General features: G+C 38.7%; 1 long non-coding RNA gene across 1 annotated transcript; it reads right to left on the bottom strand.

Annotated features, from left to right (window-relative positions):
• Positions 1-38,650: 38,650 nt before the first annotated feature.
• Positions 38,651-41,294, bottom strand: LOC142600178 (uncharacterized). The gene is made up of 3 exons (XR_012833627.1): positions 41,215-41,294; positions 39,603-39,685; positions 38,651-39,038 (listed from the first exon to the last, which is right to left on the bottom strand). It is a non-coding gene; the product is annotated as an uncharacterized LOC142600178 (long non-coding RNA).
• Between the last annotated feature and the right edge of the window lie 30,795 nt (positions 41,295-72,089).

Below are 72,089 nucleotides of genomic sequence, written 5' to 3'. Positions count from 1 at the left end.
TCGGCCACAGAAGTAGGTAGGTAGGATGGGGGTGGATAAAAAAGATGCTCAACTGCCTTTTTTTCTGACATGGCATTTTATTTGTATTGATAGCAACACAATTATCCATACTTATCTGATTAGTATGAACTAAACAGTCTTGTCCTTTGATATGAAGAATGTCAATATTTCATAACCCCACCTGAAAAAAGGTCCGCTGGTAAATGGAACACTGCTGTGCCTCAGGACAAACCGCAACACCTTAAGACTCAACATCTTAAATAAAAAATTTCTCATCCTATTGTCTTCATCACTCTTATGGTGTTGGCTGCTTTTAAGCATTAATATGGGAATTATTTTCTTGGCTCTAAAACTGGTTAAACTATTGAGTACTAGAAGCTGGAAGAAGTGTCACTGCACCTGCCCTGTTCGTATAAACTTTCCTTTCACGTCCTGTGCAGGATGGTTTCACACAGGAGACTGGATTCAGTCTGACCTGGCATGGAAGATCATACATTTTTATGTTGCTGGCAAGTTATTGACCAAAATATTGAATTTTGTACTGCGTGACATGTGCTATGAGGCAGACTTCTTAGTGTGATTTTTTTAAAGATAACTCCATCAGGGAAACCTTTTTGCTGAAAACCTCAAGCAGTTTGCTGAAAATATTGTAGATTAAAATATTATCAAGATTTTCTCAGACTACTGTAGTGAAGTGGCATTTCATTTTTCAGGGCTGATGCATTAATGAATTAATCAGAAAATGTGTTGAAGTAACAGCCATAGCAAACCCAACATTTCCACACTTTACTCCATACTGCTCTTTCTAAATGCTGAAGTAACTTCTGCTTACATCTGCAGAAGAAATCTCCAAGACCACTCAATAAAATGTTAATTTTGCCTTAATACCTTAGCATTAAGACTCAACCTGCAGAATTTTATTTTAGAATATATTTTGCAGATGGACACAAAAATATTTGTTTTGTCGTTACAATGCATGCGAGCCTCTTGAGCATGCAAAGCCATACATCTGTTCCTAGTGCCTGAATTAGAAAAAAATCCCACATTTATTTACTTGAATATGATGACCATGGCAATGAAATAAGTACTATTTATGAGCAGAAGGGTTTGCATGACAGTTTTGTTATGGTCAAACAACGCTCATGGCAATAAAATACAAGTTTCATAAAAGGCCATTTAGACTAGGACCTTTATTTTAATAATATAAAGCACTTTCCTTTTCTGTACTGAAGATTGGATTTTAGAAAATAAAGTATTTAAGGGAAACTAGGCATAAGCTTGACTTCACGTCAGACAGATACGGTGGTATGAAGGCTCCAATACAAGTAACAGCCCACAAAAGCCTCATAAAGGATTGACTCGAGGGGTTCCTTTGGAGGCTTTTCATTATTTAACTGAAAGCAAATACTAAACCAGCTTCAGGAGGGAAGGTAAGCACTAGCATACAATATCCAATGAAGTGCAGGTTAAAAATAAACCAATCTGCTCCCTCAGTTCCAGGAATTCTCTCAAAAAATAAGGAAGTTATATTGCTTAAAGGAGCATTACATTATTAATTCAGCTCAACAGTGTGTTGAGAATTGTGTAGTGCAGCTCTAGCATAGCATCCCCTCAAAGCTTCCTCTAACCACGGTTTTGTTTTGCTTTGTATTTGTTTTCTAAGGAATAGCTAGATTGTGATTCTGGGAAAGATATTCCTCATTTTATCCCTGGGCCACAGAAGAGTCTGCTGGTGCAGACTCCTGTGTGATGAAAGTCCAAGGGAAGCTTTGAGAAACCAGTGGGTAAGTGATGGTTCAGATACACAGCAGCTCGTGACCCACAGAGCATCTGAGCTCCACAGAGCTGGAGCTAAGCTAAGCTGCTGCAGCGCTCAAGATCCCCTTAGGAACAGAGTTAAACAGCAGATTAGCTTCAGCCTTGCACAGTTACGGAGCACAAGAGGACTGGTGCCTGAAGATAAGCTCAGCAGTTGTGAAGCTTCTCTCATAGCAAATCCAGGAGACATAACCAATGGAATGATGATAAAGGTGTAATATTCATGAATATCAACAAAAGCCTGATCTTTGTTTTCTTGCCAGTTGTCTGACACAGGACGGAGCTGTGAAAAGCTAATCAGAGAACTAGTCAGGAAATTGGAATTTTACTCATGGACACTTCTTTTAAGGAAACAAAAATCTTTTAAGATTTCCCTGGTGGATACTTTATGACTTTAAATGTGCAACAAATGACTTCCTCACATCCCTTGACTGCCTTCCAGATTAACTGTGTTAAAATAGCAGAGTGCTAAAATCACTCTTTGGAGATGAAGTAGCATGGTCACGCACTGAAGTGAAAAAAAACATGTAAAAGAGAAAAAGTGATGTTTACCACCAGGAAATAAATTATTTTTAAAAGGTAAGATGTTACTTCCTCCTTCCTTTTTTTAAAGTCCCGATTTCCCAAGGGCTAAAAAAAAAAGGAAGCAGAGAAGTTGGGTATTTTTCTATCATGTCCACTTCAAACAACCCAAAATCCCTGAAAAGACATTCTAGCGAAATCTTCCTTTTCAGCACCAAAAAATAAATGTTAGAAATTAGATTCTTTTCTGCCTAAATACAATTTTGAAAGAAAAATAAATTTTTACTTCCTGTGTTTTGATAGGATGGCCACTATCTGTAGTGATGAGCATTAGTACAATTGACTGACTAAAAAAACCCACCAAAACAGACAGCATAGAGGAGGATTCTTCTGAAGCCTTAGTCCAGGGGTATATTTTACTTAAATTACAATAAGAATAGAAAGGTAATTCTCCGATAGGACTATGTGGAAAATCTAGCTTCAGTCTGCAAGCCACAATCTTACTTCCTCCTACAGCCTTGCCTGGATTTGCAGAGGAACCAGAGTGGCTTTACTGGAGTGGTTCATTAGTGCTCTTCTAGTCCGCTAAAGATTAAGGAGAAACCACCAGCGTATGTGAAGGATACAATTTCATAGTCAATCACACCTCTGGACTCACACATCAATGACAAATCTTGGCAGAAATGCAGCATTCCAAGTTCCTGTTCAAATAAATGAGAAAATTAATAAAAAAAAAAAAAAATTCTTTTGTCTGGTTACTGAAAACTTGTCATTGTAATTGGTAAATTAAAAAGCTGCTAAAAATGTGTCAGAATTTAAAATAAAACAAAATACTATTAACTTAAAGGTATTTGGAAATGCTAATGAGCTATATATCTAAATCTTGATAGTTTTCCTCTTTTCCTATCTTGTATTCTGAAGAACACTTTCTTGGCCTGTTTTCAGACCAATGCATTCAAAAGCTCAGCTGAATGACAAATTTTAATTTCCATCTGACAACTGGTGTTTCACAAGAAATAAACCCATGCTGCTGGCATATTTCAGAACAACGTCTGCAGAAGCGAAGGATCAGATCGGGTGGACGGACAGTTCCCTGCGTACACCTGTGAGACAGCGGATGCAATGGAAGCACATTGATAAGATGCGTGTAGGAGATCGCACTGCTGCTGCACACGCTCAGTCTCCCCGCCTCACAAATGTGCAGATCATTTCTAAGCATAGAAACAGTGACTTTCAGAAGTTCTGTGGGTGACATGTAGAAAAAGAGGGGAATTTGTGAGTCGTATAGCGCGGCTGACTCCCCAAAACACGTTCTGTACAATCAAGTGACCTTCTTTTCTTCTGGGCACTGGCATTTTATTTAGCAGATAAGGACAGAAGAGCACCTGAAAGGACTTGAATCTGGGATCTGATACAGTGCCCTGTCTCTGAGAGTGGGCAGTAGTGAACAGTGGGTGCTCAGGAAAATAATATAAGAACAAGACAAGTTTATGTGCTATCAGTATCTGATAATTAGTGCTTTAAGGAACTCTTAAATCAGGCACCACTTCAGATCTTTGTGTTTAACAGCCCCTGAAGGATTTTTTGTTCTTTCTATAAATTTGTCTGAATCCATTTCTACCTTTGTTCTTCATAATATCCTGTGGCAATGAATTCCACATTTTAATTATGAGCATGTTAAAAAAGTACATCACTTGTTTTAAACCTGCTGCTTGAAAAATATAATTTAACAACTTCTCGATCTTTTATTTTGAGAGCTAATGAATGATCATCACTCCTGATTTTATATTCTTGTACCATATCACAGCTTTTCCAAAATGGAACTCTTATTCTGTTTAATCTCCCTTAAAACCAAAGCTGTTCCGTGCTGTTGCTCATCCTTGTCACATTCCTTCCTGCTTTTCTATTTCTTCCTAACCCTTTTCAGATCAGAATATTAGAATGCACTGTATTACTAAAAAATGTAAATGTCATAGTGATTTATACGCTGCCTTAATGATGTTTCCTGTTTCATTCTACCTTCCTTCCCTAACAACTTCCAATATCACATTTTGCCTTTCTGGGCTTACCAGGCATTAAAGTCTCTTCATAGAACTATCATAGCTATTTTGTGATCCCTTTGCTAAACAATCTTAAGTAATTTAGCAATCATCTTTGTATATGCATAGATATGGTTGTTTTTCCCAATGAGCAGTATTTTCTATTTCATTGACCATTTTATTATCAGTCAATAATAGCGTGACACTATCAATCTTGAGAATCCTCTGTACTTCTTCACAGGCAGGCTCTGCATACTTTTTTTCAAGGCAGGGATGGTTATTACTTAATGCTCATATCCTGTAGATGCACTACTAATTGTGTGTAGGGGCCGAACAGATTAAAATACATCCTAGCATTGCCAAGAAAACAGTGGCAGATAGAAGCATGGGCAAAGGGGCAGCTGGCAATAGTAGTAGACTGCTCAAATGTTTTCACTGTTTCTTCCCACTTTAGCTTCTCTACCCTCCCAGCAAATTCTGAAGGGAAGAGAAGCACGTTCCATTTTGTTCCTTCAGCCTTAGAACAGAAAACCTCTGTTTTGTCTACAGTGACAAGGAACTGGAACCACTGATGTAAAATAGATACCTGTAGCTACTGGTTCTCCATCAGTGAACGCCCTCTGTTTTTCTGAAGTCCTTCACAATAAATCCTCTGACATAGCTTGGAGGTGAATCCCACAAGGATTCTAGAAAGACAGTGCAGCCCTGAGCTTTTAAGAAAAAAAGAGAGGACTAAATATCAGCCGACTAGTTTGCCATACTTCATGAATTTTCTACTCCCTTCATTCCTTGCAAAACAGGGGACCAAAATTTAAGAGGTTTACAGGGTCAGAAATATAGTCCTAACTGTAAACTACAGTGAGAGCGTAGTATGAATCCCTATAGTTGGGGAAGGGAATTTTATCATGAGAAGGAGTTAGGGAAGTACCCCGCACAACATGCACAAATGCCTTGAGGGGGAACAATCCTGCATTGACAATGACAGCAGATGACCTCATTCCTTCGGTGTTTTCTATGCCAAATTCTTGTTGCCATGTAATTTATAGTCAGTCTACCACAGTGGCCTGTATAGTATCTGAAAGTCTAATCTATCTGAACCAGGATCATATGCTGATTAGTGCAGAGGGAAATTTCATAATGTCTTTCTCCATACTGTTCTGTGGTGAAACACTATGCTAATATACACAACATCTCGTGAAAGTTTTGATTTTTCTCCCTGTATATATATTTTTACAACAAAAAGATTCCCCTTTATCCCAATTTTGTGATTGTAATTATTCGAACAAATACTCTCATCTGTGACTCCCGTGCTATTATGTGACTCCCTTGGTATTGAATGCAAAGTCATTTTGACATATGGCTCACAGCTCAGATGATAGCATTTGGTTTACTCTTCCCTTTGGAATTTGAAGTCATAGAAGTTGTACTGAACAATTCTGAAGGAAATCAAGCAGAAAACACTCATTTAAAATGAAAAGGCCAAAGAAAAAGTGTATAAATTGGAAAACAATGGAGGGGAAAAAAAGAATATGCAAAATAGTTTACAAAATAGGAAAGTGGTCAATAGATTTTCTTAATGATTATCAATTACAAATTTGCCTGGTTTCTGAACTTTTTCTAGTAAATAATTTTTACAGTCTGAACAAAATGTTCCCTGGGGAAGATGCTATCTTGGTTTGAAACCAAGTTCCACCTCAGCAACAATATATTTGCAATAAAGCAAATTTCTCTAAAGTATGGCCACTTCTATTACACATCAGTGATGACAAAAAAAAAAAAAAAATCAATACAATACTATGGAAATCTTAATGACAATCTAGAAGTGCTTTCCCCCACCTCTCTCCCCAAATAGTATCAATTCAGGACAGAATTGACCACAGTGACATAGTGAAGTAGTGTTCTTCAGTAATGTGTATGTGTGTTTTTCTAATATATTACAGGAGATCAATCAGTGAAATTTAATTCTTACAGCATTTTTTCTCTTACAGTATTTCTAATGGAAGGTCAACATTTTGTATCTAGCAGTGATAGACTTCTGTAAGTTGTAAGTATTTCATTGTTATTTATTTTCAACACTAATTTGTTCTGCTAAATGCTGTATTAATTCTCTAAAAATGTCTATTCATCTCAATTGATGATATAGGAGGCCTAGAGGTATTAGGAGCCTTAATTAGGGCTGCTACTGTTGCCCTTGAGCTATAGCTAGTTTGAAAACAAAAAAACCTGTAAAAATAAGCTTATTTTTCCCTATCATGAGTTTGCATAAACTTTGATGGATTACAATGACAAAAAAAGCCGATTGGGATTAAACATGCTGAGGGACAGACTGATGGGGCCAGTAGAGTGACAAACATGGTGGAAGACTCCAAAGGTAGATCAGCTACTGCAAGGAGGATTATAAGCTTTACTTCCACATAGTAGATATGCTTTGGGAGAGTGTCAGCCATTGCTGCTTGTTACCATCCGGGATAGAGCGATCCTTCCTACAGCATTCTAAACCTGTATCACCTCTATATGGCAATGGTCTGCAAGCAGAAACTTCCAGCTAGAGGGCTGGGACACATGGCTACACTGACGATGGAATGGAGGTGTATCAGGGTGCGGTGGGTTGACCCAGGCTGGAGGCCAGGTGCCCCCAAAGCTGCTCTGTCACTGCCCTCCTCAGCTGGGCAGGGGAGAGAAAATATAACGAAAGGCTCCTGGGTCGAGCTAAGGACAGGGAGAGATCACTCACCTGTTACTGTCATGGGAAAACAGACTTGACTCCGGAAAATTAATTTAATTTATTACCGATCAAATCAGAGCTGAGTAATGAGAAATAAACCCAAATCTTAAAAACACCTCCCCCCACCGCCTCCCTTCTTCCCAGGCCCAACTTCACTCCCCATTTCTCTCCCTGTTCCCCCCCCAGCAGCACAGGGGGACAGGGAATGGGGGTTATGGTCAGTTCATCACACGGTGTCTCTGCCGCTCCTTCCTCCTCAGAGGGAGGACTCCACCTTGAGGTCTCTCCCAGGTGAAATAGTCCTCCACGAACTTCTCCAATGTGACTCCTTCCCACAGGCTGCAGCTCTTCATGAACTGCTCCAGCATGGATCCCTTCCATGGCGTGCAGACCTCCAGGAACAGACTGCTCCAGCATGGGTCCCCCATGGGGTCACAGGTCCTGCCAGCAGCCTGCTCCAGCGTGGGCTTCCCACGGGGTAACAGCCTCCTTTGCGTGCATCCACCTGCTCTGGCGTGGGGTCCTCCAGGGGCTGCAGGTGAATATCTGCTTCACCATCATCCTCCATGGGCTGCAGGGGGACAGCCTGCCTCACCATGGTCTTCTCCATGGGCTGCAGAGGAACCTTTGCTCTGGTGCCTGGAGCACCTCCTGCCCCTCCTTCTGCACTGGCCTGTGTGCCTGCACAGTTGTTCCTCTCACATCTTCTCACTCCTTTTGCTGGTTGCAATTGCTGCAGCGTTTTTTTTTTTCCTTCTTACCTATATTACCCCAGAGGCACTACCACCATCACTGACAGGCTCGGCCTTTGCCAGCGATGGGTCCATCTTGGAGCTGGCTGGCATTGGCTCTATTGGGCATGGGTGAATCTTCTAGCAGCTTCTCACAGAAGCCACCCCTGTAGCTCCCCTGCTACCAAAACTTTGCCACAGAAACCCAATACACAGGAAGGCTTAATAAATAGGTGGAAAAAAAATAAATATGAAAATGCAGAGTATTTTCAGGTTTTAAAGGAAGCAAAATGGAAATTCATCATTCAAAAATATAGCTAATGATAGAAATTAATTCAAAGAGGCTTTACTATGCAAAAATATCTTTGTATCTTTGTACTAGAAATGTTGCTCTTTAGCTAGCATGAACCAACAGAGTCTTCAGCAGAGCTACACTGATTTACATGAGCTGCAGACATGACCCATTGTATTTAATTTTAGGCATCTTATTATAAGAAAGATATTCACATATTGGAGGAAGATCAGAAGAAAGCTGCAAAAATGATTAGACTTCTGGAGTGATTGATGTATGAGGACTGATTGCAAGTGCTAAATATGCGTAGTTTGTCTAAGAAATGACTAAAGGGGGACATGGTAACAATCTATAAATATTTGAAGAGTCTATGCCAAGGAGGGAAAGGCATTTTCAGGACACAGAAGAGAAGCAGTAGGATGAAATTAGTAAAAGAAAAAAGAAAGGGAATTTAAAGAGAGTCCCTAAAAGAAGACCTTAGAGACTGGAAAGATGTTGCCTTTCCAAAAGAAAAAAAAAAAATAGATATAGATATATTTGCAAATACATCTGGGATCCAAGATTGTTCTAAATGACCTTGGAAAGGAAATTTTAGGCCAGTTTTATGCAAGTGATCAGACCACATATACCAATAATGTCTATTCACATTGGTCCCTGGGTTTTTGTTTGGTTGTTGTTGTTGTTGTTTTTAAAATTTAAACGACTGTCACTCCATGAGGAATCACAAAGTCAGGAAAAATGTGACTAAGCCCATTGTAATTGCAACTGATTTAAATTTAGAACACTCCTTTTAGCCAAGAAGTACCACTTTCCCTTTGAGCAAAATAAGGAGACACAAAAGATCTGCATTTTCCCTGTTTTCATTGTCTCTGGAGCCAATGGTCTGATATAGGAAACAAAGAAAAAGGTTGCCTCTGGAGATGCCTTCCACATTTTTATGTTCGACTCAGAATATTTCATAAATGAGTGGTGAGTTTAGAAAATGTCTATGTACATAGCACTGACACGATCACTACAACTATAGCTTTATGTTTTGCTATGAATTTCATTAAGACTGGATTTCGGGATTGCAAGTAGTAATAAGTATAGGAAAGATCAAATATCTATAAGTTTCTGACAACAGGAAAGGAGATTCAGAGAAGGGGGCTAAAACTAGTAGAGTAAATTGACATTCATGATGAAAGAGTGGTTCTGTCCCCAATTCCAAATGTGAGTGGAAAATGCAGGAACAGGTTTTGGGATACATAGAGAAGAGAACTGGACATAAGGAATCACAGCTCCATTCAAAACAGGAATCCCTATGTTTTCCTAAAGTTACAAGTGATCTCCAAAAGTGAAAATAAGTATGAAATCTAAAAGTAAAGTGAATGCACTTATCTGATTGCATTTGATGATATCATAGATTTTACAGGTGTTGAAGCCAAAAGAAATCATAACGTTCTTCTTTTTTACCTCCAGCATAATACAGGCTAGAAAATGTCATTCATCAATTTATGTGGCAAGTTGAACTAAAGGGTATATTTTATAAAGATTTTCAGCCTAGATTTAAAGACTCTAAACGATGAAAAATTCATTTCATCCTTTTGTAATCCATTGTAGAGCTTGGCACTCCTCTGTGTTAAAATAAATATGCCTTATTTCAACTTTACCCTTTAATGATTTCAGTTTCTAGCCACTGGCACTTTCTCTGAATAATTTCTACCATGTTTACTTCTCAGGAATCTGTTTATGACCTCAACACGTGCTTTTTTCTTCTTTAGTTGAAGCCTACCTACAATTTTGCCAAGACATCATATTTCAGAGATTTGGTAAATTTATCTTAAAAGAAATAATTTCTTTAAATGTATAATTTATTTTCCTCACATAAATTAGTAATTATTCACTGAAGAGAGTACGTATATCTTTAGTGATGTGAGAGACCACAATGGCATACAAAGTATTTTGCAGAACATTAACATAGACTGAATTGTGCTGGCGGGAGAAAAACCGTACTCACCACCACTCATCATTGTAAATTACATCTAGGTAAACATCAACATCTGCTTCTCGTGCAAACAGAGTCTGTCATCACAGGACCCATTATATTATTATGAGTAGATGAGATGATTTAATATTCATTACAGATATACAAGCAGCAAGAAACTGCTTCATTCACATGCTAATAGGTAGTAAATATATGACATGAATTGTTCCAGCTTTCACAGGTAACTACAGTTTTGAAACTTTAAGTGATCTAATACGAAGAACCCCAATACCATCAGAGAGATTCAGAGGTAATATGTGTGCTTAGTGAATATATGCTGTAAAAACTCAAAAGGACTAGCCCACAAGGAAAAACTAGCAAGTGTGCTTTAGGGTACCAACAATACTCAGTTTACTACTACTTTGCTTTGTTTTGTAACAATTTGTGTTACATTTTTTTGAAAAAAATACAATCCAGCTATAAATACTAATACAGTGAGATGAATTAAAAACAAAAATCCTATCTTGTGCCATTCCTGTGCACTTTCATTGGATTTTAGACTTGTGTTGTGGGAAAGAAAAGTCATTACTGTATCTGTCAGCTCTATACTTTCCCTGCATGCATCCATCCAGGAAGAGGCAGAACAGAGAACATGTAGGGCTTTCTCGTGCATAGGTACTTCTCACCAACAGTGCTCTAACTCGCAGAGCTAAGGCACCATGCAAAGTAACAAAATCATTAAAATATAATAATGACATTCTGTGGAAAACTTCTTGTAAGTCTGCTGAGTGAGACTAGAAGACACAGATGTAAATAGCACAGTTGTGGACAAGAATTCATATTTTTGACAAACGAAATGCTTCTCTAAGTAGTTTCTGTGACTCCTAAGGAGTGAAAAGAAAAGAAGAGTAAAAATAATTGTCCCTCAAAAAGATACTGAAAAGACTACAAATGTTTACCTGTACAAGGTGCCAAGCTAAGTAGTTGTGAAAGCATGCCCTCCCCCCAAAAAAAAATTGGAAATGCATCATGAGGATGACTGTTCTTCCCTGCTTTAACTTCAAGATGTAAGGGGCAGTTACCTGGGACAAAACCAGCAAGTTTGAAACTGCAATATGGAAGGAAGTAGCTTGGAGGGCTTTTTTTTTTTTTTTTTTAATTTTTTTTTTTTTTTTTTTTTTTTACACTGTGTAATTGCCATGATCAAACAAGATTTTTGAATTTGGCAGGATTCACTAAAAGATTTGATACTATGTAGGCAAATATTAGAGTCTCATGTTTTCTAGATTTTGGGATGTCAGAGATTGGGAGAAAACTTTTACTGATCATCCCACAGATGATCCCACATCAGCCTGATACATGGGACCGCACCCTCTGTGGGGCAACTCAGGCCAGTTATGGGCTAATGAAATAGTACTTATGCTGTATGGTAATTCCTGTAATTCTCACTTCTGTGGGGAACAGACACTATCATTCACTGAATTTTGCTGCTCACCTTTAGATTTGGATTAAGTTCTTCCTATCTCGAGGGATCTGATTCTGAACTGGAGTCTTAGTTTACATCAAGTGCTACCTTTCCAATGGAAGTAGTCTGTGACCTTCAAGATATTATCTGTTCAAGTAATAATGTAATGGTACTAATGTGGTGTAACAGCAGAAGTCTGCATTTAATTTGTTTGCTTTATACAGAAAGATCTGTGCAGCTTTCACTGTGTAATCCATATAATGGACCTATAAAGAAGATACAATTTGCAGAGTGTTCTGGTTCATATTCTTGGGAGTTTCTTAAATCAAAGTGTACGGGATTAACAGTGAGGACTGTAAAAAACATATTGCTCTAATACAGCCAGTCAAGAACAAACCTAAACTGAAATCTTGTCCCATCACATGATAAGTTAACAGAATGACTCTTATAATACATAGGAACATATAAACAGCCGTGCTGGGTCAAATCAGAGCTTCACCTAGTCCAGGAACCTGAGTGATATTGGCTAATAATGAAAGCTTAGAGAAAGAGAATAAGCATGGGGCTACTCTAAAGGACACTTCCCCAAACAACCTCCCAGTCTGTGATTTAGGGACTTCTAGACTCAGAGGTTCTGTTTTTAATAGGTCTTGATGGGATTTTCTTTTCTGAATTTCTTTCATTGCTTTTTGAAGTCATCAATGCCTCTGGCACCACTAGCACCATGTGGCAGTAAATTGGACAACTTAATTTGAGTACTGCACAAAATTAACTTATTTTGTTTGCTTGAAGCCTGCTACCCCATAATTTAATTTCATGTCTGTTAGTTCCTGTGCTGTGAGAAAAAGTGAATAGTGGTTTCCTAGTCTTCTTTCCACCATCAATCATGATTCCTCTTTTCTGAGTTTTCCAAAGAAGTATCTGAAGGGTCTGCCCCAGGACAGGACAAGTACTGGTTGACTTTTCCTGAAACTGAAGCATGTGCAAATCTTTAACAAGTGTTTATATTTTCATTGTGACTGTAATTTAAACAGCAATTAGGTATCCCCATTATTTCTACCACCACCCCTTACTTCAGCCATAGACTCATGGCACTGCTGAGGGCTAAACAATACTGTAAAGGAGTTGTTTTCTTTATCTTGCAATCTACCTTCTTGGCTGAGCTCTGATAAGCTTAATGTCTTTAAATTATCTCCAATATCTGTGACTGTATAAACAACAGCTGCATTTTCTTTAATACACAATTTCTTATTTCTTTCTTTTTCTGCTCTGAATGGTATAAAATACATTCTATATTTCGTGCTAGTGCTTAGCAACCATCCTTCAAGATACTAAAATAATATACATTTCCTACTCCCTCACACTTGCCTGCTGCTCCCCACTGTTAAAACAATGCCATTGATTCATCATCGATATCTTCAACAGTGGCCAATTAAGTGACACTTCTAGGAGTTTGATATCAAACTGTATGAAACAAAATACTTTCATTTCAGTTCTGACCTTCACTATGTTTAGCAGTAATCTATTCTAGAAGACTGAAGGCAAGTCTAATGCCCTTATTTTATCATAAGTATTTCTCATTCATAGCATGTTAGAAAATGGCCTACTGTATTTTGACTTAGCAGAAAGAAAATATATAATGTGCGCTTTTGGGAGATTCAGAAATCTCTGCAATTTCAATTCTTATAGTAAATATAGCATATACTATTTATAGGGTTATTTCTGAGACACACGAATTCTGTGAGCTGTATTATGATGTTAACTTTGCAGAAAGGGATTGCAGTTATATCAGTTAGCAATGAGAATGTGATGAACTGAAATTAGAGAAAGTTTTAGCATTTATTTTTTTCTGTCTTTTTATTAGTTTAAAATGCTAGAAAGGCTCCCAGTCATCTCAATATGATTTAATAATTCAATAAAAACTTTATGCATTCCAAAACTCATAGAAATTAAACCACCCCTTCATTCTCCAGCAACTGTGTGTGCACACACGCAGACACAGAAATACGTACATACCAACTACTTGCAAATACCTACACTAAACACATAGCTTTGGCTGCATACCCTGAAGATACTCAGATGTTTCTGTCAAGTGTTGATATAGTAAATTACAAAGCCAGAGAACCTTCTCTGAGGAGACTCACTCAGTACTTCTTTTTACAACAGGGCAACTTCGGCTAAGTTGGTGATTGCCCCATTGATCTGAAGCAATGTGATACCTCAGAGAGAAAATGAGATATATCTTCATCACTGAGAAAGCACAAAGCTCAAAAGATGAGCCCCTGGGCTGTCGCATGGACAAATTCCAATCCTCAATGGCACAAATCCTGCAATGTGCATGCATTTCACACTGAAGTTGACACAAATTAAAAAAATAAAAACAAAAACAAACAAACAAAAAACAAACCCAAAACCCCCAACCTGTGAATTTTCTACACGTACAAAATTTAGTAACTTTGAAACCTTGTAAAATCTTGATTTTTTTTAGTGATTGTTTGGGGGGGGGGGGGGGGGGGGGGGGGCGTGGGCAAGGAGGTTACAAGGTTATTGCCTCTGTTTCTTCTGGCTGAGAAATTCCATAAGCACAGGATGCAGATCACAGGAAGTAGTTAGAAGGAGGAAAACTTTATCCATGTGCCAACATTAACTACAAAGAGGTTTTATGGATGGTGGTTTCTCAAAATGGGACAAAATGGTAGCTTATATTCTGTAGAAGGAAGTACCCAGAAGCTCTATGCATATCATAAAAGATAATGTTTTGGTACTCCAAAAGCAGGTTCTAGTTAGCCACTCTAGACTAATCTGTTAAAAATTAGGCACAGTTAGCTTGTTAGCACCAAGTTGTAAGCAGAGGAGAAATAAATTTGTTTGTTCTTTCCCATCCATTTAGCAGATCTATTTAATATTTAATAAAAAACTAAACCATTCCAACTTTTATAATGCATAACTTGTTAAGCACATGTGCAAATTTCAGAATACTGTTTTCAAACAGTATTAAACTATCAACAAATTCAAATGTCTCTTTTCCAGCTGGATGGAAAAAATACATACTTTTTAAATTGAAACTTATTTGGCAGCAGTTTAATCGCACATTTCTTTAACATATTTTAATGTACTATTTTTAAATGGATGATTAAAGAATATAAGGAAACTACAAAATACAACAACATTATATATTAAAAAGAAAAAGATACATAATTGCCTCTATGCAATGTGCTTACAGGCAAAACAATTGCACACATGTCCTCTTAGGCACATTCATCGCTATACACTTAGTCCACTTGGCTACCATGAGACTACTCAATAGGATGGAAACCAGGCACATGTTTAAGTGCTTTGCTGAACCAAAGCCTAGAGAAATAAGCAGACAATTAAAGATTTAGAACAAATTTTAATTAAAGGATCTATCCAATATTTTAAAAATCATTTAGGCATGTCTTCCAAATCTGAGTAGCTATCAGAAGACAAACTTTAATAAAAAAACCAAAAGTCTTTTATAATTTGGTCCTGATTCTGCTAACATCATACAAGCCAAACTTTCAAAATAGAAATGGTATATCTTTGTGAATATGAACAAGCTCAAGTTTCTTTATGTTTTTCTCTTCCAAGAACTGAAATGATTTGTGTTTATAGTATGTTGCACAAATGACTCACTCAAGGAGCATCTGTGCTAAGTACTGAGTGGGCCAACACTTTATATCAAGTAATGTGACACATTTTGCTCTTTTTTGTTTGCAAATTATGAAGAGATTTTATTTTTTAAGGGTTCTTCCTTCCCCTCAAGTTGGAAGTTATCCTCAGATTTTGGATTGGCTTTGACCCAGCTGTCACTGGGGCAGAAGCTAATGGCTTTTTCCTAACAAATGAGGAAGAAGAGGACTAAGAGTGGGGGTTCTAATCCAGTCTAACATATGTTTGCATCAGCCCTACCGCTAGTGGATAGTTCTGTCAGAATAATTTGCCTGACTTTCTTCTCTGAAGAAACCGCTTGACAAAGTACGGCTAATGATAGAGAAAGACCACAGAAAGGTTTTTTAATCTGCATTCCTATGCGTACCCAGGGAGACCATCACAAACTTCCATGTTCTTCATATCTGTCAGTCTTTTGTTGCATATGTCTGACAGTGGACACTGTCACATTGAAAAAAATTATTCTCTGAGTGCAATTCTTGTACTAAAACCTCATGGTAAGAATATGCTGTTTGCTTTCACCAATGATCAGCAATCTTTGCCAAAAATCTGTTTCTTCCAAGAATTATTAATTTAATCATTCCAATGAGCATGCACAGAAACCCATTCCTACTAATGGCAAAGAGTAGGCTCCACTTTAAAAGTCAATTTTTCACATGGAAATAGTATTGCTAGAACAGCTGGATTAAATATGTCTTTCAGAAAATATAGGTGTTTAAAATGGCTTTGTTCATAAATATTTTTTCAAGGAGGTATTTTTCAGTAAGAATATACAAAATTAAAATATGGGCTTAGGTGGAACTCGGTGCAAGATTCAACAGCAAAGTCTGTTGTAAATGTTGGACACTGAACTGAAGGCACACAGAAACATTCCTTTTCCCAAGTTTTGCTGGCTAGACCTTCCTAAGTTTAGTTTAGTTTAGACTGGTTCTGGATAATTGTTGTCCCTGGCTGCTAGCTCCTGATTCCAATATACTTTTAATGAGTGCCAAAGTCCATCTCTTGTCTGTTGAGCAAGAAAAATTTGGAAACTCTTATTTTAAAATATGGTGCTAAGTACCAAGCTATGGCTTATACTACTAAATCTAGGAAGGAAATGGGGCAAAATTACCTCACAATGTACATTATAACCAATCTTCCTATTAATTCAGTATGATAAATGAAACAAAGAACTTTAAAAATGTTTAAAGTGTCAGGTATAAACACAGAATACCAAAAGCAAATAAATGTTTGGGGGGCACTGTAGAGTTCTCTGACAATTTTTCATCACATAAGTTGAAATGAGATAAATTAAGCTGTTACCATGACAAAACCCAGGAGGTTTGGAAAGTCTGTGTGAGACAACTAGAAATGTAGAAGATGTATGAAGAAATAAGTCTTCTAAATACAGGTATAACACACTGGAGAATGACTATATGACCAGGGTTTTAAACATATAAAATTCTTGCTCAGGTCCTTCCAGTCATATAGCAGCAGTATTTCCCTGTCTAATCATAACTCACATAAAAAATCAATTTTGACAAATCCATAGTGCTTTTCTTTCTTCAAGTTCATGAAAAAATAATTTATAATGCTAACCACTAAATGGTTTTTTATAAGCACAGAAACTGTGAAAGATGTTCAAATACATGTTGTGTTTAGCATAATAGCTCTTACCAGTTGTCATTCTTGAGTTTTCTTTCTCCTTTTTGCTTTCTTAATGTGTCTAAATTATTTACTGAAGCTGTTTACACTGATTGATTTTATAGCACTCAAATATGAATCAACAGGTTACTTCATATTTTCAATTTATAAACCAGCTTTAAAAATAGCATAATTCCTTGTGTAAACTAGTCAACAAGCAGCTGCACACTATGTTAAGAGATTCATTTCAGAGTAACTTAGAGCTTCAGTGATAAACTGACAGGTCATATAAAGCACTCTGAAAAACAAATCCTGGCCTTGGGATCTATACATTCTAGTATGAATAGAATCATAGAATCATAGAATGGTTTGGGTTGGAAGAGACCTCAAAGATCATCTAGTTCCAACACCTCTGCCATGGGCACAGACACCCTCCACTAGACCAGGTTGCCCAAAGCCCCATCCAACCTGGTCTTGAACATTTCCAGGGACCCAGGGGCATCTGCAGCTTCTCTGGGCAACCTGTTCCAGTGCCTCACCACCCTCACAGTAAATAATTTCTTCCTAATATCTAATCTAAATCTACCCTCTTTTAGTTTAAAGGACAATAGGACAGTGCTTTGTGTGCTTTGCGTGCTTCATAGTAAACATACTACTCTTGGGCATCACCGGTATAAAATTCAGTAGCATATGAGTAGTGGCATGAAAAAATATGAATAACTAATTTCCAAGAAAGAAACATCTTCAGGTTGGGGATTGTTTTAAATGCAAATCAAACTGGTGTAGGCAGCAAAACAAACAAAAAAACCCCAAACTTGTTTTTTTTCTGTCAAGAAGAAGGGAAAGACCGTGGATTTGCTTCATTAATGCTACAAAGGCACTTGCTCCAGCTGCCAGGAAATAGTTGGTGGGAGACGTCAGGGCACTGTGAGGGCCTCCCAGGGGTATGGGTCAGGATCAGACCTGGTGGGGGGAATCGGGGTCGGGCAGCCCCAGGATGGTCATGAGGATGGAAATGGCTGAGGCCAGGGCTCTTCAGGGCCATGGCCAGGCTGGGGCAGGGCTGCGTTGCAGAGCAGCCATCGCCCCAGGTGCAGGGGCCTCCCTGGGCCAGGCTGGGCCTGGCCATGGCTTCCTCACAGCACAGTCGGGAGCTCCCCCATGTTCCCCGTGGGACACAGCCCAGAGCTGGCCCTCCCAGGAGAGGGATGTGCTCAGGGCCTGGCAGAGCAGAGGAATGAGCCAGGGCTTATCATATATCTGTATTACCGGGGGAAAAAAAAGGAGTTTTCTTCAGAAAAAGACAGAAGCTTACATGGGGTACTTCTAAGTCCCTTCTGGGAGCTGTTACAGCAAGTTGAAATAGTGGGTGGAAATCTGGTAATTAGCATGCAGCTACCACATCTCTCATCTGAGCAAGGGCTGACTGCACCGCTGTGTGCATGGAGGCTGGCAAGTCTCACCTGCAGCCGCACGGCAGGCACAATTACCTTGTCTGGTACCTAACTGTAAATAAAATTCAGGGACTTAGGACACAGTTTGCTCACGTCTGAGCCTGCTGCTGTTCACTTTGGACCTCATTACACACAGCTTCACACGTCTGAGGCAGGTCCATTCGGCTCCTGTCACTTGGCTTGTCCCTGCAACCCATGTTGCCATAAACCATCAGGACCTTGATGAAATTTCATGTAAAAATGCAACATCCAGCAGCGAAGTGCTTCAAAATACTGTGTTAAGAGTTTGGTTTATTATTGATTCACAAAGAAATCTGCTAAAGAAGGTTTTTTTCAAAGCAGAAAATGCAGTTTCTGCAAATATTTTTCCAAGAAAGCTGTTTTTCCTATGAGGAAAATGCAAATCTTAATGTTTTAGGTCAGGTCGACCATAATGAGAAAAATCTTAGGTTTTTTGAAACTAATGGCAATATTTTATTTTGTAGTCTGCATTAACTCTGTCTGTGCTTTGCAGCCGCAGGACCTCACAGGGGTTATAACTCAAGTGCATCCCTTCCTCACTCTCTCAAACAGAAACAGCTCTGTGAATGGATTACACTTCCCATGACATATCACCACTTTTTTTTTTTGTCTGAAATTATGACACACAATGAAAATCATATGATTATATCTTGAAAACACATAGTATGCAACAAAAGCTTAATCACTAAGAGGCAAGTGTCATCAGAATTATATCATAGTGCCTAGGAGGCACCTATTAATCTTAGGTCAAGCTACTCTGGTTTTGGAAATATGCAAATATTTTACTATAATCAGAAATGTCAAAATCTAACCCTTTTTTTTTAAAATTTTCTGGTTTATGATAACGTAAAAAATGTAAAAAAAAAAAGTAAAATTTTATTCAAACTTGTAAAGAAAACAAATGTGAAAGGATTAGCAATTTCCGTAGGACAGATATTTCAACATTTTACTACTTTACTCAGAGAAAAAAAACTAGTTATAACATCATCTATAAAACTTAAAGTCTCAGAATTTTTTTTAGTTGCCTTTGCAATTACTGTTTAGGTCAGGAGATCTGGGAAGTTCCTTACGAGATCTGGAGCAGCTGCAGATTAGAAGCAGGTTAGGTATTTTTCATTATCATAGATACAATTTCTAAATTGGAAAACATTTCAAAACATAGGCATTATGACTTTTATATTGTGTATATATGTATATCTATATATACACAAATGTTTATATATATAAACATTGGCACAGGAAATGATACTAGAAGTCTATTCTGAGGAGAGATGCAAGATGAAATAGTTGTTCTCTTTTGGAATTTGGTAGCTCATTTGTGACTGTGCTAGACCATTTGTAAAAATCACAGAAGATGTCAAGTCTGATTACTTATCTTAAACTGCCCTAATACTGAATATTTCCATATGTTGATTCAGGAAATGCAAACTGATTTCATAATACTGGCAAAAGACATAATTCTTAAGCTATTTGGAAAATACTTGGGAGTATGATATGATCCATGTTTTCAAGGACAGATTTTAAACTACACTTTCAAAAGGCAGAGGCGTAAATCAATGGCAAGATGTTCTTGTAAACTGGATACAAGAAGTTTCCTTTCTCCTCCTTCTCTTCTAATTTTAATGCTTTTCAAGTATCAACTGGAAATGTCGATTTGAGTAAAGTTTTTTAAAGCATAATTTTCAAGGCAATAGAAAGAATAATAGTACACCTGGCTGACTTTCTATTAACATTTTGATGAAACTATAAACCATCAGAAATGTTTCTTCAATAAACTTTTATTTAATGCAAATATAGTCATATTCTTATCAAACTATTCTTTAATAATCCAAATTCATTGCTAACGAGCTAGTAAGAGAGCACTACATGTTTCTAATTTGTCATTGTTGTTTCACTAATACAGAAAATAGTGATGTCATCTCAGTGAGTTCTGATCTTTGCTTGTGAGCACCACGGCTTCTGCCTATATACATGGGCAGAAGTTGTTGCTCATAAAACTGTCTGAAGATTTGAAATGTCCCCACTGAAGAGGACAAAGGGAACATTTTGTTAGGGAGCAGACTTAGAGTCAAAACTCTTTTATTGCAAATATCCTCCTCTCCTCTCCCCTTTCCTCCTCTACTCTCTACTCTCTCTTCCTGTTCCCTCTCCTCTCCATGATATCATATCCAGCATATGGCAACCCTCAGCCAGAGTATGACTATAGCCAGGTATACAACTATAGCTAATTCATATTCTGTTTTGATTTCACTTCTGGAAAATCACCAGTGTCCTTTTTCATTTAATTTATACTTTGTTTCTGAACATCATAATATTAGGGAACTGTTTCTGGTATTGCAGCAGAAATACAACTTGGCAGGTAACACTCTATTAAAAGATTACAGTAAAGTGGCAACTACTTGGCCAAAGTCATAGTGTTTTAAACTGATTTACAGTCTTGCAATTACAAGCTATCATCCAGCTGTGGGTTTGGGTACAAATGCAGAAGATGATAGAGAAGGATATTTAGATACAGGCTACCTTTTCTTTTCTCACAATTTACAGGTGCAAATTATGAACACATTTTTACATCCACTATAATTGCTTATGCAATTTATCTCATTTGTGTATGTAACTGCCTGATTACACCTCAGAGGTAAATATTATAAGTCTTCCTCAAAACCACGTTACACTGACACAATACTAGAATAATTCATTGGTGAATCAGTGAATCCATAACTCTACATAAATTGTTTCCACAGTTATTTGTTCTTATATTACTGCAGATGTAAAAAGAAAGTCTAAATAAGGTCATCCTGGATAATGAGTTTCTATTATATATACAAATGTCTTTGACTTTGCCTTCACAAGTCTGTATCTTCCCATTTCTAGTGATCAAAATATTAACATATATTCAAAACCTCAATTTTGTATATATTAAAAAAAAAAAATCTGGTATCTTTCTAGGTTTTAAATGACAAATGTAACCTTCACCTGGGCAAACATTTGGATATCAAACACCTAGCAACTTATTTTAGCTATTAGGTCCACTGATCCAACAGTGATAGAATCAAACAAAAGATGTTTCAGCTCTTGTACATATCTCTTTATCAGAATAATTTTCGCCTATGTCATTTTTACTTGTGCATATTCATGAAAAATTAAACCATTTCAAAATTTAGTTGATAGCAATTGTAGAAACATTATAATTTTGACTACTGTGGTTTGCAGACTTTAATTCTATCCACTGTTAGAGATGAGTGCTTTATCTGTAATTTCACAAAAAATTATAAAATAATCATAAACTATTAGTACTTTCTCTTCTGCTTCTTTCTTTAATAATTCTTGTTACATGATACAGTCATTTTATTCTTGATCAAAATTTTCACATTGAACAGTTGGCTCAGTATCAAAAGTCAATACATAGTACAAAAAATCAGAAATTATTACATGATCTTGTCTTGGGAATGTGTGAAAAGATTCAAATCATGGGGGTCCTGATTCTCATGCCAGCCTTATCATCTCCAATGAAAATAATGAAGAGGTACCAACAGAAAGAACTACAGTTTGACTGTGACTTCATTTGGATTTCTGCAGTTTTACACCAGGCTGAGTCCACTGTTGTCATAAACTGACTCCAGAATTATCTAATGTAATAAATAGACCTAGCCCAGGGAACTATATTTTATTTTCCACAGGAAGGTGTATGTGACCTGAAGTTCATCGAGGCCAGGACCTCATTTCTGACAGTGGTCAATACCAGATGTATCATAGGCAGGTATAAAAATCCCGTGGAGTGGTATCCGTGATAATGTGGATACATGGGTTATCATGGATGCACACTACTGAGCTGAAATGACTTTCTGTCTTCACTGGCTTTTGTTTGCAGAGAAGAAATAACAGTGTATACTAAAGATATGTTGTTGTGATCAAGATTTAATGCAACTGGCAATTAATTAGGAGCCATTATGTCTGGTTATTTATTTAGGTTTATAAAGCTTTATAAATTCTATAATATTAAACATTAACTTATTACACTAATAATTATTATGTGTATGCCATTAATCATCAGGAATGTACATGTTACAATACAAAGCACAATAAGACACATCTTGCTCTATGTTGGAAAAGATAGATCATCCTGGGAGGGTAGTAAAGGAAGTAACATGTTCTGAGGGAGATTTGGCTTTGCATAAACAAATGCAGATCTTTTTTTTTTCTTTTTTCATAATTAAAGTTATTATTTTTTGCTCAAAGAGAACACATTAACTTTACATTCATTTGAAATACAAAAAAGGTAGTGCATGAGATCACTACAAACAATTCATGACTGCTGTCAGCATTCCAGAGTGATGAAGATATTTTTTATTGTTAAAGACATTTTAATTCTTTGGAAAAGGCACTGAAAGCATCAAAGCGGTAAAAGAAAACAAGGAGCATAAAATTTCCCTGGGGATTTGATCAGAAAGGTTTTTCTTTCTCAAAGCTAAAGACAAGGTTCACTTTTTTAAAAAAGGTAATAGCTGCACTACCTGTAAAAACATTTTATACATACAAATGAATACATGCAACATCTTTGTGATATGGGTAAATACTGCAGTCTTTATGGACTGATGGGCTCACTGAAATATGAAATGGTAATGATTTGTGCAGAATTGTAGAGGTAAGTCAGTATGAGGAAATGCTGGAGCGTCTGACTTGTTAACTCTTGCGCTTCAATGAATGCTCTGCCTTTTCCCTCTCATAGTTTCATTTCTCAAATGGAGAGCACAGGGGAGTTTACATTTGCAATATGAAGCAGATAACAATGCAATTGCACCTGGAAAACTTCATGAATGTCAGATCATTCATACCTTCCCTGAATATTGAGGTGTTACTGCCCTTTCTAGGTCCTTGTCCATTCTTTCAAACAAATAGAGGTCTGAAATTCTTACCATTTTCCATAATTACTTCAGCATTAGCCACAGTTTTCTGTGTTATTTTAGCCCAAATGTTACTGAGTATAATTTCATCTCATAATAAAATGAGATACCAATGAGATCATGTTCAGATACCAACCAAGCCATCAATGAAGATACCAGATTACATGTACAAGTCTGCTTTGGTTAGGTGATCAGCCCCTTGTTTATCAGTATAGCTTCACCTATCTATAGTGCTCATTCCCACCAATTCCCAACACACCTGACTTGCATTCTTGTTGTTCATTTTACAGAAAACAATAGCATTTCAATTTTAAAATAAAAAGAGGAACAATGCCCCAAAATGAGAGATGTGAGAAATACCCGTGTAGGAAGTATTGCCTGATACAGTATTAGTTTCGCTGATACAAACATCAAATTCCAGAACCTCCTATTTTTCTGATTCATAATTTCTGCATAAATAATTTATAGTATTAAAAGTGACAGAATACTATGTCTGACTTGTTAATATGTATCAAAAATGAGAGATGATTAAGAAACGTGCTATGAGCCTAGATCTATTTCTGTAAAACAAACTGTTCAAACAAAAAAGGCAGACATGCTAACAACAAGAGGAAGCCTGTATGTTGCTAGCAGTGAGAGCTTCAAAGCATTAGAAAGAAATAATCATCACTTTGTACTCACTTTTTTCTTTCTGTGCTTACATGACAGACACCCACATTTCCAAGGAGCTTCTCTATCTCTGGTAAAGACAGAGAGAAATGATTTTTAAATCCTTTTCAAAATCAGATGATGATCCTTTCCTCTAAATCCTAAAACTGCATCATACAAAAAGATGAAATTAAACAGGACTATGAGGTATTCAAGCATCCATGTAGCTATTAAATTAAAAAGCAGTGAAAGAAAACACTCATAATATTGAGACATTCCATACAAGAAGCGACCTAAACCTTCTCTCATTTTGATCACTATAAACAAGAAACTGGGACCAGTGAATTTACATTGATGTAAAAATTACCAAGTGTAAAAGCAAGAAGAAACTCCACTGATGAGTTCTATTCCTGCTTCCTGCAGCAGCGTAGCCTCTCTTCATTCTGCAGCAATATGCATTAAATAACTAAGACCTTTTTCGCACAAACACAAATGTGTGAGTTTTATTGAGTATCCTTACCTGAGGCGCTGGCAACCTGGGAGGCATTTTTTAAGTCTAGAAGGCCTATGTGCAAACTCCATAAATGTCCATATATTCACTGCACCATATATATGCCCAAACTACCCTGCTAAGGCATATGAATGAGAAGAATGTCTTTAAAATGTCATAACTTTGGACTTACTGAGCCACCTTGATTCCCCCATTCTAACCTTGCTGTATTTCTCTGCACTGGAAAACAGTTAGGATTGCTCAGCCATGGGGTCATTCAACATCACCGGACCATGAATGCCCTGCAACAGTAAGAACCTATTATCAGCAGATATCCATCAGCACACAGCTCAGGAACTGAATGAAAATGGTCCATGCAAATGTTTTACAGCTGCTGCTAAAAAGTAAGGCTAGTTTATCTAAACTGAAGCTATTCAAAGGAGCATTGTGGTTTCAGAGGATTTTTCCAGGTCAAAAGTTGTTGGCAAACACACTGTAACATTGTTGCTACATCCCCTTTCAGTACTTTCAAACTACTTTTTTTCCTCAGAAACATATTCTCATTCTGTGTGAGAGCTAAATCATAATGAAAATAAAATTTAAAATATCAAGGACAAGGTACAGATTAAACAGTAGATTTTACTTTTCCTCCCCCCCTTCTTTTCAAATAGGTTCCTTCATGAAAATAAGTGGTACATTATTGTTTCCAGCAGGACTGTGAGAAGAAAAAAAAGAAATCCCCCAAAAAAGATTATGGGATGAGAAAAATACTGGGCTTTACCAAATGCCCTTAGCAGCTCTTCGTCATTCTTGCATTGTTCTGTATTGAAAACTGAGACATTCAAATGCTTAAACTGAAGTGCCTGTTGACTTTGTACATGGGGCATCCATACAGTATTGGCCAGTATGTCCCAAGACTACAAGAGTCCCATTAGCTCTTCATGGGCATCTTGAGACTGGACAATACCCTAGGGCATCCACAGTGGCACAAGACACCTACGCTTACATAGCTTAACCGCTCACCAACCACTGATAGAGGAAAACCTTGAAACTCTTAAGTGTGTTTCCTTTAAATTTGGATTATTTTTCTGGTGAGTGAAAAATATGGGGGAAAAAATCAAATATGGAATGTCTGGCCTATATTTAGATAAATTGTGCAATAGTATAATGTTCAGAGAAACACCCTGGCCTCTGCTTGAGGAAGTGTACATCCTATGAGTCAAATCAGACTGGGAAAACATTTTTTCTGATTTGCTTCCAAAGGTACGCAGTACATTTATGTGTCTCAGATATTGATGGTGTATCCACATTAATTTATCTGCATTAATCTCAAGCAGGTAGATGTCTCAAGACCTGAGACATCATAAATAAAATATGCTTCATTTCCCTATATATGATGACATGTAACAGTCTGCTTTTCACTAACCTGTAGGTTCTTTTTCTCCATGAAGTGTAAGGGTATGTGGAAGGTGAGAGCATCTGTTTCATTAAAGTTAGCTGATCAAGGACCTTTTCTATGCAAAGGGGATAGTATATAAAGGAGGAAATGCTAAACAAGAGCACACAGAGACACAAACCTGGTAGACACAGGAGAACAGAGATGATGGCACAGAGTAAAAGTCTCCAGTGACTAGTTGTTGGGCCATTAAGAAACTGGGCACAGTGCTCAAAAGATCCAACCTTGGCTTTGCCACTCATAAGAAGGGGCAACAAAAGGAACGTTTGGGATATTTGAGAGGGGGTGGTGGAAGCATGTGAACTGATAAAAGAATGTGTAGCTGCAGGGAATCAGGGAGGAGCAGAGACAGGAATAGACAGAAAGCGGTGTAAAGGTGTGAAACCAGGCTGGTCAGTACCCTTGTCTGGCTGAGCTCTGCCCCTGATCACACAGTTTGTCCTATCTTCTATTTTCTTAACTATCTCTCTGTGTAATTTCATCTCTGTTTCATGTGTGTGAGGGCTGCAAGGACAAAGTGTAAGCAACTGGTGGGACCAGTGTGAGTGGATTTGGGGTCAGCAACTGGAGTCAGACCAAGGGTGTAAGCACCCTGGACCCATGATGTGACCTTACCAGAGTGACTGGAGGCCTCAGTGCCAGCTGCTGGAGCATGCAAGGGTCTCTGTTGCCAGCCACTGGGGCAGGAAAAGCATGTGTCCTGAAAAAAACAGCTACTAGGGGAGACTGGTTTGAGTGAGGAGAGGGGCTCAGTGCTGGCAGCTGGAGCAGGACTGCGGGTCACAGCAGTGTGCCTGGTGCTGGTTCTGGTGTGGGGAGCAAGTGTCTGTATCTTCACCAAACCTGGTGTGCATTGCGGGGTGTGTGTCATTCACTAGCAAACTTCAAGCTGGACTAGATGGTGAGAAGGGGGCCCTAGGTCTGGGATGGAGTATCAGGCAGGTAGAGCATCCATGCTAATATGTGAGGGGAGGTGCAAGTGTGAGGTGCCTGTGAGATGAGTGCATATGTGTATCTGTTTGATCGTGAGCACCAAGATGGCCCAGTCGGTGAGTAGGATACCCATGGAATGATCAAGAGGGCCTGGGATCTGGGCAGTGGTATCGGATGGACAGAGGGGTCCTGATGGTACTCGGAGGATCTGTGAATGTGTGTGTGCATGTGCTTGTGAATCTAGAGAGTGCTACATATGTGCTTTCACTAGTGAACTTCAATCCTCACCAGCTGAAGAGGAGGAAGGGGATTTGCTGTCTATAGTTACATTCTATGTGAGTCCTCTGTGGAGGTGCTGTTGAAGGCAGCACCTTGTCTGTGGCAGTTGTAGTTGTAACCAGCTGTACCCATTGTCTATCTGTGCATGTGCATGCATGTGTGTGTGAGTGTCTGGGATACACACAGCCTCACTACTGGTTGAACCTGCAAAAGAGAAAGCTGCAGCCACATCCATTGACCCCTGGGTCCATAGGTGCACAAGGCTGAGCTCCTGCAGCTGGGCAGGAGGGATCCCTGGATTCCCAAAATGCTGGAGGTGGTAGACACTTCCAACAGCCCTTAACTCAAAGAATGTCCTGAGGACTCTTTATAAACCAAATCAGGATAATTTTTAATTAATGAGGTACTCAAGTTTTTACCAGGAAGGCAGACATAGCTATATGCTCCTTAAAACTTTTCAAGGACCTTCTTATTTCTCCTCAAACTCTGAAGATCCTTACACAGACACCCCAATCTTTTACTCTTATGAATTGCTGCAGTTGCATTACATTTTTATTGTATTTCTGAAATTTGAAAACACAATAGATATTTTGCAAATATGAACACTAATGGATAGGCAAAATTTTTCAAACCTTACAGCTTCAGCAAGGCTTGGATTTATCTGTAAATTGATCACAGTGAATGTATTTACCACATCTTGGCACATATGGATGAAATAAGAGGTAAGACTTTTGCAGACATGTCCTTTTGGAAATAATAGTACAGTTATAACCTTCTCACAGCCATCCATATTTCTGCATCTTTAATGCAAAGCCTCCAATAAAAAATGTTTGGTTGCATGAAAGAGTAAGTTTTAGGGAGGGAAAAAATCACACAGTGACATTGCTAAACACTTAGAAATTCAGTCCTGTGGGTTAGGCAGAGTAAGACATAGATATTAAAGTTCTTTGCCTTGATCTACTGATGCTGGAGGCACATAGTGAGATCAGAATCTTTGCTCTCATATTTCTATTCCATTCCTAGGCCTTTAGGGTAGAAGAAAAGCTTAAAAAGGTGAGCTGAGCACACGAAGCACCTAAAGTGGTCTCAAATATCCCAAAACAATGCCAAGAGATGTAAATTGTTCTTTTTAGTCTGAACTTTGAAACTCTCTTAAAATTTAAGAGTGGAAGAAAGCTTGTTATTTGGCTTGTGTTGCCTAGCTAAGCTGTGTTACATTTATCATCAATGCTACATCCTGTGCAAATGTGTATTACAACACATTCTGCTGCAAAGTATTTATAACAGAGTCCATGCTGAGGATGCACAAATAAACAAAATCCTTCAGGGTAGACTCTTGATGGGTTATTTCCAAGGTCAATGTCTACTGAGAATAAATTCAGAAAAAAAATCTTGATTTTTCCAAGACAAGCAAATGTTCAAACATAAACAGTTTTTTAAGCTGTATTTTCATGTGAAAAAGCACCATTTTACTTAACATTGCAGCCATGGCTACCGCCCCCCAACCCCCCCCTCAAAAAAAAAAAAAAAAAAAAAATAGCAGCTTTCAGTTGAGCAAATTCAATAAATTCTTACTAACCTATTTGTATTTTATGGTAGTTCTCCTTCAGCCTTAAAGTTGAACAGTTTCCTGCTATGTGAAGAACTGATTGTAAGCTCCATGCTTCCAACTGAAAAAGTGAAGTTTCAGGTTTGTACAAATTATGGTGTTTAATATTAGCATACACAAATGGCCAACCTGTTTCTTCCTTCTTGTTGTTGACTTGATTTTAGTAAATAGTTTGTTATCTCAGTTAAAGTCCATTCTTACCTCAGTATCTGAGCAAAACTGGGTATATTATAAAGGACGTCATCTCCCTCTGTTTGTCTGGAGTAAGTTCTCACAAATGTAACTTAGAATTTTTATTTATTTATTTATTTCACTAATTTATTTATCTTTCTACACTATAGATACACAAAGACAGAGAGAAAGAGAAAGGGGAGTTTGAATGTAAATGTATATTACCTACACAGCATTTGTTTAAAATCCATGTGTATATAGTCTGATTCTACAATATTCTGAATGAATTGTGTCTTTTTGAAGTACTTATAAAAATACAGTTTTCAAGAAAAGGCAAATGTTTTGTAGTAAGAATAAGAAGATCTGGCATCTGCCCCAGAGAGTTTGAGACCTTTTTTCACAGATATTGTTATTAAGGGGAATCACTGTAACAGCACAAATGGAATACAAATATATAGAAATAAATGCAGTAAATAATTGAGAGCATCTAGAAGACAATACCCCATAACCTAGCATTGAAAAAGATTCTGCAAATAAAGATTCTATTCACCTGCTTACCAGCTGGGGATCTACAAACCAGTGGATAAGGTTGTATTTTAGGGACTGTTGGTTGACTGTAGAGCAAGTGGCACAAAAAGGTACAACAGGTTCTTTAAAACAAAATGTTTTCAGCCCCCTGGAAAGATAAGGCACAGTGGAGAATTACTGAGCATGAATAGAACCAAAGACCCTTCAATGCACTCAATTATTTCATGTCACATTTTATCTGTAACACAAAAATACTTGTTTGGACTCTGCTAGCCTTTGATGAATACACACAAAATCCTACCGCTCTTAAACTTACTCTTGTTTGATGTTGGTGGAGTTTTGCCCATTAGTATCAACTATCAGCCTGGTGTAAGAAGTCAAATTATTGTTTTCATACACAATTTAGAACACAACAGAAAGTGCAGATGCCCTCATCTCAGACAAGTTTTCCACTTCATTGTATTGTAGGGTGATATCCATTTTGCAGTGGGTGAAAATAACACTAACATATGCTGAAAGTTTGCATTCCAGTTGTTTGATTTTTCCTTTGGCATTTTCAGATATCTATCTCTCTTCTTTTGAATGTGAGATTTTAATTTGTACTATCAGCTCTTTTCTGAATCTTGCAAATTTTAAGCTGAATTACAATATAGAAGGAATTGAGTTCAGTGCCATATAGGGCAGTGAAGCAAATTCAACACAAGAGATTTCTGCCATTTCATCTCCCCCTCAGTTTTTAGGCTCCCCTACTACAGCATTCTTAGATCATCATCTAGCTTCCTAGAAACTCATCTAAAATATGAAGCAGCTGAAAATAAAATAACCTAATCATAGTCTACGCAAGTGGGTTTAATCTCTAACATGTAGCATGTTAGTCTGTGTGCTCAGTCATATGTTCTAAAAAGATAAAAAACTGTTTGAAATAAAGGCAACTATCCCTTCTGTCAAGTAACCTCTAAGTGATTTACTAGTAGTAATAATTCTATGAATCATTTAGTGCTTTCTATCACCCAAATCACATTAACCCACTGTTATGAAAACTCTCCTGAGGTAAATAAACATTTCAGCCAATGTTGCCACAAGATTATACAAATAAAACACACATAGTAAATTGTTTTAGAATTTGTGGGTCCTGATACTACCCTCTGTCCTTCTGCTGCAGTGAAGACTTCTCTGGATCTGCTTCCTTGCTTACTAGCACAGGAAGGCTAATAGACGATTGGCATCAGTCATAATGGATAATGACAAGTCTATACATAAAGAAAAGTGAGTTGTCATTAAAAAAACATTTAATATAATGAGAGCAAAAAAGCCCTATGGATTTCAGTATTACCAGGATCACAGCCAATAATAATCTGCAAATTATAATAATAATTTAAGTATTGGTTACTTTGCATTGTTTATACACTTTTAGTATTGATACAACTGTCAGCAAACTAGATGATGAACCAGGGTGATTCATATTACAGCTGTATTAGAAGTTCAAATCAGAACCAGGAGTCCCCATGGAAAAGCAAAAGCAGTGGGCAGCATGGCCTCTTCCACAGAAAATGTCTCAACCTTCGTCTGAAAGAGATTGCATGAACAGATGTGGCAAGCATGAGAGAGCATGAAAGGTAGAGAAGATTGCACAGTCAGTTGTGGCTCCTTTGACTCTTACCTTAGAAATCTCGCTACTCACACCTTTAAGGATATTCACAGAAAAAGGGAGTAAACATGACAACACAACCAGCAATATGTTACAGATTTCTAGATGTGTGGCTTGAACCTTTGAATCCTGAGGGACATCTGAGTTGGAGTTCAGGACACACAGCATTTTATTTGCGTGGAGCTGACTGTGTGTCCTCCCAGGGAACAATGATGGGGGGATTTCTAAGAGACTATTCTCTAAGGATTTTTTTCCATGTCCACTTTTGAAGCAGTAATGCACATAGAAGACTCTAAAGAGAATCAAGAAGACAAATGTCTGTCCCAGGGGATAGAATTTTTCTGATTACTTTCCACCTTTATCTGAGGAAACAGAATTTCTGTATGTTTTGTAAAATTACAGTGACTCATAGGGTCATTACCAGAGAGACTACTGTACAAAGTGACATTTTTCATACATATAAAGAGAAAGGTAACTATTTGTATCTAAGTGAATCCAGTACATTCTGAAGAAGACTTACTGAGTAGCTCAGGTCCGAAAGGTCAAGTGAGGATAATTTGGTATTGTGACCAATACATTTTTCATGATAATACAAGCTAAAATAGCTCACAACACAATTCCTGAAGAAGATGAGAATTCTTCTAGGTTTAATACTGCAGCCTTCCTAAGATTTAAACCAAAACAAAACACAGCACACTAATATAATAGCAGTCCTATTGCATTTACCAAAACTTTACTTGGAAATTTTAAATGATCTACTAATTGCACAATGATAATCATGAAACCAGGGCTTAAAGGGTGCTGGAAGCACATACCTGTAGTGTTGCTTGTGGAGATGGAGTCTGTTTTGCCTGACCAAAGTTGACTAAATATTTCTACTTGAATTTCTGGGATCAAGGAAGAATTATTTAGCTCACGTAGTGTTTCCACTCCTGCGGTTTCTCAGATCTACTGTGGGACTGAGGGCATCCTACATGACAGCAGGGAACACAACTCACATTGCTCCTGAGCTAAATGCCAACCAAGATAGCCCCAGGATGGGGGCAGGGCCATCACATCAACATAGGACAATAACCACATACAACCCAAGTAATTGTTCTATACACAGCACCCCACTGGCACAGCCGTGGTTCCTTCAGACCTGAGCTGCCTGAATCATGAGGGTATGTTCATTTACCGATAGCTTGAGGCAATTATGTGTTGGCACAGCATTTTGGAAGCACACACAGCTTCTATCTCCTGAACTTAGCTTGCATTAGTTCCCTTTAGAGATCCCTCTCCAGCCACAGCTTGTGTTTCTAAACACAGAATGTCTCACCCAGCAGAAGAAGGAGGTTGCACTAAGCTCCCTGTTAAGAATGGTTCCTGGTCTATGCCAACCTTTGGGCTGAGGCAGGGAATTGTCTGGGAGACCACTAGTTGTTATAAGTCAAAACTGTACCAGTGAGTGTGATAATGGTCCTACAATACTGCTCATTAAACATCAACTCCTCTGCTCAGGGCTTGCCCTGGCAATATTCCATTTCTGGTAGAGACATAGACATAGCTGACAAGGTTTTACATGAGCTGAACCTAGCAATATCATTCTCACTGTCAGCACGACTTATTCCAGTGTTGGAGCTTTATCACATGGCTTTCTGCTAGTTCAGAGCAAGCTAAACTGTGCTTGCAAAATAACATGCAAATATATTATAACCTACCAGGTTGGACTATAACCTAGCCAGGCTGGATGAGGCTTTGGGCAACCTGGTCTAGTGGAGGGTGTCCCTGCCCATGTTAGGGCAGTTGGAACTAGATGATCTTTGAGGTGCCTTCCAACCCAAACCATTTTATGATTCTATGATTCTACACCATTATATAATGAGATCCTGCACACCTAGTGAGGCATTTAGTACAAGTAGGATAGTAAAATATGAAAATATTGATCAGCACTAAGGGAAAACACATTCAGAATTCACACAAGGACTGAGAACCCCAGCTTGGTACCACAGAAATAGAAGACATCAGCTTCACAGACCGTACCGGAATTGAAACTGAGCAATCAGGCATTCCTAATGTGATTAAGTGACCTGACTGCAAGGTTTTCAAAAAGTAATTGAGTCAAAATATGATTTGAGTGGGTTTGGTACCTCATGCATCACAGGTCTGTAAAGCATCAATCACGAGAGGTACCTTAACCCTGAACTGTATGGGATTTGAATCAGGTTTCAGCTCTGAGGAAGGACTTTGTTTCCAAGTGAATTCAAAACGCTCCTCTGCACACTTTTTGTCCTTGGGTGATGGACTGGAGCAAGGCAGCTTTCCACTTAGCGTCACGCACTGAGCCCTACACTGCACCTGTCCTAGCCTTACTTCAACACCTCCAAGTGATATGCATTACAACATGACTAATGTCTATCATGACAGATTGTTTTACCATACCCCTCCTATGTTAAACCAGTAGCTTTTCTCTACACTTTCTGAGTAACATGAGGATGTCACACTTGGCTTTGTAAAACATGACTTTTATGCACTCCTTTTCTATACATTGCTATTTCTAGGAGAAGTTTGCCTCAAAAAAATCAAAGCAAGAGGACTGACAACACCACCATAGATATTAAATTGCCAATGAGTTTAGGGCTCTGAGTTTCATCTGGACTATATTCTAATTCTGTACATTAATTGCATCATATTATCTGATTAGCAATTTCATTGATTCAAATAATGAAAAGAATAATGGAAAGATAGCAAATGAGATTCCACTACACAGGAATTAAAAGACCGCTGCACCAGCTCTCATGATATAGTCTACACAAGAGACATCTGAATCATAAAAATTGGGTTATATACTGAGATTCTACCATGACTCGGAGAAGTTACCAAGATGTTATTAAGATACAAGTATTGTCTTATCATCGTTGACTCAGATTTATGGTTTTCTGAGAGATCAACAAGGCCAAGTGCAAGATCCTGCATGTGGGTTGGTGCAGTCCCAAGCACAACTACAGGCTGGGTGAGGAATGGATTGAGAGCAGCCCTGAAGAGAAGGACTTGAGGGTGTTGGTGCATGAGAAGCTCAACATGAGCCAGCAATGGGCACTTGCAGCCCTGAAAGCCAACCGTGTCCTGGGCTGCATCAAAAACAGTGTGACCAGCAGGTCAAGGCAGGGGAATCTGCCCCTCTACTCCACTCTTGTGAGACCACTCCACTCTGCATCCAGCTCTGGGGGCCCCAGTACAGGAGAGACATGGAGCTGTTGGAGCGAGTCCAGAGGAGGGCCACTAAAAATGATCAGAGGGCTGGAGCACCTCTCCTATGAGGACAGGTTGAGAGAGTTGGAATTGTTCAGCCTGGAGAAAAGGCGGCTCCGGGGAGACCTTATAGCAGCCTTCCAGTACCTGAAGGGAGCCTACAGGAAATCTGGAGAGGGACTGTTTACAAGGGCATGGAGTGACAGGACAAGGGGTAATGGCCTTGAGCTGAAGGAGGGTCGATTTAGGTTAGATGTAAGGAAGAAATTCTTTACTGTGAGGGTGGTGAGGCACTGGAACAGGTTGCCCAGAGAAGTTGTGGATGCCCCATCCCTGGAAGTGTTTAAGGTCAGGTTGGATGGGGCTTTGGGCAACCTAGTCTAGTGGAGGGTGTCCCTGCCCGCAGCAGGTGAAAATTCCCAGAGCCAGAGCACAGAATGTCCCAGCTGTGGACTTGACAGCAAAGGACCTCGTGGTGAGGTCTGCATGGAGCCCGTGTGGCACAGGCTGACCTCTGCCTCCTGTCACAGCCCACTGACCCAAGGACATGGCTCTTGGCTCACACCTGGCGTGTTTTCATCCTGCTATGTGATTGGCTGGTTTCCATGTTTTGAAAGCATCATACCCACATGATCTCAGAGCAGCCTCTGATAGGCTTCCTATCTCCTTCCCATAATGAAGATACACATACACTTTCTACATATAGATATCTAAAGATATTTTAGATATTTATTCTAGATACTCCGTGTAATAAGGAGAATAAGGAAACAGCCTTGGAGGTTTCCCCCAAAAGACCACACAATGCAGAAGACCCAGCCAATGGTTCATGGATCAGAAAAGTTTATTTCAAGGTCAGTTTCAGACAGAGAGGGTGGGTGGCACGGAGCTGCCCTTGTCCAGGGCAGTGGGAAGCCTCCGGCTGGCTGTGGGACCATGGCGCGGTGCAGACCGGGACTGTATGTTCTTCCTTGTCCTTAGGGCAATAGCTTTGTGGAAAGCTGCAGAAACCTCTGGCAGAGTGGCTGCAGCAGGAGGGGACGGGAGTGCGCCATGGTCTCGTCCTGTCCCTCTCTGAGCTGCGGCTGTAAAGGGCAGGATAACAAAAACAAAAGGGGTAGCCACCCTGGCTCACCAGGGGCAACCCCTGCCCAGGGCTCCGCCAGACTCTTGATGCCTTAACTTTGTGTCTGTGTCCTTGTAGAAGGTAGCGAATCTCTCTGGCTATGTGGCTGAGGACGGGAGTGTGCCATGGTCTGGTCCTGTCCCTGTCTGGTCCTGCGGCTGCAAAAGGCAGTATAACAAACAAAGGGAGCAGCCACCCTGGCTCACCAGGGGCAACCCCTGCCCAGGGCTCTGCCAGACTCTTGATGCCTTAACTTTGTGTGAGCATCCTGTAGAAGGCAATGAATATCTCTGGCTATGTGGCTGAGGACGGGAGTGTGCCATGGTCTGGTCCCATCCTTGTGGAAGCCACCAGCTCTGGAAGACAAAGGAGGAGCAGCCACCATCTGCCACACCACAGACAGCCCCTGCCTCCCTGCCCGGGCCCAGCAGCCCTGCCCTCCCCTCCCTGCCCTCCTCCCTGCCCACTCGCCTCAGCCCTCGCTCACCCGCCTGCTCGCCTCCAGTCTGGGCCGGCTCACCACACAGCCCTTTCCACACCTGTTCTGGGCGGCTGTGTCCCCAGCCCCTGTGAGAAGGCCACCACCAGCGTTCCGCCCACTGTGACATGGCCACCACATCATAGGGGGTTCCAGAGCTGGTGGAAAGCTGAGCTCTTGGCTGCCCAGGGAAAAAGTGTGATCATTCTTCAGCCTCGTTAAACACAGTGGGATGGACAGAGCCCACACCTCAGGCCCTTGGGGAAAACTGCCAACATGGAGAGCCACTGTCACTCCTGTTTGTGTGGGGACAGCCTCTCACCCAGGGCTGTGGTCACCTCATGTCCCTCACTGTCCTGTCCCACCCCACCTCCCCTGGGCCTCCTCCTTGCTGTCAGGGCTGGGGCAGAGCAAGGTGGAGCTCAGCATGGGGGTGCAGACAAATAAATGTGTTATCTAAACACTGAGGAGCAATTCAGAGTTTTAACATACTGACTGGTGCCACGTGGGCTGTCTTACAGCCTAATAGCCTATGGATATACATGAAACTGGCAGATAGGACCTTGGAAAAATGCACTGAATGGTTATTTTAATCCCAACTTTAACCCCTGGCAGCCCGCTGTCTCCATGCACGGACAGCTACCTCACACCTGGCTGCCCAGAGCAGGGTTCAGGTGTCTGGAAACAGGCTCCACAGTGTCACTCAGGTGCTGTGAGGAACCTCAATGGCCTGTAGCCGCTACAGCAGGGCAGGGCAGGGCTGGTGTGAATGTGGCACCGTGCTGGTCTGCTCTGCCTGGGGGTCTCAGACACCCCACGACCTCCCAAATGGCACTGGGTAGTTACCTGTTAGGACCTGGACACCCTGTACAGATTAATTCATGTGCTTGAAGTGAGGTCTGCAGGGCACTTCAGGTATCCTGGGGTATCCCCAGAGGCCAGTTCAGAGACTTCCCATAGATACAGTGTCATACATGGCAGCTGTGTGGATGTCTCAGGGAGTTTGAGAGATGGGGCTGCGTAAATGCTTAGATTTTTTAAATGCTTTCCTACATTTAGGTTTCTAAATTTGGTTGTAAACAATATGTTGCTGGCAAATACCATGAGGCACTTGATTCTGTGCTCTGGTGGTTGAGATCATCTGAACTGTTTCAGAACTGGGTCAGAATGGGATGAACCCACTCCTAGAAATGCTGGTTCTCTTTTCTACCTTAGCACTAGCAATGACCCTGTATTCTCCTAAGTAAGTAGAGCATTTTATCTCACAGGTCATAATTATATGAATGGATGTTGAATTGTTAATTGCAGAATTCCTATCTTTTAGTAAATTCTGAAAATGCAATGAGTCTCAAATTGGCCTTGTCATATAAAGGGTGTGAGTCTGATGTGTGGCTGAGGGAGGCGCTCTTGTTGAGTCACGAGGTTCAGAAACAACCCCCTTGTTTTCTAAACTGCTTCTCAGAGAGGAGCCTGGGTGCGGCTAGGTCCAGTCTTAGTCCCAGACTTGGTCAATGGTTTATGTCTAAAGGATTATGTATACAGCCACATATGAGAGTCAACATTTGCCTGTCGGAGTCCCCTAAAGGCCTTTCACTGAGACAGTTTCACAAAGTTGAAACAGATATAAAGTTTATTAAAGTGACGGATATAAAGAATTCAGAATTGCCATTGATAAATGCGGTTATTGCAATAGCGCTAATATATGATTACAATTACAATGCTAGCAAAATACTATACTGGGTATTCTCACCGAAAAAGGGAAATCGCCGTTGTTTACCAAGAAGGCGTCCCTGTCTGGGGTGGAGGAGAAGGAGCACAGCCCGTTGACTGCCTCTTCAGGGTCTTCAATTTCTTCTCTCCCCCTGCTGCCCTCCCCGGCGGTAACTTCCTCAATATATTTATACCCCAACCTTAGCTGTTCCCTCCCTGGGATGATGTTTAACATGATTTGGGTGGAGAGTCGAGTACTATAGTCATATATGTTTAGCAGGTACTCCTTTTAACTCATTAGCATACTTAAGGGTGTCAAGTTTAACATTCATTTCACAGACAATGAAGCAAAAGGTCTCACTCCGGGCACTGTGGCCTTCAAGAGTCTGTGTACAAACCATCTATCTGTTTATCCCGCATGCTCTAGCCAAAACAGGGCCATCTTGCCACCGTAAGGCTCCCTCCTTCAGCTGCTTCTCATATCGACCTTGCAGATCTCCATCTGCAATGTTTGTATAAGGGATAAGTGGACACCAGTTTTTTTAACCTCTTATTTGCAATTGTCACAAGCCAGCAGGAAATAATGCTACAGCACTGTAGCAAAAAAGCTCAATGCAGTATCTTATAGGAAGGAAATACTAATTTATTTTAAAATTCAACTGATTTTAGCCCCTAACACTTTCATGCACACAAGTACCAAGATGCATGTAAGTAGTCTGCCAAGCACTGAGGCACTGACATCTGTATCTAGGAGACTGTCTAGGAGTGTTTGCAATGACATGGAGAACAAGCGGCCCCAGTTTTCAAATCGATTCCCCCAGTCACTGGGTTCTTTTTAGGAGGGTGTCAGTTTTGGATACGTCTCATTGGTGCATCAGGAGCTAACAGTGATTAATCTCTCAATCTTGTCCCACTTCTGTGAGTCATCAGGATTTACTCACCATCTCTGTTTCAGAGCTGGTTGTCCTGAGAAACTGCAGTAGATGTGTACTAGGATCATGATGACCTACTATTATATTTTTATAGCCCTCCCCCTGTTCACATTTCCTCCCCTTTCATATCAGTATAAACATTTTTATTGTAGTTTACTACATCCCTAGAAGATTCCTGGACTTCTGTTTTCTAATAGATTGAAAACACTTTTGTACAGATTAGGAGCAAAGAAAAAAAAAAAAAAGACAAAAAAAGACACCAGCTACATTTTATGATTCATAAGTGTTCTTCTCAATAGTCTCCCAAGCTTCTGGTGTTGCCCTTTTAGTATTTCGATGATATATTATCATAAAATGTTCCACTTTCCTAGACCAGAATTAAAAATGAAGATTACAATTCACTTTCTTCTATGCAATCATTTAATCTATGAATTCAATCTTCATGTTCTCTTTATTTTATTGGATAAGAATGAGCTGGTGTGCCTTTCCACTTTCTTATTCTCCATTATTCACTTCCTGTTATCCCTTTTCATCCAAAGGGATCCCTTTTCAACCAAACTGGAAAAAAATTTGAGGAAGGGAAAGACAGACTTGCCACTGATAGGACAGACAGAAGGAAATCTGCCAAGTAACGGAAAAAGTATTATTTTTTCACTTTTACATATTTTATATGCTTTTTCTGGGTGTTGTCATGCAGCATTTTTACTGAGAGTAGCAGCATAGTGAGAGTTAATAAGAAGTTCAGTTCCAGGAATAGTCTTTATGAGAAAGTGAGTTTCTTCAATAGAAAACTGAACTGTGCAAGAATAAGGCAGGCATTTTTACAGAGTTCATATTAATAAGACACATTTTTTGCATGATTCTATTGGAAATCATGTTTCACACAATGTTAAACACTGAAATGTACAAAAAAAGAACACACAAGGTTTGTATCTTCAGTCTTATATTGTTACCAACAGCTGGAGAAAATGTATTGCATGACAAGAGGAAAAAATCCTCCTCAAATACCTTATCATCAGACCATTAAGATAATTTGGAAAGTTGTTTCAGAACCATTAGAATGATCATGAAAATGTGCCAATATGCGTAAGAATGTCAGCCTTCCAAGAGAGATTAACTCACCAACAAGCAACCTCTTCAGGGCTTCCTGTTGGTTGGATTATTGTCTTCCATTGCAGCCCTAGCATGACATCCAGTTCCAGATCCTATGGTTCACACAAAAATAAAGCATATTATTGTGACAAGCATTATTAATGATGCCACAATAATGTGCCTGTCACAATAACTTTTCACAATAATGATGCAATTGCCCTAAACCGGCATATTCCAAATGCATATCCCCACCCTACAGCAGCATGTACATTGATAAGATCATATCTCTATCTGAAATACGGACTTCAAAGAATTAAAAAAAGTCATCTTCTAGATCTTCAAGTTGAACAACTCATATTTTTGTATGGAACAAACCTATTCAGCTGGTATCACCAGCAGGTATAAATCTTCAAAGAATTAAACTACTTGCCGGGGACTTCCTTCTCCCTCACATTCTGTTTGCAAATGACCTATCACCCGAATTACTGATTCTGTTCCCATTCCCTGTTCCCTGCATTTGTAAGCATTATAATACCACTTTGCAATTTCCATGTCTTAGCATCATCTACAGCAAGATCTCAGTATATTTTACAGTTGTTAAGTAATTTAGCTTTGTGAAAATGAATTCTTACAAAGTGGAGAACGGTCTTCATTTTTCAAAGGTGGAAACAGAGGTGCAAACAAGTTAACCATAGCCTTTTTATTGAAATCTGAGCATCTGTCTCAGACCATAAGTTTTATTTGAAATCAAGAACAATCAAAGCTCAGTGAATTTTACAGTTGGAGCAATCATGAAGGAATCAAGAAGAGAGACATAAGACTTTAGAACTATTTATGGGTTTGTTTGGTTTTTTTGTACAGCATTCAATTCCCATCTTACTCTAGAATAACTTCGTTTTAAAAATCTGTGTTGCAATATGTAACAAAAGATTTTCGGAGTGAAACATGAAAAATATGTGAATAAGAATGCTTTGGTATTATGGTAATAATTTATATTTTGCTATTTATACCATGAAGATGCTCACTACCAGAATAAGCAAATAACCTGTGTTCTTTTCCTGTTTGAGTTAAGCCCCAATAAATGGGTGAAGTTTTGAGTGCTCAAGGTAGATCATGCTGCCCCAAGTCTGATCTGGATGTTCTACAAGTGCACCACTATAGACCATTAACTACATCATGGAGTGAGTACTGAGACCACCCAGGCCTTGATCAGTTTAAGGGAAGTGATTATCTGAAATGCAGCTACTCCGGGAAAGTGATATCGAGCACATAATTTTGAAAGAAGCTCTGCTGAAGTAACCTAAACTCAGTGTTGTTTGTTACTTGTGAAAAACTGTTGAATTCTTTGCTGACAGGAAACAGAAGAAAGGAAAAGATTTGTATCATATACCTTGCAATAGTCCCTACATGACCTATTTTCTTCATGTCTTAGCTGTTCTAAAGAGAGAAATTTAGACTGGGTGAGTGAGTTGTAAAGGGCTAAAGGTTTCAGAAGGATCCCTAAACAGACTTACGTCTTGTTCCATTGAAGACTTGGGAATTTTTCCAGTAGCTTCTATAGCAAACTAAGATTTCACCGAAGTGGTTTTGATGATATGTTACTGACAATGACAACTTACAAAGCAGTGCTACGGATACTCACCAAGAAGACAGAGTACAATTTCAGGACATGTAGTGGGGCATGGAAAGATACATCCTTGCTCTTAAGGGAGAAAGCAAAACCAGCATACTAACAAGAGAACAAACAGAGGTGAAGGACATAATGAAAACCAGGAACAAGTAGAGTTACAGGCAGAGAAGATGTAATATATAACATTCTCATGTCAGAATGAAGAATAGTTAAGTACATTAAGGTCTGTAATTAAAAAAAAATGGTGGGAAAATAAATTGCTCCCATTTATATGAAGTGCATAGCTGTGTTTTATCCAGAATAATTCTGTTAATAATATCATGCTTATGCCTTCATCTTGTAATGAAGTGTGGGTGTTTGTGAAAATGGAGCTACTGTAATGATTGAATCTATTATTATCTGGAAATGAAGGACGAGATTCATCTCACTTAGCTTTATAAGAGCTGGGCATCAAGTCTAAGTTCATTATCTAGACTCCCTTTGGAGTCAACTGTCAGATAAGCATTTCCCAACTTAAGATGTCTAAGACAGTCAAGACCTTCAGACTTGCCTGTCAATTACCATTGATTATAGAGAGAACCTGAAGACCAACTTTACTAGATACACAACTTTTGCATAACTAAAGTTAGGTGATACTAATTCTACCTGAATAGTATTTTCTCACATTAAATCTTCTTGAGCTTCAGTCTTTGAAGTCTAGAACTGCTATTACATTTACATATAAACACACGCTTAAACATCTTGCAAGATCTCAACCAGGCATTTGTCAGGAATAAAGTAGGAGCAGATAGTTACAATTTCCTTACTTCCTTCAAGAATGATAATTTGTAAATAGTTCATTTTGTTCAAGTAGCAATTAGCAAAGCATTTTAAGTACCTAGGACTGTCAGAGTAAACCTTTAATTAAACTGCATAAAGAGATTTTGTCAACCTAGTGGAGGTCCTCCTAGAGAAAAGCAATGGATAATGCTGGCATCTATAACAAATGTTGCATTTCTGAATGGTGTACCACACTGCAAAACTTCTATAAAATAGCTGACTGTCATCTGCATAGCATTCTCATAAAACAGAAATTTAATCAACAGGCTTTCCTTTTCAATGGCACAACTAGGCCCTGTCAGCTCCGGTGGTCCTAAAATCTAGGTCAGCGATCTAAAGCAGGGCCGCATGGATTCACTGTTCACTTCTGTAAGTGAGTATACCTGCATCAGTTCTGTGACAAGACTTTGCATTAACTGTGTAATACTAGTTGCTTCAGCACTCAGAGTGTGAACAGAGAAATCCGTGGAAACAGAGATGATAAACTGTGCTAAATAAGCCATGACTTTGCTATAGTCAAGGCTGCCTTTGGTCAAGATGCTGAAGAGCAAACTTGATACACTTAATCCATTTGCAAAGCTTTGGAAATGAAAATAAATGCTAACAGTATCTAACTGCTGGACTTCCTGCATCCAGAAGGGAAAGGTTCATAATTTCATTCTCATTTGTATTTGCTCTCTAATCCAGCCTGGCTATGCTATTTTTGTGTTTAGATAGTCATATGCCCATGCTCTTCATCACTCTGCTTCTTTTCTGACTTTTTTACCTCTACCATATCACATTGAGAGAATGTGATTTGGTATTTATATCTTTGATTGATGTGCAGAACTGAAATGGTCATGACTTTCAGAAGTTTCACACCAAGGCTATCAGATTCTGGAAAGTAAGAGACATAGATTTGCAGCTTTGCTCCCGGTCAGCCTGCCTCCTCGCCCCTTTTTTTCCCTTGCTTTCTTTTTATGCTGGAGGAAAAGCACAAGAAAAAGGACAACACCATATATAAGGCCACAATATATCAGATTCTTAAGAGGCGAAGAGCAGAACCTATCTGCAATGTTTCTCTGATTCTTAGAAACACGGATGCAAAGTTAGCATCACTTACTTATTTGGGTCTAAGTAACCCATAAGGGCTAGTTGTAAGAGCTAGACCTTAAATGTCACCTTTACTCCTGTTAGACATGTCACAGTCTGAGACACTCCTATTCCAATACAGAAGCCAGCAGTCAACACATTGCTGTAAGAAATAGATAACAACTTTAGCTAAAGGAGTTGTTTTGCTGTCGTGACATGTTTGTAAGGAATGTGGGCCAGTGAGAATGTTTTGGGCTTGTTTGTACAGGAGCTAACACAAGGAAGAGACTGTCTGCATGGGCTCCTGCTTGCTCTGAGAAGGAAGAGTAATAAAAATAATTGACAATTTTGAGTGGATAAATAACTCAAATGCTGTGAAAAAAGTTAGGGGCTTGGTTTTTTTTTTCATTATTATCCAGATTCACTTTCTTCCCAGGAGAATAGAATAGCTGATCAGTAACAAATGTGTGCTAGAAGGATCACTTGACCTTCTATCACCTGTGCCCAGAAAATTGTTTGGCATGTTCTTGTGCCCTTCCTCTTTGTTGGCCCTGCCCCTTCAGGGCACTCAGTGCTTCACCACACGGATGATCAACGCAGGAAAGAGAAATGGTACAGGGCTCACTGCCTTTTACTGCCTCTTTTGCCTCAGTAACCTCTGTTAAGATAAATGGTTAGCCCAGCAGCATCCAGTTCTTCTCCTCAGCTCAGCATACAAGGAAGTCATCATCCTGAGCAAGTACAAAGGATGGCAACAACGACAAAATTGTATTCGTGGGAAACTGCTGGGTGGATTCTGTATGTTGATTTCTTTTTATGTAGTTGCTTAGGCTGGCCTCTGTGGTGCACCGCTCATATGCTTTTCTCTACTGGTCTCAGCATGTTCTGCTGTGCAATAACCTCCTTTATTCTTTCTTGATTTTCCTCATTTCTGAAATTCTGTATTTGCAATTTGCTTCTTCTGCTGCTTTGCAGATTTGTATGGCTTCTTCTAAATCTAGCTCACAGTGATTTTTAGCAGATGCTCATGTACCTTCCCATTACTTCAGGTCACCTCTAAGAATATGATCCCATGAATCACAGAGAATTAAACTTTCTTGCTTCTTCTAGGAAATAAAATTCAGTTTTCTTCAAACTATTCAAGCAGTTTCCAGTATTCATGAAACTACATTTTTATTTTAAAGTAAGCTCATAAAATATAAATACAAGATAAAAAAATCTGTGGTTCAGGAATCTTTTTCACTAATTTGACATTTGCAGAAACAAAGGGAGAAAAAAGGGACTACGCAGCTCCCAAAAGCAAGACTCAAACTTTTATATTTTATATTGTCTGATCTTTCAAAAGATTTATGACAACATTGAAAAGTTATTTTTATTGTTTTCCTTTTCTTCTGCTGATTTTCTTGACTGACATGCACTTTACAGACAAAAAGAGTCCCGAGGAGAGATTTCACTGTTCTCAGTACAGCACATTCTTTATTCAGTGGAGTTTTTGGAATTACATAAATAAATAAATAAATTTTACATATCCAGTGCTTCAATTATCTTTCTGCAGGGCCTAAGGTCATCATGCGCTCTTCACCCATATGTCCTCTCAGATATTATTTCTGGTTGCATTTATTGACTGTCATCTGTAGTGTGAAAAAAATAATAAAAATATTGTGGACTATTCAAGCCTACTTCACTCTCCATAAAAGCAGTCTGCCCTTGTACATTCTGTATCCCTTGTATAGGTCCTATAGAGGACCAACTTCCATGGAGCAGGAAATTTGCCTCTGGGTTTTTCTGCCAACATAAAGCAACTGCTCACATTTATCCTTGACATAAAGTACCCTATTCATAAAAGATTCCACTCATGGGTCCAAATTTTTAATCAGCTGGAGAAAGATCAAGAGGGAAACCAAGCATCATACACAGAGGAAGGCAGAGGTCATCAAAGTGTTCTGTGTCCTCTTGAAGAGTCAGTAGACATGTCAGCAATGTGGAATGATCAACAGCATTGAGCAGGGTTGATACCCGAGGGACACTTTACTATTTTGAAGGATACGATCACTAGTTTTATGAACATTTAATTTTCATGTTGACAGATGAGCATCATCCTGCAAGCCTAGTACAGTATCTATGCAAAATTCAGATCAAAGCCCTAACAGATGTTGGCTATTTCTCATGAGGAAGGAAAAAACATTGTGCGTGCTCTACATGACCTGATGTTTTGGCATGGAGCTCTAGGCCATGGAGATGGGGTCAAACTACCAGTTATATGGAATAAGAAGTAAGAGGACTAGCTCTTTCCAAAAGTCTCTTAGCAAGGACTTGCTGCCTTTGGGCAACAGAAATGAGGAATAACTGCTTTACCATGTTTGGTCTTACTGTCTCCTCTTCATCCATTAAAATGCCATGGAGAAACCACAGAAGTAGAGCTGGACCCTAAAGAGACAAGCTATTTAAAGTAGATAAAAATGCAAATTCTAGCAATGGACATGTTATTGCTCCAGATGTTTTACAATAGTTGCCAAAATGTAAAAAACAGTGAGTCTATTAAAGAGGTCAGACTATATTTGGTGATACTATTTTATAATCTGAGGAACACAAAGCCCATTTAATTTTCGAGTTCAGTTGAACAATATGATTTCTTTGTTTTTCCTGTGCTGCACTTACTATAACAAAGTAGTAACTATCTCCTATAACAAATAAGTTTAACAGTGATGTAATTGCTTAATAATTTACTACATTCAGGTAATGCAGTAATAATTCTAGTCTACTAATTTGTTGCATAGTATCGTGCTGATTTTGTTAATTTACTAATAGAAAATCAATGCAGTAAATAATCAAGATAATTGTGTAATTTTTGTTTTCCTTAGAGAAGCACATAAAGACTAAAATTATTGTTTGAGAGAAGATTGAAGCAAACAAACAAAGTTGCTGAAAAGGTGACAGTAATTCTCATATATACAGTATGTATGTAGTACTGAAATAGTGATAGTGTTACAGAATAAAAATTATCTTGCATTTTTGAATAGCCGCAAACAAATAATACAAAAAAGCAATCAGCTACAGTCTGTGGCATAAATATTGTTGCAGGTTTTTATTAAACGTTGACATCTTTTAATTAATTGAAATATGAGTGATTGAAAAGATACATATAAATATCTCAACTTGATGTATCGTAGCTACAGCATTATGGAAAAAAATCATAAATATTTACTGAAATAGTTAACTCTGGTGGGTCTTAAATAATTGTGGTGGGTTGACCCTGGCTGGAGGCCAGGTGCCCCCCAGAGACACTCTGTCACTGCCCTCCTTTACTAGACAGGGGAGAAAAAGTATAATGAAACGCTTGTGGGTTGAGATAAGGACAGGGGGAGATCACTCACTAATTATCATCATAAGCAAAACAGACTGAATTTAGAGACGAAATTCATCTAATTTATTACTAAGGAAAAACAGAGTAGAGCAATGAGAAATAAAATTAAATCTTAAAACACCTCCCCACACCCCTCCCTGCTCCCCAGGCTTAACTTCACCCCCAGTTTTAACCTCCTCGCCACTCAGTGGCACAGGGGGACGGGGAATGGGGGTTGTGGTCAGTGCATCACATGCTGTTTCTGCCGCTTCTTCATCCTCAGGGGGAGGACTCTTCACACTCTACCTCTGCTCCAGCGTGGGGTACCTCCCACAGGAGACAGTTCTCCATGAACTTCTCCAACCTGAGTCCTTCCCACAGGCTACAGTCCTTCATGAACTGCTCCAGCACGGGCCTCTCCCATGGGGTGCAGACCTTCAGGAGCAAACTGCTCCAGCGTGGGTCCCCCACGGGGTCACAAGTCCTGCCAGCAAACATGCTCCAGCGTGGGCTTCTCTCTCCACGAGGCCACAGGTCATGCCAGGAGCTTGGTCCAGCATGGGCTTCCCACAGGCCACAGCATCCTTCAGGTGCCTCCACCTGCTCTGGTGTGGGGTCCTCCATGGGCTGCAGGTGGAATCTCTACACCCCCTCATCCTCCCTCCATGGGCTGCAGGGGGACAGCCGGCTTCACCATGGTCTTCACCACGGGCTGCAGGGGGATCTCTGCTCCGGCGCCTGGAGCACCTCCTCCCCCTCCTTCTGCATTGAGCTTGGTGTCTGCAAAGTTTCTTACATCTTCTCACTCCTCTCTCCGGCTGCAAATGCTCTCTCTAACTTATTTTTTCGCTTCTGAAATATGTTATCACAGAGGTGCTGATTGGCTTGGCCTTGGCCAGCGGTGGGTCCACCTTGGAGCCGGCTGGCATTGGCTCTGTCAGACACAAGGGAAGCTTCTAGCAGCTTCTCACAGAAGCCACCCCTGTAGCCCCCCTGCTACAAAAACCTTGCCACGCAAACCCACCACTATTCTATTGTACAAGAGAATTTGCAATGAACATTTCTCAAGAGACCCAGTTCTGTAACTGGCTGCTTCATCTGTGTGATAGCCAACTGGGTTTCCAGGAATTTTCATGGGTGAATGCAAATCTGTTCAAGGGGCAAGAAGCTACATTTGCAGATGTCTAGTTACTCTACTGCTGTTTCTGTGTTTGATTCCAGTCTGTTACTAAAGTGTAAGAGAGAGATTTGTCAGCATTTCAAAGCATCAGCAATCCCATTGACAATGGCTGCTCTCAGCATCTCTAAAAACTAAGCCCTTTAAAAAACATATTTTTAAAATCCTAATTTGTTAAGAATGTGGAAAGGATCATGTCCGCATGAGAAGAAAATGAATAGCAACAGGAGAAAAGAAGGTGCTTTAATAAGAACTGTGTTAAAGAGACAAGAGACAGAGTAACCTTTATCAAATTAAAAGAAAACAAGAGCAAAGAGACTTAGTCCCATTTACATGCAAACTATTTACTTTGCTATAGCAGTGCTAATAAAACATTAATGTAGTTATGTAAAGGTAATTTGAGATATTATTAATTTCCTCTCATATAATCTCAAATAGTTATTAAACCAAATTATCATTTTGTACAGTTTTGGGTTCTTAGTCCTGCAGCTTCAGTTTAAGGCAATACAGTCATCTGCATGTGGGGTTTCTTTAAATGTCATTTGACTAGAGTTCTTCAGGATGCTCTTCAGGGATTATTATTTCTAGGGAAAATATGTATTTGATTTCCAGAGCAGTTATATTTTTTTAAAACATAACTCTTTAAAATATGGAAAGATTTTCTTGCTTTTGACATTAAAAGTGATTTAAAGAAAATCAAATGGAAGAAATTATTTCCAGATGGAAATAAATGCATAGCATCAGTAGGGTAAAGTTTTCATAAGCACACAATGAGTAAATCCATACATGAGTAAAGCTGTTGAGGAAATGTAAGTTTTTCTCACAAAATGTAAATGCAGAAACTTATTTCTGACCATAAGGAGCTATCAATTTTCTAGTTGTAAATGTTAAGAGATGACATAGGGTAATTGCCTATTTCAGATATAGAAGACCAGTCCAGTTGTAGATATCATCATATGACTAGATGAATTCTGGACTTAAAACTTAAATAAAAGATAAATTAGTAGGGGAAAAATTAAAGCTCTTTTAAGAATTAATATTACTACAAGATTTGAGAAATTGAGGGAAGTGGATATATCAAAGTACATCAGTGTAGATTAGGGTACTACACATAGCCTTAACAACTGCCAACAATCACAAATTTTCCATCCATATTTTTGAACCTAACTTTATAGTTTACATTTTTTGCTTGGAGATAGGATTGAAATTCCCCCTCACTAAATAACCACATGATCATTAAGTTAACAGTATCTGAAATAAGCATAGTCATGCATATATGTATATTTATGTTTATGTGTCCATATATTTTTCAGTGTGTACTGCTTGAATCAACAGAGACTCCCATTCTCCAATTTTTTTTTTCTTCTTGAAAGGCAGCAGCTATATTCTACTGCTTTCTTTGCACAACTAAGTTATCCTTTCAAACTTAGCACTGCTTCTACTACAACAGTTGACTTCTTTTCATATCAAACCTTTGACATTCCCGGTGCGTCCTAGCAAATTACAGGGAACAAATATGCAACATGTTCCTCAGCTTGAAAACTTTTAAGTTGAAAGATAATATGTCAGTGACTTTTTTTACAGACACCTATCTTTGTTAATGTTTCAGAGAACGTATTCTCTAAAAAAATAAAGCGCATCTTTATATGACTATAAATCACATTTTATTTTCATTCTGACATACTGTTATTTATAACTCCATGTTCCAGTATTTTTCAAAGATTCTATGGTGCTCACTCAAGGAAAAGTTATACATCTTCAAATTCACAAATAAATAGGTATCCCCATGAGTATTTCCTCTAAAATTAATTAGAAAATTAGAATGCAGTTAAAGCTGGGAAAAACATTAGAAATTAGACATTAAATAAGTTCATAGACATATTTGCATTTCTTCCTCAGTAACAGTGCTTTTGAGTTGTATAATTCTTTAACTCACCATTACAAAGCACTTAAAGTTGTAGCTTTGCCATCTTTAAATTTCTTGTATCTTATGCCTGCTGAAATCAATTACACTGCTACTCAGTAATAACAACAACAGAACATGGGATTTAATATTTACATGCTGCAAATCAAGATACGTAATGCAGACTATATATTTTATATGTGTTACTGTTGTTCATTATCTTTGTACATGCAAAGCGATTAAAATAAGGCAGAGGATATTAAGTTACACAAATGTATCTAATTTAAATGGAAAGCCCGTGGCTCACTGAGGATCTGACTTTGTATGATATCATAATCCAGTGAGTGACCTCCTGTTCCATTGATCTTTTTTTCCAAGCTTTCCTTGAGTTTCCCAGCTCCTTGCAGGATTGAGCCAGGAGTAAAAAACTCATCAAAGACAAGTAAAGAATTACAGGCAGTTTCACAGATCCAACTGCTGAAAACATTACAAGAAGATAACTATGCATCTACAGTGCTCAAAAGCCCATTGCATGCAATAAAAGGAAATAATTAGATTGCAAATCCAATAACAGACTAGCACATGAAAGACTGTATCCAACACCATCCTACAGTAAGATGAAGCTACTCTTGATAATCCTTTCTTCAGCATTCTGCCAAAAAGACAGGAAATCTAGTGAAACATTTAACTTCTTAAATTAAGACAATAAAAGGTAGGAACTGCTCAGCAGCTCGTACAGACACATACAGTGAAATTCAGCTGCCCAATGTAAAAAGCTACAGTTTTGAAAACAGAACCCTTGGCAGCATCTACACCAGCCAAGCACAGGCTGAAGGACAAGACTCTTTTCACCCCTACTTCTAGCCATATTGCTCACTGCCTGGCTTGGTTTCAGGCATCAATAGTTCCTGTAAAACCACACATTATTTATTTATACTAAGATATTAATAAATACACTTTTTCTTAATCAGCCATGTAATTAACCTACTACACCTGTAAATTGAACAACAAGGTACAGAAGGAAATCTGCTTGTTTCTAAAATTAATTGCTGTATGTTATAATGGTATATCATACTTCTAAACCCCTGCAAAATTGGCAGCTATCATCAATTTATAGTTAGTTGGTTGGTTACACTTGCAGCGAAGCCAGAGACAATGACTGCTTTCACAACCTCTGTACTCGTATGATAATACGTGTTTCAGTAGAGATTAACACTGTTAACCATTGAGATTATGTTTCCAAAGATACAAAAGCAAGTTTCAGCTGTTACTGAGTGTTGATGGTCAGGGACCAACAGTTATCTGTACTCATCAAAATGTGGGGTTTTTTAAATAAATAAGAATAACCTAGTCTAGTGGAGGGTCTCCCTGCCCGTGGCAGGGGGGTTGGAACTAGATGATCTTTGAGGTCCCTTCCAACCCAAACCATTCTATGACTCTATGATTCTATGAATAAATTGATCTAATCAAAGCCAAAATACAGCAGCAGCTGGGATATCTCATTAGGCAAAGTTTTGTTTAAATAATAGCTGAAGCATTGACATATGATTTTGTTGCACAGAGTAAGAAGTTACGTGTAGAAGTCTTTGTGCTAGTTTCCCAATTTCCTGATGAAAATTTATCTCTCTAGTAATCCCCCAAAAGATAAGTGATACCATTATACTAAAGGTCACATTCAGTAAACACAGGAAGGATGGTACTGAAGAAGGCCAATTCATCTGCAGCATCCCACCTTTTACTGGGTGCAACCAGTTGTCCTAATGTTTAATGATTGCATTTTTTTACAAATTGACAAATAACTTTGGTTCTTATCATACATTAAGTATGAACTGTGTTCAGGATGGGCTTCATAGAAAACACCATTTTCACTGTTAAGGTGTGATTAAGAAGGTATGAACCCTCTCATTCTTATCAAAACAGTGGAAGTTGTAGGCATACAATTTTTTCCATATAGAAGATACTCTTACAGTAACATAACTGCATGCATTCACATGAAAGGGAGGGGTGTGCCTTTTCAGATATATTAGTACCAATTGTATCCTTTACCAAAATACTTTATCCTGAATGAAATTTCTGTGAACAAAGTGATAAAAGAATTGTTTCTGAAGCTCCTTCACTCTGAAACAACATGACTTGCAGAATCCAGCCCACCACGTGAATTTCTTTCACAGACATTGTTTCAAATGTGCTAGTAACTAGTTGATACTTGTGGTATATGCATATTCAGCAGTGCTATACAATTCTGTTTTGATTCACTGATTGGATGACTAGAATTTTCATAAATAAAGGATGGGGAAATCAAAGAGCTCTGAAGATAGACATATAGAATGGCATTCATGAGATCACAAATATAGACATCAGCAGTACAGATATTTTCATGTCAGCTAGTTGTCAAGACTTTTTCACAGTGAGTGAAGTAAAATCGGCACTTTCAAAGCATGAATCATCTTATCCTAAAATAGATGATTAAAATAGGTCAGATGAATCATTGGATATTGCTCTCTATTGACCTTGAAGAGAGCATTGGGTTACTAGCTGATATGTACACATATAAACTGCAGACATATGAAGCTGGGTGAGAGACAGACAACCTAGGATATCTCTGGAAATTATATTTTCACAGCCATATTTAAAAGCACATCTGAGAATAATAGACAAATATTTTCTAAGGGGAAAAAGAAAAAAATGTTGTTTGCATCTTAATGAAAAATAAACTAAAATATAGTACATGTGATTTAAAGGGATGCCCTATGTCTGTATGTAAAGTATTTGGATATGAAGGTATTTTCCCAGCTCTAGAAGATGCATACATTCTTTGAAATATTACCATAGTGTTTCAGTACATCATATCCATATAAGTTAACATCAAATGTCTTTGTAGGTTCAAGACCTAGACATAGTACAGTAAATGACTGGTTCATTTGAGAAAATGCAAATCCAACACTTTAAATACTTCTCAATTAATCTTGAAAGATTCTGATTAGATTATAAATGGCTTTGCAGTAAACTAAAAATTCTCCCAGTGCAATTAAAATGCAAACTTTATATATGGACTGAGTTTTTGACTGAGGAAAGTCGTAACTGGCCCTTTAAACTGTAAATACAAAAATCATACACAGAATGCTTTAACATCTTCAAGCATCTTCTTCCATTAATTTACTCTTGTGTGAACTCCTACAAGGGCACTGTCTTGAAATCAAAATCCAAAAATCATTCATCCTGACATATCTGCTAGGCTTTATCCCCAAACCATCAGAATATTAACAGAAAGGGTAAAGGCAGCATTATGTTTCTGTGCTATGTGTTTTTTCATCTTATTTCTGTATGACCTTAAGGTGAACTTGAAGTCTGCATTCAATATAGATTGAGCTTTTCCTGGCTTTACTTCACCTTCCATTTACTCATCATGATGTACTACATTACATTGTTAACAACATTTGCTGGTCTGCTAGAAATGAAGACCAAACTATCTCAAATCTGGTTGACTATAGTGGATATCTCAATTCAGATTTCAATGAGCCTGTACTAAGCCTGTACTAAATCTGGTGATCCTAAGCCAAATAACCTGATGCCTGGTTTTGAAGTCAAAAGGAGTTAAATCCACTCATTACCTTTGAAACTCATTCCTAATAGTCTAAAATGGACAGAGGCAAGCAATGTTATAAATTCTTCGGTGGTTCTTTACTTCCACGAATTGTGTAACTATATCAATTTCTCCGAGTGTTGTGAGTTTGTGTATACATTCAAGAGACAAGTAGTGTAACTTTGTAAATATTCAGGCAAAATATTTACCAGAAAATGCAGTTTCTATGGTACAAAACAGTTCATAAATTTGGATTAAATTAGGCAAATAGCTGTGAGAGTAAAGAAAAAAGAAACATTTGATCTTCATATTTTCTAAAAGGAAAAAAAAAGAGAATTATCATTAGAAAAGGTATTTCAATTCTGAGAACTTCTGAAATCACTTTAAAAAAATGAGTTAAAAGAAAAAAAACCATTATGCATTTATCAAAAATGTTGTTATAGTAAGTGGTAGATTATCCTAGTTCCAGTATCCTAGCTGTTTCACTAGTATGGGCCAAAAAAAACAAGCTAGATATAGGAATCCAGACCCATATTTCAGCATATGAACAATAATGTCCTTGTCTCTCATCTTCTTTTCATATTGGCAATCCCTTTGCTCCTTATATCTACAGCTTCTCTTGTACTGCAAAGTGTACTTTGTGGGCTTTGCAAGGATCAGTCTCAGAGCAATAAGAAAGTAACTTTTGTATTTGTCTTTAAAATATACCTGTAATGTATATGGTTGGATTTATCCACAGTGTCCTAAACTGAATTCCAATGGTACAAGCTCACCAAATTTTCACTGTATTCATACAACGAACATTATAACTATTTGGTTAAAATACAACATCAGTATGTTGTTATTCTTATAAGAAACTTCAGCTTTTCCTTCCAGTTCTAATTTATAAATATTTCGCCTTTAGTCCCAGAATCCTTCCCTTTCTTTATTACATGGGTAAACATGGGGTTTATTAATTCTTCCCCTTAATCTACTGATGTCAATACCACTTATTTTTGTCTTAGTTCAGCAAAATACCAAAGCACATAATGCCAAAAGCACATGTCAAACATTTAAGTTCCATTAAACCCAAGGATGATAATGTAAAGGAAACTCAGTGAGAACTGCATCTGTGAGAACAGCTGAACGCATGTAGTGGCACTTGTTTCACATTATAAGAACAAAACAAATAAGAAGTCTTTAGTGGCAAAAGTAAACTTCACAAATAAGACCCGGGTTTTTTTTCTCCAGAAAATACATGGCGGGGGGGGAACAAAAACAAAAACCAAACCCAAAACTGAATTATGTTCTAAATGGGGGGGGGGGGGGGGGGGGGAATGTTACAAATGCTGTTTTTCAATAGGCATGAATGTCAACTGTTTTTCTCTGGAATATGTATTGTTATTCCTGATTATTTGGAGATGAGACTTCATTCAAATATTAGCTTTCTGTGTTGTTTGTGTTTGTTTGTTTCTTTGTTTGTTTGTTTCCTTATAAAACTATTTAATGGAGTTTGAGATGGGGGGTTTTTTCAACTTTTAAAGGAAAGTATATCTAGTCATTTGGAATTTTTACTTTGTTCATTTTTTTTTTTTTTAATAAGGAGAAATAAAAAAGTGGAGAATATGAGGGGGAAAATATTTATTGACACTTTATGCTTAAAAACATATCCTTCTCATAGAAATAAATTAAAACAGTGAGGTGTTTCTTTTTTTTCTTTATACTTCCACTCTATGTTATTTTATTTTCCTGCTTTCCAGCTTTTCCCAATGAGAAAGTCAAAGCAACCAATTTTTTTGTCTCAGTCAATTTAACTTTTAAAACTTTCTTTTCCTGCTCTATCTTTGGAAATTTAAACAAGAAAAGAAAAGAAAAGAAGGGGAAAAAAAAAAAAAAAAGGAGTTGTGCCACAGAAAGGCCACTACTTAATTTTCTCACAAGATATATTTGTCTTTAAGGGATCTCATAGGGTTTGGTAAGCCTGATCTGGATCCCATGGAATGTTATTTATAGCTCTACTGTATCAGTCAATACATGAAAACAATTCATTCACAAATTCTTCTTCCCTTTAAAAATAATGTTCATTACCAATTTCAAACAACTAGCTGCATCAGTCTACACATGTCTGCATGTAATGCAGAAGACAAACTGTCTGGAGAAACTGAAAATAAGCATTTCTTCACAACCCTAATGCAAATGCATGTGGCATAAAAATAAAAAGGAACATTTTTTGTTATTCATATTCATATCCAAGTGAAACTGCAACTGAATATATGAATCTTTTTACCATAGTTTCAACTTCTAAGGTACCAACAGGACTTAGGAGCTTCACTGTGAAAGCTGTTCTTTCATTCAGGCTGCCATTTTTAACATATACAAAGACCTCTGCTTCATCTTAGCTCTTTCTAGATTAAAAGTATTTTGAAAACAATGAAACTGATTGCTTCTTGTGCTATGAAACAATTTGTTGCTCTCAGGCTGCCATAACATATTATTGGCACAATTAAAAAGTCTCGCCTGGAGAGGGATATCGTGCAATATTCCCCAGATGAACTGTGCAATGGTCTTTGCAGCAAAGGCTGTACAGGTCCTTCTCACTGTTCCCCTCAGATAAATAGAGACTGTTGTAGGTTTACATGTGAATTCTTAAGAGGATCTTACATCGACTCTTACCAAAGCAATTCTGTGGCTTTAAATATCCCTTTTTAGGAAAAAAAAAATATTCTAAGGATGACTTGGAGCTATGTCACATCAATTAGCCTGTGATTCTGAATATGACAGCAAATTCTGGTATAGTCACAGATACTATTTCCACAAAGGTTCCTCTCCTAGGAGAAACTATTGTCCAGTGACCTGTCCTGTTACTTTTCTGCTGTTACCTGTCTTTGCCTCTGGGCCTGACAGCTCTTTTGACACAGTTGTTTTTCTGTATGTCCACTGCCACACTCCTTACACCTTAAATTATTTCCATAGCTATTTATCACACTGCTTAGCTTACTCATTAATTACCTGCTTGCTGAATTATTTATCTTTACCTATTAGGTAATGTCCACAATGTAATAAGAGATGAGATATAGCAGCATGTTGGAATACCCTATGTAGTATTAGCTTACAAAGGACAGACACAGTAGGTGTATTGAAGTAGGTGTAATGAAGGGTGTACTGTAGTAATGAACTTCTAATCAGGCTGTACATGCCCGGCAGGAAACCTGGACTAAGGTTACTAAGCTGTGCCTCAATGCAGGTTGACCCACTTTCACGGCCACTGCCATCCCTGCTGATTACACGAAGGGCTACGAGCATGAATGACTATGATCCTACCAAACATCCCAAGCAGTTTTAGTTTGACTGATTTCAGATAACTCACAATCCTTTGCAATGTGTGCAAAAAATGCACTATGCACCCACTTTGCTGTTTAACTGTCTAAAAGCACTTACAACTGTTGATCTATTGTTTAACAGTGTGAAAATATCTCAGGTGTATGGTGTTCCATAGATTTATTAGCCTGTCATCTAAAATCTAACCTGTGTTTACAGCATTTAGTTACCTCCAGAAGTGGGCCATTTTCCATTTTATTCCATTTAGTATTCTCTCTCTAGGCTCTTATCAAGCTCCTCTTAAACACATTTGACTTTTTTTTTTCAATTTATACCAGTTTGTCAATGGTGTTTATGCTTAAATACTCCCTTTAAGACACTTTTCTCATCCCACATACTTCTACACCTTTCTTAATAGGCTTGCACAACTTGGATCCAGACTACAATGCCAGATCCCTCTCCTGACAGCAGAGTCATCACAACTTCAACCTATTATTGTTATGACTATGCACCTTTCTCCTGCTTTCAGTTTCTTCTATAGTATTGCCCGTTACATCTGTAAGTAGAGTTGGGTAGAAAAGAAGGACATTATTATGATTAATTTTAAAGGAGACTGGAAGAAAAAAATAATACTTTTTCAATGATGTTTACACTGTAACAATTCAACTTATCATTGAAAACCAGGTACCAAACTTGGACTTTTTCTTTGTAGACAAAAACTCAGTAATCTTTGAATTATCCAGGCATATTTCAGTTGCACTTGTATAGAAGCGGGAAAAAATTCCTTTCTCTCTAGAAAGAAACATTTGGTGGAATTTTTTTACCTGTTTCTCCTTTATGATGTGCTTGCCGATTTATGTAATGCCCCCAGCTCTTCCCCTAAAGTTCTTTTTAATGGTATTCTTTCAAAACCGTCTATACATCCCAAACTTCTTCCTATATAGCTAGAGGAATTATGGACAGTAGAAAACGTTCAAGTAAATAAAGGAGTAGAACATGTGTTGATTTTAAATGCTCTATCCACTTAAAATTTTAATTCCCTTTCCAGTCCCTTCTCTCTTAATTATCTGTTCAGACAGTAAGTGCTGTTGAGATGACACTTTTCTCAGATACTTATCCATGAAGTGATGAGTTCACTCATACTGCTATATCAATTCCTATTATAATTTGCAGGATTAAGTCAATGCAGTCGTTTTTTACACTGTGTTTTGGATGAGGTGAGCTACCTGAGTCTCAGAAACCAAATTCATTGCTCCAGAAAGCAAGTCACAGCCTGAAAATCAACTCTCTGAAGACAGTTTAATCTGTGGTATTATGCCATATCATTATGAATTCCATATTTCATTTGCTCAATGCATCTCAAATTACCCCTGTTAAAAACTGCCATACTCATTAGTGCTTCAAACTGCTTCACCCATGAAGCAAACGGACTCCTTTAGGGGTCTTCTTTGCACTCTTCTTTAAGCAAGAGCTTTCTATTTCACAAGAGCTGGTTATGCTCTCAGGCAGCAGTGGAGAGTTTGACTCCTTTCTATAGATTTTTACATCCCATAGTAAAACAGGGGCAAACCAGGCATGCTACTTCATTGCTTGCTTACTCAGACCCTGTGCTCCAGAGACCCTGTTCCCCTCAAAAAAGGGGGCTTGTTCTTTTGCAAGCAATATTTTTTTCCTTCTCATTGTGAGGACTCCAAAATAAATTACATTCACATATTGCTGCATAGAAAATTTCATTCCAATATAAGAAAAAAAAAATACTGTGAGAGAGGTTGAATACTCAGGTTAGGCTGCCCCAAAAGCTTGTGGCATCTCTGTCCTAGGTGATACTCAAACCACAACTGGACATGGCCCTGAGAAACCTGCTCTAGATGACCCTGCTTTGAGCAGGGACTAGACTAGACATTCTCCAGAGATGCCTTCTTACCCCAGCCATTCCATGACTGTGTGACATGTGAGTCTGCTTTGCATAATCTTATCTCTTATCAATTTATTTCTCAATTTATGATAGGATGTAATGTTAATTGTTCATACTGTTGATTGCTTGTATTGATAACACAAGATGACTGAAAGACCTGGTTTGTTCCTCAGTAAAAATTAACTTTTGAACAAAAAAGTCAATGGATTATAATGCCATTGGGCACTACTAACCTGAAGGATAGACTTTAAAATGATTGGCAATAGTGTCTTATTCAGCACAACTGCAGCACCATCCATTCAACTTTATTTCTCTCTCTCTCCTGTCTACATATCATGACTTCTATTTTATAATAATTAAAAGCAAAATAATAACAAAAATCCTAAGTAGTTTCTTAGAAGGTGTACTCCTTTTCCTGTCCTTGCTTCCACCTTAGCCACATACATACACTTCCTTGCTATGAAGATAAGTGTATTGGGTTTGCGTGGCAAGGTTTTGGTACCGGGGGAGGCTACAGGCGTGGCTTCTGTGAGAAGCTACTAGAAGCTTCCCCTGTGTCTGACAGAGCCAATGCCAGCCGGCTCCAAGACGGACCCGCCGCTGGCCAAGGCCAAGCCAATCAGCACCTCTGTGATAACATATTTCAGAAGCGAAAAAATAGTTAGAGCTTTTGCAGCCGGAGAGAGGAGTGAGAAGATGTAAGAACATCTGCAGACACCAAGCTCAATGCAGAAGGAGGGGCAGGAGGTGCTCCAGGTGCCGGAGCAAGATTCCCCTGCAGCCCGTGGTGAACACCATGGTGAAGCAGGCTGTCCCCCTGCAGCCCATGGAGGGAGGATGAGGGGGTGTAGAGATTCCACCTGCAGCCCATGGAGGACCCCACACCAGAGCAGGTGGAGGCACCTGAAGGAGGCTGTGGCCTGTGGGAAGCCCATGGTGGACCAAGCTCCTGGCAGGACCTATGGCCTCATGGAGAGAGGAGCCCACGCTGGAGCAGGTTTGCTGGCAGGACTTGTGACCCCATAGGGGACCCCATGCTGGAGCAGTCTTCTCCTGAAGGTCTGCACCCCATGGGAGAGGCCCACGCTGGAGCAGTTCATGAAGGACTGTAGCCCGTGGGAAGGACTCCATGCTGGAGCAGGGGAATGATGAGAGGAGTTCTCCCCCTGAGGATGAAGAAGCAGCAGAGACAAAGTGTGATGAACTGACCGTAACACTCATTCCCCATCCCCCTGTGCCACTGAGGGGGTAGGAGGTTGAGGCCGGGAGTGAAGTTGAGCCCGGGGAGCAGGGAGGGGTGTGGGGAGGTGTTTTAAGATTTGGTCAACCCACCACAGTAAGACATCATGTTAGAAAGTGGATTTGGATATCTCAAACTAGGGAATTGAACATTAGCAGTCAAATTTAAAAGCCACATCTAAAACTGTGGCTGTGTGCTTATATGAGAAAAAATAATGAAAGAAAATATTGCTCCATGAGTTATTTTTATGTACAAATAATTTCCTTTTACAGGGATGAATTTGGGTTTTCTTTGGTGTAAGTAAAAGTTGAAAGGTGGGGAGGACTTAGGAGTTTCCCTGTATGCACACTCCCACAGAGAGTGTAAGTCCTACTGGCTTTAAAATATGCAAGTGAGGAAGATGACCTCAGCATTTTCCACCAGCATCTCAGCTGTTCTACCCATCTTCTTCTTGAGCAATATAAATGATACACATTCATTATTCTGTGTGCATATACCACTCAGAGTTGACCGTGTATCAGTAAACTTGACTACTATAATCCTAACATATTATTATTATGTGCAAATTTATGTTTATACAGACATGTAGGCAGCACATGTGTCTGCGTGTAACAGAGAGGGGAGAAATTGGATATAGTTTTTTATACTATTGGATTTCTTACTGAAGGAAAAAAATCTTAAGCCATTTGAGGATCTGGTCCTTTTTATAGAGTACAATCTAAGTGAAGGGTTGAAATCTTAGTTGCTGACAAGTATCTACTTGGAGAGGACATCACTCCTTTCCCATTTGCAGTGCATTAAAATATTTATCAAAAGGAATTCTTCAGGGTAAGGTAATACCAGAGGTAAAACTTTAGCATATGTTCAGCATATCATCTTTCACATACATATCTTAAGTGCAATTTAAGTAGTCTTGTTGGATGATGAAAGTTTCTAGACTATGCAGTATCAAATATTAATTCCTTATGTTAAGCCATGTTGTTTGCTGATATTCTTGGAAAGAAATTAAAAGTATCAAAACAAGAGAATATTCTACTAAAAAGAAAAAGGAAGAATTTTTTTTTTTTTTTTTTTGACAACCAAACTGAAATAATGAATAATTTCAAAAACTTCCTAAGGACTAACTATCTTTCTCCTAGAGTGACTCAAAGTCCACTGAAATCAAAGGTAGTTCTTCCACAAGCTCGCCGAGCTCTGCCTTGAAATCTTACTGTGCCTTTCTATGGTATTTTGATAACAGGAGGGGCCTGAGCAGTCTGGAGGAAAAATGAAAGAAAGAATGAAAATAAATCTTTATCTTAGGAAACAGTCAAGATATCTTTGACAGAAAAAGTCCTGATACACTCTCAAAGATTTTGTCTGTGAGTGAAAAAGTACAAGATTTGTAATTAGAGACAAAAATCATAATTATTTTGTGTCACAAAATTACAACAAATATGTGAAATACATAATCCTGCAAACTGTACCTGCCAGTTAAAGATAACAACAACATATTCTATTGCAGCAACATTTCATAGTAAATGAAAATCAAAGCTGACTAATTCCATGTACTTCTTAGCTCGCTTCCTGGTTAACTGTAGCAAATTATTTTTTTTATTTTTTTTTTATTTTTTTTTTTTTAACAGAGGAGCTAGTGCTTTGAAAGGAAGTAAAACAAATTAGAACTGACTCTGGAGGGTACACCGAATAATGTTTAAAGAACAGCTGCAGTTTAGTATCCACCTGGACTAAGCAGCAGTCATTGCAAATTATGTTAAATGTCAATGTAAATTACAAAGTGGTATAAACTTCATCTTAGTTTCTGTGTTTAATGTTTTAAACAGCAGTTCATTTTAAGTTTAATGACAGTGTATCTATGCATATTTCATCACAGAAGGAATGCAAAACATAGACCTTCTAAAAACCTTAGTTTTGACCTGTGCAAAGTTGTTGTAGTGCTCAGTGGAAATGGTAGTGGCAATATGGCTGGCAATGCAATATGAACACCAAAAATGAGGTCAGTAATGGGTCCCTACACCACCACAGGTTATATTGTCAAAGAAATGAAAAGCAACCTTAAAGAAAACAAATATTTGCATGTAGTTAGCATTTTCAAAACCTCTCCATTCCTGCAGCTAACTACATGATTTGACTCGTTGTCTGCAGAGTCTACCATTGGAGCGAATATCACCCACTGGCCTACAGGACGCATTTACTGATTCAAAGGTAATAGCAATATCCATGTAAAATCACCAGTATGTGAAGTCATGGTAGAGTGTTCTTGTTTGTTTGGGTTTTTTTCCTAGTTCCTTCCACCAAAGCAATGTAGTTTGACATATTTTTTTAAAAAAATTATTCCTGTTAAATACGCAGTATTAGCCAGAAGAGGTAGTATAGGGATTTAGCTACAGCACTGTCCTTTGTGGGTGAGTAGATGTTTTTCTGTATATCAACAAAATCTATTCCATAAAAATATATTTCTGTGCTGGAAAATAAATTCTCCCTCTCTTACCTCTTGCTACCTACTCTCTCATTAAATCACTCCTTTTCTCTGTGGCCCACCAGCTCCCTCATTTACCTCTCATTGTGCCAGAGTTGACAGAAAAACACTTAAAGTGCTGGACTTCAGCCCTAGCCCAGCTTCTACACCTGTCAGTCAGCTCAGTAAATCAGTCAGGCCTGCCCTCCTCTTCCAGCACCACCTCAGTTCAGCTCCGTACAAAACAGTTATCCCTCAGCCCCCCACACTTTCCCCTGCGGTGTCTTCAGAGAACCTACAGAAGTTCTTTTTATGTAATAAATCCAGAGAATAAACAAACAAATCACTTCATGGCATCAAATAGTTCTCACCCTTTCCACCTAGGTAAGCAAGTCACTCCCCAGATTTTTTCCCCTCTAATTCTAGGGTCTAACTACCTTTGGATCAATGGTGCTTGACAAAGACAGCAGACAGAGCTTTCCCAGTTGGAGTACAGATTGGTTTTATAGACAATACCTAGTGAATAGTGTGGGGTTTACTCTTTGGAACACATAAAGGAATACCTACAAGTAGTTTTAATATTTCTGTAATCATCTATGCTAAGATAGACATGTCCTGGTTTTTATCAGTCGGTTATACATGCTGGAGGGAGGGAATGAGGAAGTGATCAGTGTGCATTTCATGCTGTCTTAATACAATGATGTGAAACTTTTCAACTATTTGATCAGAACAATTCCTGTTATTATGACTGTTTTATACCCCAGCTCAGCAGAAATTATTTCCAAGATAATTTCACTTTGCAGTTACTTAATCATCCATAACACTGCTTTTCCAGGGACCTTGGTGCATTGTTGTTGAAATACATGATGATATTGATCCTGCTCCAGGCAGGAAAATGCACAGTGGAAAAGGAAGGATGAGAACCAGGTGTTGTGGATTCCCCTCACATCCACTGCCTGTCTTCTCACTCGCTACACAAATGCATTCACCCACAAGACTGGTAGCAAAGTCCTTCTCAAAAAGGAATGTAGCAATTTTTATTTTTTTTCATTATTTTTTTCATTATTTTTAAATAGAAGACTGTATAAATAAGGAAGGCTTCATGTAACTTGGAATAGAGTAAAAGGTAGGAAGAAGGTGATAAAACTTTAGGGATCATGGCAACACAATAGGCTGGATAGGATATTTGGATATTACATTTACAATACTGCAAGAAAAGTACTTTGTCTGGCTAGTGTGTATTTCAGTTGTGCAGCTTTGTGTGACCAGACAGAAGCTGGATCTTCCAAGGCAGGCATATGCATAGAGAACAAGCAATGGGCATTTGCTTGTTTTACGTAGCCCAAGATCTTTAAAATGGAGGCTTCCTCCCCCTCATGACCAATGAAGACGCTTTGCCATTTTTCACACGGTTCAAATGTGGAGAAGGAAAATAGAAAAAGGTATCAGGAATCATGAAGATTAACTGTTGTTTTGGAAACAGAGATAAATACAGCCTCTTGGAAGTGATGCAGGAGCAGGTGTTGATTGTTGCACAAGCATTTGGTATCAAAAGTGGTTGCTGAGCACTTTGTATAAGATTTGTTTTAAGCCTGAGAATGCAGGTTTCAGTAAGCAGGCTCAAGATTGGTGTCTTGTTTGTTTCTTGTAAATGTTTCAACTTCTTTTTTATATATTAAAAGAACTAATACAAAGATTATTTTATTTAATGTGTAAATGTTTGCAGAACCAGGTCCTAAAAACTTCTTAGATTTTCTGTCATGCATACTCCACTGAAGAAACAGATACAGCAATTACACAAACAATGGAAATACTAGGTTCCAAACTTACACACTATGATCTATATATTAGTCTCATTGAAATTGCAGAAAATTCTATCACTTCAGTTTCAAAACAACTCCATGCTGAAATTATCAAATATAAGCTCTGAAAACAGAGAAGAGTGAAGAAAGATAAAAATAGTGAAAATTCATATTTTTAAAAAATCAATTGGCAGAGACAAGTGGGCAAAACATCTGTAAAAACATATTGAAGAAGGAAAAGAAAAGCTTTTTACAACTTCAAATCAAAACTCAGATTTAACTACTAAAGAAATGGAAATGCTGAATTCTAAAGAAATTCTGTAAAATTTCTTTGATTCTAATCTGTCTGTTGAGATGTGCTGGTTTGCTAAGTTATTATGCAAGTTACTAAGGCAGATCCTATGTTTTGTCTTCCTAGGAAAATCCTATCTTTTTTCTTACATTAGGAAAGCATTGCTCAAATAAATTTCTACCATATGTACATCTTTTAAGTGGACATACTGTAGATCTCCTATATGATTCGTCACTAACTCATTCCTTACAAGACAAAAGTTTATTTTACACACATCCAGAGCCCTTTAATGATTTTGAGTGTATAACACCATGTGACTGGATCTAGAAAATATAAATTCTGCAAAGAATATCTGAAAGAAGAAATACCTTTAATGTCTATATCAAAACTGTATTATTCTAAGTAAGATCTTACATAAATTTACTAATAAAATTTATTACTGAAACTAAGATTTTTATCATCACTACATTTTAAATGTAAAAGGTTTCCTTGGGTTTTTTTAATTTAATGAATTCCACTTGAAGGTCTAAGTGAAATTTAGGCATTATGGGGAGAAAAGAAAAAAGGAAAAGAAAGGGAAGGGAAGGGAAGGGAAGGGAAGGGAAGGGAAGGGAAGGGAAGGGAAGGGAAGGGAAGGGAAGGGAAGGGAAGGGGAAAGGGAAAGGGAAAGGGAAAGGGGAAGGGGAAGGGGAAGGGGAAGGGAAAGGGGAAGGGGAAGGGGAAGGGGAAGGGGAAGGGGAAGGGGAAGGGGAAGGGGAAGGGGAAGGGGAAGGGGAAGGGGAGGGGAAGGGAAGGGAAGGGAAGGGAAGGGAAGGGAAGGGAAGGGAAGGGAAGGGAAGGGAAGGGAAGGGAAGGGAAGGGAAGGGAAGGGAAGGGAAGGGAAGGGAAGGGAAGGGAAGGGAAGGGAAGGGAAGGGAAGGGAAGGGAAGGGAAGGGAAGGGAAGGGAAGGGAAGGGAAGAGAGGGAAGGGAAGGGAAGGGAAGGGAAGGGAAGGGAAGGGAAGGGAAGGGAAGGGAAGGGAAGGGAAGGGAAGGGAAGGGAAGGGAAGGGAAGGGAAGGGAAGGGAAGGGAAGGGAAGGGAAGGGAAGGGAAGGGAAGGGAAGGGAAGGGAAGGGAAGGGAAGGGAAGGGAAGGGAAGGGAAGGGGAAGGGGAAGGGGAAGGGGAAAGGGGAAGGGGAAGGGGAAGGGGAAGGGGAAGGGGAAGGGGAAGGGGAAGGGGAAGGGGAAGGGGAAGGGGAAGGGGAAGGGGAAGGGGAAGGGGAAGGGGAAGGGGAAGGGGAAGGGGAAGGGAAGGGGAAGGGAAGGGAAGGGAAGGGAAGGGAAGGGAAGGGAAGGGAAGGGAAGGGAAGGGAAGGGAAGGGAAGGGAAGGGAAGGGAAGGGAAGGGAAGGGAAGGGAAGGGAAGGGAAGGGAAGGGAAGGGAAGGGAAGGGAGAGGGAAGGGAAGGGAAGGGAAGGGAAGGGAAGGGAAGGGAAGGGAAGGGAAGGAAAGGAAAGGAAAGGGAAGGAAAGGAAAGGAAAGGAAAGGAAAGGAAAGGAAAGGAAAGGAAAGGAAAGGAAAGGAAAGGAAAGGAAAGGAAAGGAAAGGAAAGGAAAGGAAAGGAAAGGAAAGGAAAGGAAAGGAAAGAAAAGAAAAGAAAAGAAAAGAAAAGAAAAGAAAAGAAAAGAAAAGAAAAGAAAAGAAAAGAAAAGAAAAGAAAAGAAAAGAAAAGAAAAGAAAAGAAAAGAAAAGAAAAGAAAAGAAAAGAAAAGAAAAGAAAAGAAAAGAAAAGAAAAGAAAAGAAAAGAAAAGAAAAGAAAAGAAAAGAAAAGAAAAAAAAGAAAATTGCCTCTGAAAAATGGCAAAGGTATTAAAGGTACATTTGCACGACTTGGTGCCTATTGCTAGGTTGTCCTGAACCAAACCAAATCACATGAACCACCCCACTACTTCTCTGTCATTATCTTGTACTGAAGTCATCTACAATCCAAGAATAATTTTTAAAAAAGAGATGAGATTTGTCTTTCCTATTTTTACATACCCACAGTGTAGATGTTGGAATGAGTCACTGCAAGATGAATAAAGAAAGAAAAGGGGTAAAAGGCAAAAAAAGTAGACGCCTTTTAAAGACAGGTTCATCTGACCTATTTCAGACCTCTAAATGTTTCTCCTTACAGGCTGCTCACTGTGAGTAAGCATGCCAGAGAGGAGTAGAAAGGCTAAGGGCTTAGGGACTGCAGCTAGGAATATGAAATTGTGCCAGTTCTGCCGGTGGATTTCTGACCCCCAAGGCTGGAAAAGTTTCAAATACTTCCAAATTTGGGGGAAGTTTCAAAGTGCAGCGAAAAGTGCATCTCTAAAATGAATGGAAGCAGCATCTTCAGTGTGAAAGTTCAAGTGAGAAACCGGGGTCAAAGTCTCTGAAGACACAGGAAGGATCTGAGTTGTTAGCTGGTTGTTCAGCAGAGGTGCAATGAGCTGTAACACCTAGCTGCTCCCAACCTTCTCCTGGAGCAGGAGTCCATTTCACCTTGCCATTACTGCTGGTCTACCACCTTCTGGTGTCTTGGAACACCAATTGTAGCCCACGACCAGTTTGAAAACAACTAGTATAAGTAATCCTACTTTTCAGCTTCCTAGAGTTATTTTTGGAACTTCTATACTCCTGACACAGTTATGGGTTATAACCCTGAAGACTACAGTAATTCAGACTTTTTTTTTTTTATTCCATAGGCAGATATATGCTGCATTGGATACCTCCCTCAGACGCAAGAAGCTGAGAAGGCTGTTGGAGTGAGAGCCCATCCCTTGAGTAAGATCTGGTGTCATTCACATGAGAGAAGGACATTTTAGGCTTAAAATTTTAAAACTAAATATATCTAACATATATGTTATAAAATCAAAGCTGTAAACTCAGTGTCTTCCATACTCTCTGAGGTTAGAATGACTTGATTTTCTGAATATTACAGAAATAAACTTGTACGACTCAGAACAGTTTTAAGTACATGATTGCTTTGATGTGTTTCCTACAGCCTTGGCCTTTGAAATACCTGGCTGCCTACTTTGTAACGTTAGTTAGTGTTGTGCACCTTGTGACACTACCACTATATTTGCTAGCAAGTAGCAAAAGGTCTTCATTAAGGTTCTTCATGAAATGAAAGAGAAGGAAAGCAAAACTTTGCATTTTCTGTTTTTCAGAATCCTCCCTCTTGCAAAGCTGGCCATTATCAACTATATTTGTTTTATTTTTTAAGAAAGTTTCCAAAGCAAAAATATATTTTGTTACCTTTTTGTAAATGCTGTAAATTATTTAGTTTCAAAATTAAATTCAACAGTTCTACTTTTAAAATGCTTGTTTAGAGTTGCCTCGAGGATAGCATGGAAAGAAAGCAATGAAACACAGAAAACGAATGTGTCAAGTCATTTGGATCCAACAGAGCTCTGAAACTCAAGCCAGTTATTGCTGCTATTTTCACTTTCAGGTGTAGAAGCCTTCCTTTTGGTAACTATCATTGAAATACCAGCTATAAGTATTCTATTATTCTTCTCTGTAAGGTCAAACATCAACTATATATTCAAATTTACTTGCAAAAATAAATCATCTATTCTGGGAAAGTCTATCTATATAATTATACATTTCTACACTGCCACAATATCATATATTGACCATGATTGTTCATTTAGCAGAGTTTTCATTCCCTGAATTGCTTTTTTGGCCATCTCACAGCTCTGTGAGGGTTTTTCTGCATTGACACAGTTCTCAAACTGGTAAATCTCAGTAATATTCTTCTGAGTAAATATGTCCATCAGATTAGAGCCAGTCATTAACAGTCACTATCTTTGGCAGCCTGCAAACTAGTTTCATAGGGGTAATCACAATTTCTAATTTGTGTTTGGTGAGGTTTCCAGACTGTAAATTAACTTGTCAGATTCTAATCCTTCCGTAGTCTTTGTGACCTTGTCTCTCATAGTCACTCAGAAATTGTTTTATATATCTATAAGTTCCCATGTCTGCTATGTCTTACTACAGCTAGTTGCAACAAGCCCCTTTCTGAGTACAAAATATCCCTTATTCTTTTACATGTTTCTTTCAATATTTAAATTACTGCTGTAGACTTTATTGAGCATGAGAATACTTTAGAAAAATGCTTTCACCTTTATCATCTTATCTTGGGTAAACCATCTTGATAAGCCCAAGATCAAATTTTGAGCAATGGTGGCCTCCTGCAGGTTTCTTTGACTTCAAGCTCACCTGCACACAAATGAAATGCAGTCATGGTCCCTCACCCTTCTTAGTCCTTTTGACCTTCTTATCCCACCCCAGTGTGGCCAGAGAAGATACGTGTATCTACTAATATCTTCAAAAAATGTGCATTCTACCTCACGGAGTGCCAGAACTATGCCAATTTGGGACCCAAAAATTTATCTGCATTTCAAAATTTTGGCCCAAATATAACTGGCATAAAGAGCTAAAAGCAGCAGAATAACCAATCCACATTGTAAGTATTGCCAGAGTTGAAAATCTGCAAGAGTTATTTCTTAGTCTGCAGCATCACAATTGGACTGTGGAAGAAGAAAGTCAGAGGCTCAGCCATAGATCACGCAGAGCTCTTTGCCAGCGTCACGGGAGTAAAGATGGATTGAGGTAAAGAAATCCCACAGAAAAGGTTTAACTTAGCTTTTTCACAGTGCTGAAGTGTGTTTTACCATGTGGTGCTTGGTCTGATGCAGGGTGCAGTAGAACAAGACAGATTGAAATAGCTTGCTGTCTGAAAAGCCACTCCCCTGAGCCAGCTCTGGTGCTCACCCTGCCCTTCAGTGAGGAAATTCCATCCCCTAATCCAGCAGGAAAAGGAAACAAAGAGAGAGATTTCTGCTGGATTGGTGAGTTGCATTTTCTCACTGGAAAAAACATGAGCAAGACTGCCCACGTACTCCCGGGGAGTGAGTGCATAGATGGAGCAAAGATGCATGGGGTGGTGGTGGGAGGAAGAACCGTTTCCCTTCTGTTCGTTATCTGAGAACTGCTGCCAGTTCACCAGTCTCACCTGGGTGCCCTTTCAAAGGATGCTGACACACCACATCTGTACTTTCTGTGCTGAGAGTATATACGAAACACTCAGGAACTGTGGATGGAATACGACAGCATAAATTAGATGGGACATAGTAATTATCTTAACCCTAAATTAACGTTTTGAAAATCACAAAAGATATGACCCCAGTTAAAATAACACAATGCATAGGATAGTGCAAAAACTAAAATAAATAAATAATTTTTTTTTAAAAAAAAAAACAACCTTTATTTATGACAAGTTTCATTTCAGTGTCAATGGTATTTTTTACCTCCCTGGCAACTCTGTCTGCTTTTTAGACAAAAAAACCTCAGGACTATCAAGGACAGGGAAATGTTCCCCATTAAGTTGTGAGGACTGTAACAAGCTTTTCCCTGCCCTGAACAGTACCTGATGGGTACAGCTGTCTCTGGGGTACATGCAGGCTGCCCCTAGCACTGAAAAGACAACATGGGGTCACCAGCACTATCCCAGGAAAACATTTCTGGACAGCTGGGAGTCGTACAGGAGAAATGTTAGCAGACCAAGTACAGTATATTCAAGACAGTGGTGACTAAGCCATTCAGTGACCGCTTCTCGTCATTTCCCAAATTCCGCCAGTGCCATCCTAACCCACAGAATAGAAGCAGAATAAAAGATTCAGAGACCGAAATTTAGTATGTTCTGATGAACTTTGGGCCAGAGAGTCAGTAAGGTTAAGTTCCAGAGCACCATTTCTAAAGTATAGTAAACCATTTCAAGGTAAAAATGAATGATACACTGCAGGTGTAATGGTTTTGCTCTCTGGCTTACTTCATGCACCTTCCACTGCTTGTAATGTTTAAATCACCAGTGGTACAGAAGCACCTCTGGCCTGCTCCTGTGCTATGCCTTGGTTGTGCTTGCATGCTGGGGATTAAACTGAGCATCAGATTTGGGATTGAGAAGAAAAGTTCCCCTGGGTGACATAGGGATGTAGGGGCAAGGATGGGGAGGTACTTTTTTTCTAACCTTTCTTTTTAGCATGAAGCATGGCCCCATGTCTAAAATAATCTGGGAATCTTTACCTACTAAATTACTTGTTATAGGTAGAACAGTGGTGGTACACTTTGATTACCTTGCTTCCTTCCAATGTCAGATTATGATTTCTCATAATTCATGTGGCTTTTGGCCTACTTCTTGTGAGCGCTGGGCACTGGGAAGTGCTCTGTAGCTGGTGTGGGGGGGGTGTGTGTCTGTAATTGTACCACCAATACAGAGGAACACTTCTCCTTTGTGTGCTCCTCTGTGCAGCTTCCGTTACCCTCTCCAGATGACTTCCACTGGTGTCCAGATGTTCTTCTGGCTGAGCATCATTTCAGTAGTCTTAACTGGTAAGAGCAGAAGCAAGTACTGAGATATCAGTGTGGTTTTGAAGCCTCAGAGATTGCTGACAAGACATACCTGATTCTTTGCAGGTAAACACTCAGTTCTTTCCCCTATCTCTTATTAATTATTCTAAAAAGTCATTTGCAGAGGTAACAGAGAGGCATGTGCAATTACCTAAAGGAGATATAGTCTTTTTAGGAAATAGTATGACTGACGAAATGTATATTCTGATTCACCTCACCCAAAAGTAAACGACTAAATTAGGTCGCATGAACTGTCCTTTAAGTTCCTGTTTCTCTCCAGCATTGTAAGGGAGCGAAGGTTGCCTACTTTAGATGCATTCTGAACATCTAATATGTAGAAATCTAGAAGTAGCTGAAATGAATCCCACCTTGGGCAGTAGTTAGTTTGATGAAAGCACTATGGTAAAAATTGAACATGTAGAAATTTATTTGGTTTCCTCTAGTCATTGAACCAAAGAAATGGTTAGATTTGCTGTTCAAAGGAGAATACAGCTTCTCATTTCTCTATACAAAGCAGGTTTTCTGACAAATCAGTGCCAAAAAGAGTCTTTCAGCAAGCATTGTCCTGTAACTTCTTCAGGCAGCTTTGTGACAAAGCCCAGGAACAGACCTTAAAACAAATACAGCAGTGGAAGCTCTGGCTCATAAACCAGAAGGGAAAATAAAAGCTGTTGAACCAACATGATGTTTCATGTGATTTTGTGTTTTTCTGAGTGCTTTAGAACTTTCAGAGACATTAACAGTATATTAATTTTCCCATGTGGAATTCTACATTCAGGTAAATTTAAAACTGATGAATTTTGTCAAGGTAATAGGCCCCTAACGTATTGTACAAATGCATATTAACTACTCTTGGTAAGAATTAATTAAGAACAGAAAATCAAGGACAATATCTGTGATTAAACTAGTTAAGTAAGAACTTATCCAGATTCAGAATTACTGTAATTTTTTTTCTATATTATATTGGTTAGGACATTGCAGAGAATAAAGAAAAGCTTTTATGAAAAGAGACAAATATCTGATCTATAAATACATTGCTTTAGTGCAACCTCTTGAGTTATTTTCATGTTGCATTCAGCTACTGCCATGACAATTTCCCCTGCTCTGCTCGCCTCTTTATATTTAAAACCAAAATAATGCTAAGAAAAAACTTGGATAACAGAGTACTGGATGATAAATAATTGGGCATCTTGCTGTTAAGAAACTGAGGAGGCAATGAGACATGGGAAGAGTTTCTTACCTCCATGCATACTAGTTGCCACAGAGAGAAGCAGATCACCTAGACAGATTTCCTGGATAACACAGGTCATTACCTCTCCATTCAGAGATTCAAATTAAACCAATGTTGGAGAACGATCACAGTCTCTCTGCCACCCATGCCTGAAAGATTTCTTTGCTCATGACGAAAAGAGAGCAGAGAGAGACTTGCAATCCCCAAAATAAACTACCTTATTTCAGTTTCAAAATCATTTGACAAGTGGTACCTGCCACTCTGCACTTCGTCCCTGCAGTACACCCCATAATAGTAGATCAGCTTTGTAGCTCAGCAGCAGTGAAATATTTAGTC

The sequence above is a fragment of the Balearica regulorum genome, chromosome 1 (assembly GCF_011004875.1).
Source record: "Balearica regulorum gibbericeps isolate bBalReg1 chromosome 1, bBalReg1.pri, whole genome shotgun sequence".
Taxonomy (NCBI): Eukaryota; Metazoa; Chordata; class Aves; order Gruiformes; family Gruidae; genus Balearica; species Balearica regulorum.
This window is presented reverse-complemented; position numbering and strand designations above follow the sequence as displayed.